The 70,057-nt window shown below is 48.9% G+C and overlaps 3 protein-coding genes across 4 annotated transcripts; all 3 read left to right on the top strand.

Moving 5' to 3' along the window:
* Positions 1-6,423: 6,423 nt before the first annotated feature.
* Positions 6,424-24,911, top strand: LOC149871265 (membrane-spanning 4-domains subfamily A member 15-like). The gene is made up of 7 exons (XM_090032217.1): positions 6,424-6,548; positions 8,188-8,366; positions 9,907-10,026; positions 14,596-14,652; positions 15,940-16,095; positions 23,037-23,156; positions 23,793-24,911. The coding sequence occupies exons 2-7, from the start codon at positions 8,199-8,201 to the stop codon at positions 23,799-23,801; spliced, it is 630 nt and encodes a 209-aa protein (XP_089888343.1). The 5' UTR covers positions 6,424-6,548; positions 8,188-8,198; the 3' UTR covers positions 23,802-24,911.
* Positions 24,912-28,390: 3,479 nt separating this feature from the next.
* Positions 28,391-32,896, top strand: CCDC86 (coiled-coil domain containing 86). The gene is made up of 4 exons (XM_090032218.1): positions 28,391-28,692; positions 29,020-29,149; positions 31,642-31,716; positions 32,574-32,896. Exons 1-4 carry the CDS (start codon positions 28,418-28,420, stop codon positions 32,691-32,693), a joined length of 600 nt encoding a protein of 199 aa, XP_089888344.1. The 5' UTR covers positions 28,391-28,417; the 3' UTR covers positions 32,694-32,896.
* A 1,585-nt stretch (positions 32,897-34,481) lies between these two features.
* Positions 34,482-43,287, top strand: LOC149871267 (acyl-coenzyme A amino acid N-acyltransferase 2-like). 2 transcript variants are annotated; one of them, XM_090032216.1, is made up of 4 exons: positions 34,482-35,869; positions 39,219-39,706; positions 41,937-42,139; positions 42,526-43,287. In XM_090032216.1, exons 2-4 carry the CDS (start codon positions 39,244-39,246, stop codon positions 43,120-43,122), a joined length of 1,263 nt encoding a protein of 420 aa, XP_089888342.1. In that variant the 5' UTR covers positions 34,482-35,869; positions 39,219-39,243; the 3' UTR covers positions 43,123-43,287. The 2 variants fall into 2 exon arrangements, with proteins under 2 accessions (XP_089888342.1, XP_089888341.1); XM_090032215.1 differs by lacking the exon at positions 34,482-35,869 and adding an exon at positions 37,072-37,937 and having other exon boundaries at positions 42,526-43,278.
* Positions 43,288-70,057: the final 26,770 nt, after the last annotated feature.

Raw genomic sequence — 70,057 nt, forward strand, 5'->3', positions numbered from 1 at the left:
ACCCACCTCAGCTTCCTCTTTCCAGATCAACGCTAATGTCTTTTAATAAATCTGTCCTTTATGCATTTTGTACCTTGGTTCATACTTTCATAGTTTCTAGGGTCGGAAGGAACCTGAGTAGGTCATCTAGTGCAACCCCCTGCCATGGCAGGAAAGAGTACTGGGGTCAAACGACCCCAGCAAGGTGTTCATCTAACCTCCTCTTAAAAACCCCCAGGGGAGGAGCTTGCACCACTTCTCTTGGAAGTTGGTTCCAGACCCTAGCCGCCCTGACTGTGAAGTAGCGCCTCCTGATATCTAACCTAAATCTATCCTCCGCCAGCTTGTGACCGTTATTCCTGGTCACTTCTGGCAGTACACAGGGGAACAGAGACTCCCCCAATGCCTGCTGATCCCCTCTGACTAGATAATAACAGGCCACTACATCTCCCCACAGCCTTCTCTTTTGGAGGCTGAACAGGTTCAGGTCCCATAGCCTCTCCTCATAGGGCCTGCCCTGTTGTCCCCTGATCATGCAAGTGGCCTCCTCTGGACGCTCTCGATGCTTTTCACATCCCTCTTGAAGTGCGGCGCCCAGAACTGGACGCAGTACTCCAGCTGAGCCCTGACCAGTGCCACATAGAGGGGGAGGATCACCTCTTTGGACCTGCTCAAGATGCATCTGTGGATGCATGACAGGGTACGGTTGGCCTTCCTGACTGCATCCCCACCCTGCCAGCCCAGGTTCATCTTGGAGTCAATGATGACTCCAAGATCCTTTTCCGCCTCTGTACTGACAAGAATGGAGTTCCCCAGCCTGTAAGTATGGTGCTGGTTGTTCCTCCCCAGGTGCATCATTTTGCACTTGTCGGTGTTGAATCCCATCCTATTCTCGTCCGTCCACCCCTGTAACCTGTCTAGGTCTGATTGTAGCCTGTTGCTTCCTTCTAGTGGGCCCACATCCCCCCACATCTTAGTGTCTTCAGCAAATTTGAACAGGGGGCTTTTTACCCCCTTGTCCAAGTCACTGATGAAGATGTGGAACAGTGCGGGCCCCAGGACCGAGCCCTGCGGAGCCCCACTGCCCACATCCTTCCAGGTTGAGAAGGACCCATCCGCCACCACCCTCTAGGCACGGCCCTCCAGCCAGTTGGCGACCCACTTGACTGTGTGGGCATCGAGACCACAGTCCCCCAGTTTATTAATGAGAATAGGGTGAGAGACAGTGTTGAAAGCCTTCCAGAAGTCCAGGAAGACTATGTCCACTGCTAGCCCTGCATCTAATGATTTGGTGATCTGATCATAAAAGGCCACCAGGTTGGTCTGACAGGACCTGCCACTAATGAACCTGTGTTGGTTGCCCCTAAGCATGCAGTCTCCTGCTGGCCCCTCCTGGATGTGTGCCAGCATAATTTTCTCAAACAGCTTGCCTAGGATCAAGGTAAGACTAACTGGCCTATAGTTTCCCAGGTCCTCCTTCTTCCCCTTTTTGAAGATGGGAACCACGTTGGCTCTCTTCCAGTCCTCTGGCACCACACCAGAGCACCATGAGTGCACATAAAGCTGTGCCAGGGGTCCTGCAATGACCTCGGCCAATTCCTTTAGAACTCTAGGATGGAGATCGTCCGAACTGGCTGACTTGAATATGTCCAGTCCTTCCAGAAGTTCTCTAAATAGTTCCTCGCTAACCTTTCGCCCAGGTGTGCCTCCCCTGGGGCCCAAGGGGGGCCCAGCAGGGAGGTGACTGTTCCGGTCCCTACTTAGGAAGACGGAGACAACGAAATCGTTAAACATGTTAGCTTTGTCGTCTGGTGTGATGACCAAATTTCCCAACGCATCCTGCAGGGGCCCCACATTACCTGGAACCTTCTTTTTACCCCCTATATATTTAAAGAAGGACTTCTTATTGTCCTTAATCTGGGAAGCTAGTCCTAATTCCATCTCTGCCTTGGCCTTCCTGACTGCCCCCCTACATCCCCAAGCGACTGCAGTATAGTCAGCCCTGGTGAAGTCCCCTTCTTTCCATTGGGTGTACACCTCCTTTTAGCAAGGAGACATCCCCAGATGCTTTTGGTGAGCCATGGGGGCTTGTGTGTCCTCCTGCTCCCTTTGATCCTTGTTGGGATTACCTTCCTTTGGGCTTGGAGGATCTCCTCCTTAAGGAGCGACCACTCTCCTTGGACACCTGGCTCCCCTCCCCTCTGGGACCTCAGCGCTTCCCCAACTATCCTCCTTAGCTCGTTGAAGTCTGCCCTCCTGAAATCTAGGGCTGCTGCCTTGCTGCAGGCCTTTGCCACCTTGCACTGGACGGTGAATTTCAGCAGGCGATGATCGCTGTCACCCAGGTGGTCGAGCACCCGCAGCCCCCTCACCAGGTTGTCACCCGTGGCCAGCACCAGGTCCAACAGGGCATCTCCCCTGGTGGGGCTGTGCACCTTCTGGGTTAGATGGAGGTCCTGCACTCTGTCTAAGAACCTACGTGAGCAGTCAGACCTGGCTGAATGCTCTTCCCAGGAGATGTCCGGGAAATTCAGGTCCCCCATGACTACCACATCCTTAGCCTTCACTACCTCTGTGAGCTGACCTAAAAATTCCTGGTCAGGCTCTTCTCCCTGGTTGGGAGGTCTGTAGTAGACCCCCCATTGTTAAGTCTCTTTCCCCTCAACTGCCTTGTACTCTAACCCAAAGCACTTCAGAGTGCCCTTCCTCTGACTCCTTGCTAATTGACAAGGATGTGTATTCCTCCTTAATATAGAGTGCCACGCCCCCACCTCTCCTTCCTATCCTGTACCTCCTGTACAGCCTATAGCCCTTGACATTCACCGCCCAGTCATGCGTTGTGTCCCACCACGTTTCCGTAATCCCCACTATGTCTGGGCTGGTGTCAGCTAGCAGGAGGGTGAGTTCCTCCTGCTTGTTTCCCATACTACGAGCGTTTGTGTAGAGGCATTTGAGGCCTCCTGTGGATGTGTGTACTGACTCCTTAGTCCCAGCGTTGCCCTGGCCCCTGTCGCTTACCTGTTTATTCATTTCACTCATTGGTCTAGGCTGGGCTGTAGTTGTGGGTGTTGCTTGGTCTGGCAGTCTGATGTTTCCTCCGCCCTCAACTTCCCCTTCCCCTGCCGAGCCTAGTTTAAAGCCCACCAGAGGAGGTCCGCCACCTAGAAGAGAACACACGCTTACCTTTAGGGGAAAGGTGGAACCCATCCCATCCCAGCATGTCTCTCATCGTGATGTGCCAGTCATGGCTGAGGAAGCCAAAGTCCGCTGCGAAGCACCATTCCTGTAGCTGCCAGCTGGTCTCCACGATGCACGTTTCATGGCGTCTGCCACGTCCACTCACTGGCAGGATAGAAGAGAAAACCATCTGTGCGCCCATCTCCTTCAGCACACACCCCAGAGCATGGTAGTCCTCCATCAGGCGACCAGGGCATCTCTTGGCCGCATCATTAGTGCCCACATGGACTAGGACCATGGGGTAATAATCAGTGGGCTGGATTATGGTTTGGAGCATCCCTTTCATGTCCTGAATCCTCGCTCCAGGTAGGCAGTAGACCTCGCATGCTGAGGGGTCCTGGCGACAGATGGGGCCCTCTGTACCTCTCAGAATGGAGTCGCCAATGACGATCATGTGACGCTTTCTCCTCCTGGCCTGCTTGTCTCCTTCAGCCTGCATGGGACGTGGTGAGCGTGGAGTTGCCTCCTCCCCGGTTTCGTCCTCTCCTTCCTCCTCCTCCAGGGCTCCCAAGGCCTTGTACCTGTTCTCCAGCCAGACTGGAGGAACTGGTGCTGCCATGTTACGAGCAGCCCTGGCACGGGAGGTGACCGTCTGCCACTTAGCAGCAGAGGAACTTCATGAGGTGCATCCTTCTTGGTCGTACAACCCTGCAGGGAAAGAAAATATCTGTCAATTTCTTTCTCTGCCTCTCGGATTCCCCTCAGCCTGCTAACCTCCTCCTGGAGGTCCCTCACCTGCACCTCCAGGGCCCTAAGGCAGGCGCCTGCAGGACAGGTGTGGGGGTCCCCAGTCCCTGCCCCCCCAGGCCTCGCTGGGCAGCTCCTGCAGGCCAGGGGGTTGGGGGACGCCAGCCCCCCTGTGGGCTCCGTCTGGGTGGAGGCCTCAGACAATCCCCGGGAAGGCTGCCCCCCCCGGGCAGGGGCCCTGGCAGCACTCCGTGTCAACACCATCGTAGGAGTTGCTACCTGTTTCTAGCTGAGTGCGGTGCCTCTGCCCCACGCTAGCAGAAGTCTGCCTCTGGGCCCTTCCTGCTTGCCCTCCGGTGCGAACACCAACGCAACCACCGGCACACTCTTACAGAACGTGCCTGTTTGCGCGCTCTGTTCGCGTGGCTCCCTACTGGCTCAGCTAAGAGGGATCTGGGGGGCTTCCCCTCCGGATCCAGCTCAGCTGCGTCGGTCCCTCTGCCCCACTTACCTTAGGCGGATCAGCTGCTGCTGCCCCCGCTGCTGCTATGTTCGCCTCTGCTCCCACTGCTGCTCTCGCCTGTGCTCCGGACCCGGAGCACAGGTTCAAATGTGTTTGGAAAGCACAGCTCCAAGGTTTTATTTAGCCTTAGAAAGCACCAGTCTATCTCAACTAATATCTCAACTAATTTTAAGTTGCCCTACCAAAAGCAATGCAAACCCCTAAGCCTAATTTCAGTATAACTCCACAAATTATGTTAAAGGTTTCCTCAGAGGACACCAATTTGCCAGAGTCCTCCTTCCTCATGGAGAGTTCTTGGGGTCAGGGCTGTCCTTATTGGGATCTGAATCAGGGCAACTGCCCCAGGCCCTGTGCTTTGCGGGGCCCCACAGAGAGGGGTGGAGAGACCACAGCTGATGCATTTGAAGTTTAGCACACTGGCTTCCCCAGCAGGTTGGACAACTTTTGCCTGTTCTGGCTAGAAGTTCTGGCCACCACCCATCCCGCTGCGTCCAGTGTGTTGAGGCGTTCCCTCACGAGTGTAAGTGTGCCATGGGATAGGGAGGGGGCCCCACACAGGCTGCTTTGCCCCAGGCCCTGCACCCTGCTAGGATTGTCTTTGCTTGGGGTTATGGTCAGTGACATATATGTCCCAGGCCTCTCTGCCCCTGTTCTTCCAGAAGTGTCTTTTCCTGGGGCAGTGAAAAGGCTGATTTTGCTTAGGGTGTGTATCACTTTTAAAAGTAGGTTTTGACAGAATGTCATCAGGAGAAAAACTGCAGGTCTGCCAGCATAAGCAACTCAGAGTTGGGACATGGTGGGGGGAGGGCACATGCCCCCGCTAAGATTGGCCAATGCCAATGCTGTTACCGGCTTCTGCAAGTGATCCCCATTCGCCACCCCCCTCCCCTCACCACCAATGCTGCCACCAGCATCTGCAGACAGTCCCCGCTTGCTGCTGATGCTGCCTCCTACAAATGGTGCCCCCCAGTCTTGGGAGGCACCAGTTATTCATGTCTGCCAGTTTTTGCTAGTGTGACGCAGAATCCCAACCCTTTTTCTTCCCTACATAGGTTTCTATAGTCCATTCACAGGAAAGGCCTCAATAAGTCTAGCACAAGAGTGCCACTCACAGCACATAGACCCTGAATGCCCTGATTTCCAGATATATATATCAGCTCCTTCCTCTAGCCTCCTTGCACATTCCTACTGCCAAATGAAAGCTCTCATTCAAAGTGACTGCAACAGCTACAAAGAGTGCTCACGAGCCACATTCAGAATGGGATGCAGATGTATTCCCCAAACTGATATCACACCTATGGCAAGAGCCCCCCACTGTCTTTGTCAGATATGGCTTAAGAGCTTTCACTTTCACAGCCACACATATATCACAGTGGTCTGAGGAGATGACCAGGCTGTCAGTGTCAAGTTTTGGATTTCTGGAACAGGTTCAGAAGTTGCTTTGAAAGGACAGCAGCCAAGGGGATGTTTGGGTGCTCCTCACAAGTGTTGAACTTTCTATGCTGTCTTTCCCCTGGAAACCAGATCCCTATGCCTTAGGTCATAGCCAGAAGCACCCTCAGCACAGGCCAACACTCAAGCAGAGAAGACCTGCTGAAGGATGAGCCTTTACCTCCTAGGCAGGACTGTATGAGGGAAGCTCATCTCTGTCACCCACTTTGTACATAAAAAGCAGCCTTCTGTCCCCTGGGATGTTGTGTGCAGCCCCATTCATTCATAGACTGTGAGAGGGACACTCACATCTCCATCTCAAAGTGATTTTCCCTCTCCTGCCATTTGGATGAGTCTCTGGGCCATGTTTTCCCTCTCACATATACTCATGCAAGTGCACACGCAGACATAACCGATTTTCTTTTCAATGTCATATCCTCAGCCTTGCTTCTTGCATCTGGCAAGCAGACCTGAGCACACTATTTAGAAATGAGGAACTTTCCCTCATTTCCCTAAATAAACTTCCTGCCCAGACTCAGCTAGCAAAGCAGCCCCTGTTCCCCTGACAAGCTCAGTCCTTTCCCACCCATTGCTGAGCTCTGGTCAAGATATTCTCCCAAGAAACTTACAGAGGTAGAGCACGCCAGGTTTCTCACTGCATACCACAGCCACAAGCCTGAGGAAGGCAGGGGTAAGTAAAGGCAGGGGATCTTAGCTCTCTTCTACCCACAGAGAAATAAGTGGGTAGTTGTGGACTGAGGGGAGGGAGGAAATGCCCACGCTGACAGGGTGGGAGACAGTTTGTTGGATTGTCGCTAAGGTCTTGGATCTCTGAACAGCTGGAGACAAAACACGTCTTTGCTGATCGCCCCTCTGTCTCTGAGTTTATTCTGAATTTCTCTGTCTGTCCATCTAATCCTTTCTCCTCTGTGTTTCTCTTTTCATCTGTTCACACTCCCTCAGCCTCATAGATTATCCTGTCACTTCTTCCCACACACTCCTCTCTTCTCACTTTACCCTCCCCTCTCTTTTGATTTCCAAACCCTCTTTCCACCCCCTCGCATTTTTCCCTCCTTCACAGTCCCTTCATTTCTCCTTCTGCCCTTTGGTTTTGTTACATTCTTCCTTCCCTGGCCCTGTTTTCCTGGCTCTTGCTATCTTTCTATCTGCCGTGCCCCCCTCCCCCCACAACCCCTTCCACCCAGCCCTTCCCCCCTTATCTCTCTCTGGCTTGTTTTGTTTCATTTTTCTCTGCCACCTCAATTTTTCCCTTTCCTACTATCCCTGAGCGAGTGGAAGCTGACTTCCTGTCCTCAATGACCTTCAGCCTCCTCTCTCTACCCCCTCATGTGCCCCCAGCTCCTGAACCCTAGGTGACACAGCCTTTCTTCTCCCATTGCCAGCAAGCATGGCGAATGTTGTGATGTAACTAGCATGCAGCATGGAGCAATCATCCCAGTATTGGTCGCTTCTGCTCCACAGTCCACTCCCCGCTCCCTGGAGCCTGCAGCTTCCTGCCAGGTGCCTGAGGCAAGACAGGGGCAAGGCTCTCACTCACTCTCCCTGAAGGAATAGCTCTCTTCAATATATTCATAGATTTATAGACATTAGGGGCTGAAAGGGACCTCGCAAGATCATCGAGTCCAACCCCCCTGCCATAGATAAGAAGTCTGCTGGGGTCAAATAATCCCAGCAAGATAGGCAGACAAGGTTCTTTGCGTGAATCTGAGATCTTTTATTAGACCAACTAAAATAGTTGGAAAACAATTATTAAGCAAGCTTTTGGGTTTAAAAACCCTTTGTCAGGCTAAGGAAGAGTGGGGAGCACAGTGGCAATAAGCGGGAGCTCCCACAGACACCGCTGGTGCTGTTGGCAGCAGAGGGGATGGTGGCGAGCACTGACCAAGGGTCAGCAACCACCTGCAGATGCCACCACTAGCATCAGTGGTGGCCAGTGGGGATCACAGACTGCCCACAGACACCACTGGTGTTGTCGGTGGTGGGAGAGAGGGAGGGGAGATGGTGAGCAGCAATCGCCTGCAGAGGGTAGAGGTTGCGCCACTACACTCAGGGGGTGCACATGCACCCCCTACATGTTGTCCCTGATAGTGAGCAGACTCCTAGGATCCCTCCCCTGAGATTCCCATGACAATATCACCCCAGAGGCCCTTCTTGTTTGTCAAGGGAGGCTCCCAAGGTAAGCAGCAGCCATCCACACCTTCCTCTTCCTGCAAAAGAGGTCTTTTCCCTGGGCCTGCTGCAGGCACCTGGCACTCTCACACCTGGCCCTGACCTTGCTTCTAACCCCAACTTCCCTGTTCTCTCCACAGCTCACATTGACATGGCATCCACAGTGTCAGAGTCTGGTGGAGTGAAAATCATCACAGAGGTCCTCCAAGCTACAGACCCCCGGGCTGAGCAGCTGATGCCATGCCCCAGCCCCACCACATCCCTTCCAGGCTCAGTTCTAATCAAAGACTTCAGGAAAGCACAACCTAAGGCACTTGGGGTGAGGTTAATGACTGAGGGCACTAGCATGCAGCAACCCACATGGGGACATGTAGAGAGGGGTAGCTGGAACTTTTTGTACCTTGCCTAGGGGTTACTAGGGACATGTTCCCTAGTATAACAGCCCTCTTTCAGTCTGAGGTGTAAAATATCTCCCCTATGCACAAAAAAAGGCAGGGAGGGTGAGAGAAAATCTCCCTGGGAGGAGATGGGTCCCTCAACCCTATTTCTTTCCCTGGATGCATTTCATTCTGTCAGTACTTTTAGAGTTCGGGCACAGTCTGTTTGTTATACGCCTGTTGGTACGTGTGTCCCACTGACTTCATGGGTCATGAACACAGAATATAACCTTCAGGGGAGAAGTTTTTAAGTAATGGATTGACAGGGAGCTTCAATTCACTATCCAAAGGGGGAAAGAGGACATGGATGAGGGGAGTCCCCATCAGGTGTGAACACATGCTGGTTGTATAGATGTTGATGAAAATGAAGATGCTCACCTTGGTGGTGGTGGCTGAGGTGTAGTTAGAAGGCAGGATAGGATTGATGCTCATTTCAGCAGTATCGTGATGACAACAGCCTAAAGGGATTACGGAAGTTACTGGCTAGGATGGAGTGCTGGGGCAATGATAGCATCTGTGATGACAGCTTTATGATGGTGATAGGGACAGTGGAGATGCTGCTGTCAGTGGCAGTGATGAGGTTGGCAAGACCTTTGGGATGACAAAAGTAGTAATGGTGGTGCTGATAACAATGGAAGTGGTGAGGTGGTGACAGAATGATGATGTTAGCAGCAGTGTGAAGGTGAGGTGGATGGGTGTGACATTATCAGTGATGATAAGATGGTCACCATGCTGACACTGGCTGTGCTGAGGCGTGATGAAACAATGACAACAGTGCTAGTAATGGTGGAGGTGTTAGCAATGGTGACATGCTGATGGTAATGATCTTAGTGGTGCTGCCACAATGGTGTTGACTTTAGCAAGGATTATGTAAAATTATGGTGATATTAGCAGTGGTGATGTCATGATAGTGGTGACATTAATGGCAGTGATGTGGTGATGGTGTTTGCAGCATGAAGAGGGGCGATGACACTGGCAGCAGTAAGGATAGTGATGATGAGGTGGTAAGTGGGTGATGATCTTAGTGGCAGTGATAGAGTTGGGATAAAAGCAATGGTTTTAATACGGTGATAAAGATGAGGACATTAACAGTGGTGATGGGGTGGTGAGGTTAGCAGTAGCAGAGTTAGTAGTTGTCATGGTGGTGGAAGCTGTTGCTATAGGTAGTGATTTTAGTGGTAGTAGTGGAAATGATGACATTAGCAGTAGGCTGGTGTTGGTACTGAACTTAGCAACAGTCACGGTGGCAATGGTGATGGAGTTGGTAAAGGCAGTGCTGGTGACGGGGGTAATAACTATGGTGACATTAATTGTGTTGATGGAGTTGGTGAGGCCAGAAGAGGTGACACTGTAGATAATGCTAATGCTACTGAATTATTTCTGTAAGATTGATTTGGGACACCCTCTCCTCTTCCACTCCAGACCATACAGATAGTAGCTGGCATCACACAGATAAGTTTTGGGATTGCCTTGACGATTGCAGAAGCCAGCAACCCTGCCATCACTGTGACCAGTGGTGTCTACTTCTGGATTGGATTCCTGGTAAGCAGTAATGGGAGCACAGAGCTGACTCAGAGCTGGATGGGCAAGCAGGTCTCCACAAAGCAGTTCTGGGACACATTCTGGTTTCATGCATGGGAGGGTATATGTTGAACTGGAGAGATTTTCAGAATAACAGAATGTGTGGGATGCACTGAGTAAAGCCCAAATGGAGGATGGGAAAGAATCCCAGAAAATCTACCCAGTCCCATTGTCCAGAAACCAGCATATTTGCTCACCTTGTAATGGTTTCTTTCTGACACCCCTGTGCTACAGGGCATGGCATGTAGATATGACATCACTCTAGGGAAGCACAACTTCATAAGCTTAAACCAAACTTAAGCCTTTTAAACAGGCCTGCAAGTCATGCTCATGGAAACCTCCTGAAAACTAAAACAGGTAGACAAACCAACATTAGTTACAGTGCTTCCCCTGAGGCTGCCCTGGAGTGCATCCTCACCTTCACATCCCAAGCAGGTATGCAGAAAAGATCCACTGTCCTAGGATTATTTACTCCTAAACATCACCCTATACTTACTGCCCCACCATAGAGAACATGGATGCATAGGTGGCGGAAGGTCAGGGCTAACAGGGCTTAGACCCCCCCAAACTAATTTTGCAGCAGCCGACAACAGCAGCAGCACCATGGTACCACCACCTGCAGTGCCCGGCACCACTCACCATACAGCCAGGCCAGCATCCCAGGCATGCTCAGCTCTGTGTAGCTCCACTGCTCCAGTGCCACTGCCATGCCCTGCCACCACAACACTATGCTCAGCACCCCTGACACATGCTCCTTCAGCCCCGCCAGATAATATTTTCTCCTGCCGCCTATGCATAGATGTTCTGGAGATGGACTCCTATGCCTTTCCATACCCATACTACTCATGCAAGGAGACAGTGGATCTTTTAACTATCTCATGAATTCTCCACAGAAGAGATAAGCAAGAGTCTAATGAGAGTCTTAATTTGGCTCTGATTCTTCTAACTTAGAGGGTACAGGCTCATTCCTTTTTGCTCTGTAGCTCTTTGGTTTGGGTCCAATGTCTGGTGAGAACTGGCTTTAAGATAAACCTACAAAATGTCATGGTTTGACAGGGCTGGACATTCTTTGCAAAACCTGTTTCAGCCTCCCAGATAATTTAAAAAGATAAAGAAATCTTGTCCAAATTTAAATTTTTTTGTCTTAGGGAAACATCATGATTCACTATAGCACCAGGCAGTGACACAGGCATGCTACCTCCTACGGTGGAAGGACGGTACAGATACACAGCACATTTACTACACATAAATTGACCTAATGCCATAATAAAAGTGGCATGGTCAAACAACGTAGACCTTTAAACCAGTTTAAGTCACTGCAAGCACAGAAAGCCAGAAGGCCTCCCTGGGCTGAAGAACTACCAACATGCCCTCCCACCACCCCATGCCCTGTCCGGGCTGGGACCCAATCCAGGCACCATCTCAGCCATAAAGGAGGGAGGAGAACCTGACCAGCCTGAAGACCCTGCAAAGCTGACAGACCTCCCTGGGCAGGTGCCACCCTGGGGCAACACTTAAGGGAGCTCTTTGGCCTTTCAGCACTGATTGATGTGGGGATGAAGGGTCTTTCTTTTTCTTTTACTTTTTTTAGGAATCTCTGGTATTTGTGTTATGCTTGTTGTGGGGTGAGGGAGGAGTAGTTATAGAAGAGGAGGCTCTGGCTTGAAGGGGATGGCGGGATGGGTGGGGTTGACCTGGGGGTGGGAGTGTGTGGGCAGGAAGAGAGAAAAGATCTCATGTATCTGGTTGTGAGTGGTGAATGGGAGCTGTGGTTGGGATTAGGAAGGCTTGCTTATGTGTGGGCTTGTCCAGGGACACGGTGGTTAGAGAACAAGGGAAGAGCTGGAATTCCCAGGTTTTGGGGTGCTGTTTGAAGGATCTTGTAGGTGGGTAGTAGGGCTGTGCGAAATTTTGCCGCCAGTTTTGTTTCAACGCTGTTTCGACCAGTTTCGAGGCTGAAACAGCAAAATTGAAATGGAACAGATATAGTCAAAACAGCCTCGAAACAAAATGAGGCAAGTTGAAATGTTTCGCCGTTTCAGTGTTTTTCCAAAGTTTCGCCTATAGGCTATAATGGGGAAGGATGAAACAGCCTATAACTTTGTCATTTAAGGCTTTATTTGGATGAAACTTTTAGGAATGGTAGCCCCTTCAGAGGGCATGAACCCTGCCAAGTTTCAAGGAGATAGGTATAGGGAGTTTGGGTAAACTGCCAAAACCCCAAAGTTTTGAAAGCAAAACTTGTGTGATATGTATGTGTTAAGCCACAGTGGGGTCAAAACTTCAGGCATGCTAGCCCCTACTGAGGCCACAAAGCCTGCCAAGTTTCAAGGAGATAGGTGCAGGGGTTCGGGAGAAACTACTTCAAGCTGCGGACAAGCAAAACTTGTGACATGGGTGACACTGCGTGTGTTAAGGCACAGCAGGGTTAAAGCTGGAGGACTGATAGCCCCTGCTGAGGCCACAAAGCCTGCCAGTTGTTGAGGAGATAGGTGCAGGGCTTCTCGGTTCTGGGGCCCTGCACCTCTGGCTGCTGACAAGCAAAACTCGTGACATGGGTGCTTGTGCAACTGACTGTCTCTGTCTTGGGGCAGAAGCAGTTCCTGGCTCTGTATTGATTCTTTCCTCTCCTTAGTCTGTGGTTCTGTAAGTGTTAATCCTTGCTCATTAACTTATTATTCTAGCTAGCTACTCTGTATTGAGCTGATCCCTGAGTGAATCATGATTGATTGTGTAACACAGTAGCTAGTTAGCACAAGCACCCATGTCATGAGTTCTGCCTATCAGTAGCTAGGGGCGCAGGGCCCCAGAACCCCCCTGCACCCATCTCCTTAACAGATGGCAGGCTTTGTGGCTACAGCAGGGCATAGCAGCCAGGCCTGCAGTACTTTTCCCCCTCTGTGCCCCAATACAGACACAGTTGCACAAGCACCCATGTCACGAGTTGTGCCTGTCAGCAGCCAGAGGTGCAGGGCCCCAGAACCCAGAACCCCTGCACTGATCTCCTCGACAGCTGGCAGGCTTTGTGGCCTCAGCAGGGGCTAACAAGCCTGCAGCTTTCACCTTGCTGCACCTTAACACACACAGTGTCACCCATGTCATGAGTTTTGCTTGTCCACAGCTTGAGGTACAGTTTCCCCCAAACCCCTGCACCTATCTTCTTGAAACTTGGCAGGATTCATGCCCTCAGAATGGGCTACCATTCCCGCAAGTGTCACTCAAATCAAGCCATAAATGACAAAGTTATAAGCTGTTTTGTCCTTCCCCATTATATCCTATGCTGAAACATTGAAACAGTTTTGCCGTTTCGACCCTGTTTCGACAGAACAAAATGGAGCAGTTATTTCGAATCAAAACAAAATTTGAAACAAAATGCTGTTCTGCTGAAACCTCAAAACACTGGTGGAAACGGAATGTTGCCTTTTCGCACAACCCTAGTGTGTAGTTTGTTCCCTGTAAACCACTCAGTGCCTTTTTGATAAGGTGGTATATAATTTGAATAAATAACTAAAGTCACTCCAAATAGGACAATTTACCCCTCGTAAAGTAGTGGGAGGGATACAGTCCTGTATCCCATGTTCCTCAGTGTAAGTTAAACTTATGTACCTGTCATGTGGCTACTTCCCTAGTGAATTTTATTCCTGGGTAGCATTTGTAAACCAGCTCCTCCACCATCTAGTGGCCAGCACCCTAACAGCACCTTCTGTAGGTAGCCAGGTTGGAGGAGCTGGTTGCGTGTCTGCTCCTTACTCTGAAGTAAGATTATTATGGAGTAAAATCCAGGATAAAGTACATTGTGTGCCTGCACACTGAGAGTAGCCTTACATGCTACCCAATAAGCTTTGCTGGGAGGCAGAGGCTACTGACAGTTGGCACAGTGCTACATGAAAGTTGGTTAAACTAAGCCAGTAATACTCAGTTCAGTTCCAGTAGGCTCTTGAATCAGACACAGTGTAGCCACCTTTGTTTGGCACTTTATGTGCACTGGTACTGATGCCACACTGGGATGGTACTGTTTCAGTTCAGACTGGCATAATTTTTGTAGCTTTACTTGAGGAACCTGTCTCTTTTCTGCTTTAAATTAGGGATGGGTAGGGATGTGAAAGGAAAGGAATAAAACCTCTAATTTAGGTGTCACACCTATGCAGCCATGACCACCAATGTCCATCAGATGGCACTGTGAGACCAGACATTCAGGCACCTATTCCAGAGGACAGCAGAAAAACAGTCCTAAATCTAGAGCTCATACTGTGGATGGGAAAATATGAAGAGTGAGAAAAATTACATGTGACATGGGCCTGAGAGGCCTTGCTCCAAATGTTAATCCCCTGCCACCTGACTTTGGGTTTCCTTACAGCTCATTCTGAAAGAGGACAATATATTGCTTTTTTGGGCTGTATATCTTACAAGGTTAATTTCCTGGCACATGAATTTGGCATTTATTTACTACCCAGTTCTGATGTGCATGTGATCATGAGTGGGGAAGGGGACTCACTGATGATTTTCTTCCATTTTCTATTTCCTGAACAGCTCACAGTCTCAGGGTCCCTGCTGGTGGAAACTGAAAAAAGAGACAGCACCTTGATGGTAAATACACCCCATGTTTTTCACTGGTTGTGGGAGTGGGGTTTAAGGGTGTGTGGCTGCATCCTTGCAGTTCACAGTTGCTTATGGCTGTGAGGAGGCCATAGATCACTTGAGTGTACACTGCAGCTGCTTCAAGGCTGTTGCTTACTTACACAGGGAAGTGGGTAGGGCAGCATCCAGATGTGTAGAGGTGGTGTTAACCACTCTTACCTATCTTTCTCCTGTCCTACACTGAGTCCATCTCACCTGGAATGAAAACACAAGCCATCAATATCACTGTGCATTCATAGGCCCCACAGCTCATGAAATCAGGAATTGTAAGTCCCCATCCCTCTTTAAGAGCACAGCCTCAACACTCACTTGCTTAGAAAGATACACTGCAACCTAAAAATGGACAGTGACAGACCAGTGACAGACCTGAATTCTAGCCCTGTTGGTCCTCCTCCATGGAAGGTGCCCATCCCCTCATGTTCATCTTAGGGGATTGGAGGTTTTAACACCATAAGGCGCTTTTACTGCTGCTCCCAGAGCTACTCTAATTAAAGTGCTACTGCATTTCCTGTATCAGCCCCACCCCCCCCGCACTTAAAAATGGCAGTGGGGGTGCTTGAGCTAAAGCTCATTCAATGAGCTGTAGTTTAAGCATCTCCGCCACCATTTTTAAGTGCGGGGATGCTGATACACAAAACGCAGGAGGCTGCTGGAGTGCAACAATTGCCATGCTCCAGCAGCCTCCATTAATTGAGTCTGCTCTGATGCTCTGGAAGTCCAGCACGTCAAAGCTGCTGTATAGGTACCCACAGCTATCTGCCCATGACATGGAAGAGATGTTTGTTAGGTAAAAAGTGGTATTAAAAAACAATGCTCATCATGCATGTGCCAATTCTGGGAAAGGACCTGAACACAAAATAGTTGCCTGTCCTGCTAACAGCAGAGTTCTGAGGTGTGAAGCACAGTGCGCAGAATTGTAGCAACTGAGGTGCTGGTGAACTCGTCACAAAGGGCAGCTTTGTGGCTGGAACTCAGACAACCTGAATTCAATTTTCAACTCTGCTGCTGACCTGCCACATCACCTTAGGCAAGTCCCCTAACCTTTCTGCACCTCAGTTTTCTCTCTGTGAAATGAAGGGTAATGGGCTTAACTTTGCTTCTCTCCTGTCCCTTTGGTTTGGAACATGGACTGTCTTCTGTTATGTGTTTATGCAGCACCCAGCATCATGGTTTTTCACACTTTTATCTCAATGCCTTGCTGTCTTCTGATTCACTGTCATGATGTAATTGATACAGGTGCAAGCCTGCTGCATTATCAGTACCCTCGTCATTGTGGCCAGCCTGGTGGCAACCATCATCCATGGTGTCGAGATAAGCCAGAACTTCCCGTGGTGCCCCATAAGACAGCATGTTTCCGAGAACAAATGGTGGTGCCAATCTCCTAGCAACACGGTATCTTCTCCTTCCAGCAGCAACCTGCCACCTCCTTACAGTGACCCATCTTACCCAGTGCTTGAGGGGAGTGGGCAGTGTCACACTCAGGGCCCATCTGCACTGAGGTAGAAGGAAAGAAACCTTTTCTTCAAGAAACCATGAATCCATCTTTTCTGTCTGATGTGGGAGGGACCCAGGGAGGTCAAGAGAGATAAGAAGATAGTGATAGAAATACACTAATGTGGGCAGGGAGAGTTAAGCCCTGCCTGTACCAAAGGCCTGTCCCAGGAGTGGCAGTGACACCCCTGGTGGCTATTTAGCCATTGCTTTGTTGATCTTCCCCTTCTGTTCTCCTGCCATACCTTGATATACCTATACATTTAAGAAAAAGGATCCCCAGAGATTCCCGAGCGAGCTCTCATCTGCTTATGAGCTAGGATCTCAATGCTTCTTGCCTCAAGGGCTAACTACCTGCGTGTCCTCCCCAGTACCCATGCCTCAGGTAACATCTCATTCACTTCTCCCTGCTCCTGGGCCTGAGCCTGTTCTGGCTCTGTCCTTGAACCCAACTTAGCTCCCATCTCTGCACTACTCCCAAGTACCTAGTTCCCCCTGGTCACCAAACCCTTCTGGTCCCCACCAGGTACTGGACCTTCTCTGGTCCCATCTCTGTTTCGCTTCCAAGCACCTAGACCAGCCCTGGTCCTTTCTCTCCCTTCATGCAGGCTCTAGTCCTGCTCCTAAGCCCTGGCCCTTACAGGCACTGACTTTGTGGGTGCTTCGGGGCTCAAGCACCCACTGAAAAAAACTAGTGGGTTCTCAGCACCCATGAGCCACAGCCACAGGCTGCTTGCAGACATTAAAAAAAATGTGATTTACTGGAAGAAGCAGTGCATTACTTCAACCGAGTTCTGACCTGTAAAGATCAGGTGCTTCAGTGGGGCTTTTTGATGGGGCTTTTTAACTGAAGCTGATTCAACTAGCTGTTAGATAAAAGCACCAAAAAGCCCCACTAAAGTGTCTCATCTTTGCAGATGCTGGTGCCAGAGCTGGGTTGAAGTAACACACTGCCTCTTTTGGGCATGTGTGGGGCTTGCTGTGGGAATGTGGGGAATTTAAAGTGTTGTTTTGGGTTTTTTTCATGTTTGCAAGTACTCACTGACAAAAACTAAAGTCGATGCCTATGCTGGCCCTTCTCCTGGGTCTGTTAGGTCCACTTAGTCCCTCCCAAACCTCCAGATCCTACCACAGGCTGTAATCTCCTGTCATTCAGGAGTTGCAACCATCCTGATCAGATTTCTCTCAGCAGCCTCAAGGATCAGACTGTGTGCCCAGCCCCTTCTGGGTCATGTGGGTCCTGCCTGTCTTCTGCAGGGGATGAGGTTGTTGCCTGAACAGTTATGCTTAAGGGATGGTCAGGGTTGAGCTATACAAGAAGAGACAGGAGTTCTACTCTATGAAAGTGCATTTATTAAGAGATACACACAATGCATGAAGAGGACCTCACACTCTTACTTGCTAGCACACAGTATGACTAGTCGATTTAACTGAAACATGGTGGGATTCTACGCACAACTGGGCAGTAGGCATTGAGGGGTACAGGTTGTATAGACATGACAGAGTGGTAAAAAATGGCAGGGGTGTAGCTCTCTACATTAAGGAGCAGCACACATCTTCCATCATCAAGGCAGGGGTAGAGGAGAGGAATAACAAGGCGTTGTGGGTCAGGAATCAGGGGGGGGCCAGGGGAAAAGGATGTGGTAGTGGGGGTCTACTACAGACCTCCTCACCAGGATGACGAGGTAGATGATGTATTCTCCAGGCAGCTCAGATGCCATGCAGGTGAGGGAGGCAGTGGTCATGGGGGATCTAACTTACCTGGACATCTGCTGGGAGGAAGAGGTGGCCAAAACAAGCCACTCACGGAGGTTCTTACACTGTGTGCAGGACCTCCACCTAAGCCAGGTGGTGTCCAGTCTAAACCGGGGTAGCGCCTTGCTAGACCTCGTCTTAGCAACAGGGGATGATCTCATGGGGAACCTGCAAGTACACAGTAACCTGGGAGATAGTGACCATCACTTGGTAGAGTTCACTATCCAGCGAAGGGTGGGAAAAATATCCAGTGAGGCTGAAGCGTTAGACTTCAGAAGGTCCAAGTTTAGTAAACTTAGAAGGCTAGTTACTGAGGTGGTGGAACTCAAGGGTATCGAGCAAACGGGGGTCCAGGAGGGCTGGAGGTTTCTCAAGGGAGTGATCCTTGGGGCACAAAAGGAGTCTATCCCCTTATGCAGGAAAGGGGCTAAGGGGATAAAAAGCCCCCTTGGCTGAACAGGGAACTCCAGGGAAGGCTGAGGGCAAAGAAAGACATGTATAGGCAGTGGAAGCAGGAGACAGCCACCAAGGAGGCATATACCACCCTGGCATACTATTGCAGGGAGTCAGTTAGGAAGGCCAAGGCAGGACTGGAGCTTAGGCTGGCTTCAGCAATTAAGGACAACAAAAAAGGCCTTTTACAGATACATAGCGAGCAAAAGGAAAGCACGGAGTAACATAGGGCCCCTGCAGGACAAATCAGGTCAGTTGGTGGTTGAAGCAGAAAGACAGGAGGAGCTCTTCAAATGAGTTCTTTGTTTCAGTATTCCTTAATACTGACCAAGACGCTTCCCCCACCTTGAGCATAGACGGATGTCCAAAAGGCACCAGACCACCTAAGGTTAGTGCTGACTTAGTTAAGGAGCACTTGGAGGGGCTGGATGGGTACAAGTCAGCTGGCCCGGATGACCTCCATCCACAGGTGCTGAAGGAATTGGCTAGTGTCATTGCTGAGACGCTGGCACGGCTGTTTGAGCACTCGTGGTGCTCTGGCCAGATCCCTGAGGATTAGAAAAGGGCCAACGCGGTGCCCATTTTTAAGAAGGGGAGAAGGGATGAGCCGGGTAACTTTAGGCCAGTCAGTCTTACCTCTATCCCTGGGAAAATACTGGAAAAAATCATGAAAGACCACATTTGTGAAGGCCAAGCAGGGGAAATGATGCTGAAAGGAAACCAGCACGGGTTCGTCACAAGTAGATCCTGCCTAACAAATTTTTTTGGTTCCCCCTCTCCATGGAGAGGGCTAGCCTGGAAAATCATTCACCTAGAAATCACTCTCTCCATAGGCAATCAGTGAGGAGCCAAACAGCAAAAAGAATATTACATGGGATAAACATTTACACAAGCAAAACAGACTATAGATTTAGGGCCTTGTTACATGGTAATATTAGGCAGCTTCTAGAGCTCTTAACCCCTGGACTGGCTACACATTAATACCTTTATGTGGTTTAAAGCGCTCATTATTTGGCAGAAAGTTGCCACTTTAGGGCAGGTTTATCTCTAATGTGCATAACCATGCTCCTGCTCCATTAAGGTGTGGCCATATCCCACAGCTGTTCCACCCAAGTTGAAGTCCTCCAGTATCCCAGGATGCTCCAGGGCTGTGCTGCTTTATTTGCCCAGCAGGAACAGCAAGCCAGTCCAGGCAGCAGCAAGAAGCACCATGGCCACTGGGCACTTCAGGGCTGCGGTACTTATTCTGCCTGGCATGCCCAGGGTGCTGCCCCCCAGACCAGCTCACTGCCTTCACTGGGCAGAGAGAGTGCTATAGCCCTGGAGCGCCCAGCAGCCATGGTGCCTCCCACCACTGCCTGGACCAGCTTGCTGCTCCAGGTGGGAGGAGGGAGCACGTCAGCCCTGGAGCACCTGGTGGCCGTGGTGCCTCCCGCCATAGCCCTAGAGTGCCCAGTGGCCGCTAAGCTTCCTGTCTGGTCACCCCCACAAGGCCAGCAACAACACCTTCCAGCCACAGGCACCCCAGCCCTTTTACCCACCAGACTGAAGGGGGCTCAAAGAGTTTTTAACCACAGAAAAACACAAGGAATATTATGGGGTACCGCCTACGCCTGGGGCCATGCACAGCTCCTAGTCCTGCCCTTGCTCACCAAGCCTCTAGTAGCAAGTCACAACTGTGCCAGTGAAGGACAGTCAGAAATGGTGTTTTTGCTTTAAGGTGTGACCACTCCACTAAGCCAATCAATGCTAAGCCAATTAACACTTGTGCAGCTTACAGCAAAAGATATAACAAGGCCATTAGAGACTGTCTCAATCACCAGAACTCTCTGGAAGTTCAAGCCTGCCTGCGATACCTGGCAGTCCTTTGGCTGGATGGGCCATTCCTCTCAGATACCTCTGTTATAGTGCTGATTTCCCCATTACAGGCAGATAGTGCCTTGGGGGCCAACCCCTTCTGCTTATGTCTGGGGGTGGCAATTCTTGCCATAAAGGAATCTAGCCACCCCACCCACTCCCTTTCCTTGAGTGAACAATATCCAAGACCATAAAAATATATACAGAGAGCATAACATAATCTATACAATGATAACAGTACCATCAGTGGATGCGAGAAAACATTGGCTTGCCAATAAGACCACGCATACCATATCATGACAGTAAATAACAAGAAAATAGTCATGACAAACCCCCAAAACAACATGGGTCGTGACATAAGCAATACATTTGTTACCTTGGTAAATGGATGTTTATTCCAGAGTGTTGATTAGACAGTCCTTATAGTCCATGGGATAGCATATCACCTCAGCAGTCTCAAAGACTTTTCAAACCATTTTCTTTATACCCTTACCTTTTATTAGCTTACTTATCTAAACTAATGCATAAGCATGTTTTATGATAATTTCCCTATACCTATTGGCTTAGAACACTACTTTTGCTCTTCAGTTATGCCTCACTCATGCCCATACAAGGTAATGTTTGTTACATTGCTTCCTCCCCAAAAACAGAATTAAAAAAAATTAGTTTAACCTTAGTCATTACGAAGATTTAATCAGGCCTAGTTAGCTAGAGCAAATAGAGTTGCTAATTCAATAGGGCCTTAGTCTTAGTAAGTTTCTGCAACTTAATGATGAGCTCAGCTGTTCCTAATCTTTGTCTGGGGGAGTGTGGAGAGGTGGAAAATATGACCAGGTGTCTGACTGCAGCTTTTATGGCCTACAACAGGATATGCTCAGCTTTCATTTTAAAAAAAAGAAAAGAAAATGAGATGGCAACTCACGTGGATGCAAATAAAAATTTGACAGCAGGTCTCACATGTAACTTAAAGCCTTGGAAAGCGGAAAATGAATCAAAGAACCCCCAGATTTACTACCTTTAAAATGCCATGCTTTTTGTGCTAGTCACATGATTCTTTTGGGGCCAGACTCATCGTTTTTGAAAGCTCAGTTGACAACACTTGTGGAAGATGTTGAAGAAGTGGAATATTTGCTTAGTATTAGGGTATGTATACACTGCTGTTAAAAGGTGTGAAAGATCCAAGCTTTCTTTAGTCCCAACTAGTCAGGTAAGAATAGCAGTATATGTGCAGTGTTACAGGCTTCAGAGTATGGGGGTGGCGACCACCCAGGATTCTGGATACTTGGACACCTGAGGCTCTCACAGTCATGTTTATATTAGCTGAAAGGTTAAAGGTAGATCTATGTGTGTTCCTACATCCTGGTCCATGCCGGATTATGTCATGCTGAGGCCCTAAGCTACGTCCAGCCGAAGAGGCCCCATATGATAAAAATAACCTACAAAATCCACAAAAATGGATTTTCAAGAAATTTCAAGATGAATTATTGTTATTTCTGCACAAATTTATGAACTCAATCTGAATAATAACTGTGGAGCCACCTATATGTATATTTTTGTCATATTAGAATGAAAATGTCCAGTGTTTGTCTTTTTCGTATTTAGGGGCTTCCCATATTGTGAGGCCCTAAACTGTAGCTTAAGTAGTTTAAGCCTAAATCTGGCACTGATTCCGGTCACACATCATAACTGCAGTGGATACTCAGCTTGTATCCCTGATGGGTTGTTTCTGTTAGAGCTGCCCCATCAGGGCAATGGCATTAGAGGCCCCTTGTGGAAACATGGCACATGGCAGCAGACAGGGTTTTCTCCAGGTATAGCTACACCTCCTCTGTCCATAACACAGGGTAAGCCAACAAGATATCCCTTCTCCCTTCTGTGTCTGCTCCAGGGGTTTGTTCACCATTGCTATGTTAGCAAGGGGATGCGTGCTGTTAGCCAGTGTAGCTCTGCTACCAAATATTTTAGGATAAGCCAGACTGCAGTCTCAGAGGGAGGGAGAAAGGACTGTACAAAGGAGGTTTAGGAAATGGCAGTTCCTTTAACTGGTTGGAAGGCAGCATCACCTCAGTGCCAAGAAAGGGACTGCCTGATGGCAGCCTCATATATCTGAGCTCACGCAAGACCCTGCTAAGATTTGAAATGTGTCTGTGGTCAGCATGAGGGTGTAAGGACTGGATAAAGGAGAAGAGTCAGAGGTAAAGGAGGAAAACAAAAACAAGACTCTGAGCAGCTTTTCTATTAGGGAAGCAGCTGCGCCACAGGTTCAGTATAAGCCCTGGCCTGTGCCAAGTAAAGTCCACACGCAGTGACCTTGTCTCCATCACCTCCATGGTAAGCCCAATCCACTCGGTCCCAATCCACATGCACCAAGTCATGGACATGAAGCAGTGCAACTGCCTTATAGCAGGCCTGAGAGTATACCCAGTGCTGCGCTCAGGTGGTCTGTCTCAGGCATCCTGCTACTGGTGTCTGCTCAGGGCTGCTCTAAGACAACAACATTGCCCTGTGTCCAGGATTTGGCACAGGCAGGAATGAGTGGGGTGGAGAGTGCATCATGCCAGCCGTCCCAGACACAGCCTGAAGGTGAGCCTATTGAGTCTGTCCACTGTGTCTGGGTTCCTGTTGCTTAGCCCAGGTCCCTGATGGAGGAAGTAGCAGAGACAGGAGCTTCTGCAGCAGAACTACCTCTCTGCTGTGAGACAGGAGTACATCTAGTGTGAGGAAGCACCTAATGTAATGCGATGGACCATGACATCCTTTGGGTTTTCTCCTTTCAGACCCTGAACCATGGGGTTAACGCAGTGTTTGTCCTTCTGTGCCTCCTGGAGATGAGCACAGCCATTGCTGCCCTGGTGTATGGACGCAAGGCCATTAGAGGGGAAAGCTACACACAGATGGTAAGGATGGAGCCCCTTCCCTCAGACACACAGCTGCAGCTCCCCCCTGCCCTGCCCCTGGCCCCAGAGCAATGGGGTTGAATGATGTAGTTGCACATGATAGCTGAGGACTAGATTTATTTCTTTCTAGCCCTGTGTCCCATGTTCCCAGGACCATATACACAGTGCTCCTCATCTACAACTTAATCCTAATACCACCAAAGTGAGTGGAAAGGCTCAATTTGACTGCAGTCTTGAATCTATTTACAAACCCTGCAGAGAAAATCCTCTTCCCCGAACACACTAACAATGTGGTTACCTACCAAGCTGTAGACAAGCCCTCTCTGAAATCCATGAGAGTTTACCATGGATTTCAGTGGGAGTGGGGTCACATCTCTCTTTCCTTAGGCCAAGAGGAAATTTCATTGCCTGGGTACAGTCGGCCCAGGAATTTATTTCTGTGCTGCCATACCAATGGATACAAACCCTGACCTGCAGGGAACTCTCCTCCATCCCACCTCTTATACACCTTTCCAGAGGTGTGAGGAAATATTTAGACAGTGCTGGAGAAAGGTGTAATAGTGAAAAAATCAACTGGGAGTTTTCTGCGTGGTGTGAATATCAGAAGGTGAATTTTGCTCTCTGATTACTTCCCAGGTGCTGTGATGGGGACAGAGGCTGTCTCCATTCTCCCCATGCTGACCACATGACGGAGTCACAGAAACTTGTATCTCAGCACCCTCTTCATTTTCCCAGGCAAGACTTTGGATAGGGCAGTCTCCAGTACTGTTGCCTCCTGGAAGCCTTCCCTAACAAACTGGATACCCAAACACACGTTTAATGGGGCCCCAAGCTCTCTCACAGTTACTGGAGGGGAAAGCAAGTCTGCCCTAAAACTGCTCCTGGATCTCTGCTATCTGTAACCACGTATGCAGGGCAAACTTCAAATCCCTACTTTCTCTCCAGATCTTCCTAATGGGACACCGGAGTGAACTTTAACACTTGAAACGTCCCACTTGGAGCTGGGAAATATGACTTAACCTTGGCTTCTTCTATTCCAAACCCTCCCACTTTGAGAAAGATGGGAGCAAACACTCACCCTGGAAATCTTCCTTGACCTCTCAAAGTCCTCAGTTAGTCATTGCAGGGGTGAGATGAGGCTAAACTCCAACACTCAATCCACCTGTGACCCCTTCATCTCAAAGAACAGAACAGAGCTAACTCCACAGGCCCTGATTTGACTAATGTCACACATGCAGTCGGTAACAGAGCCAGGATTTGAACCTACTTCCCCTGAGTACAAAAATCAGTGTTTTCACAAGGCTCCTTTTCAGGCCTGTCTACAGCCTCTTCCACAGTCTCCCAAACTCTCCAGTCTTAAACTAGCACAGGCAAACAAGATGAACATCAAAAGCCAAGGGACCTGTTGGATTGTGATCTAGAGGTTGTTCCATCCCTGTCTTCAGTCCAGCTTCTCTCACTCCTGCCTACACTTGTACCTGCAAGGTTTTGATGATCAGTAGCAGAAAGACGGTAATGAGTAGGGGAAGGTGCCTCAGTTTAAAACTCTACATGTCCATTGGAGCAGAATGTAATAACCATAGAAATGTGGGTAGACGTGTAGCAAATCACCCAGTGTTAATATAATAAACATGCCAGACAGTTTACAATACTCTTCAAGCTTCTGTAGTTGCTCCCATGTACCATGGGCAAGCATGTATATTGTGTCATTTATTTCTCACTGATTTCAGTATTAAAGACACTGCTGAAATCGATTTTAGCATGATGGGTAGTTCTTGTATGGCTTAGCTGTTTGGTCCTTGCTAGGGCTCATTATCATGTTACTTAATGAGGTGTGCTCATCTTATACTTAGCTAATTGCTTAGCTCAGTCTTGAGGCAGCCCAGAAAACAACCCCCACACTGAAAAAACAGGGTTAACCTGATGTCCAGGCAAACTTTAGAAAAAATGTTTGATAGCATGCTAATACTGCTAAGCACCTACCACCTTCGAAGTGCTCCACCAGACTCTCCAGTGCCCAGACAAACACAGCCTGTCTCCCACCACCCCACTTCTCCAATTCCTGACCACCTGCCCAAGCACCACAGAACTTGTCCTGACCACCTACCACTCCCAACTCCCCCAGCTCCTGCCAAGCTGGGTGGGCTGCCAGCAACCCATACTACATGGTACCAGCCACAGGCTCAGTCCTGACCACTTGCTTATTAACAGCATAACATCCAGCCCATAAGCCATAAGTACCTGAATCAGGCAGTTTCCTGCCTGCTAAACAGGCCTGCCATATGCAGTCTCGACTGTATAAGGCAGGGGTACTCAACCTCCAGCCCATGGGCCAAATGTGGCCTACAGAACCATAGAATCTAGCCCATGAGGCTCCCCACAGGTCAGAAAATTTGGCAGTGGCAGAACTACTACCCCTCCCTGCTGCCAAAATCGCAAACCCCACAAGTCAGAGGAGCCAGGTCATGCCCCCTCCCTATGCATAGCTGGTTCCCAGCAGGAGCACATCCCCTTCCTGCCCCACCCACAGGGCTGGGCCATGTCCCTTCCACCTGCAGTGCTGATTCGGGGCCAGGCCATGGTCCTTCCCCACAGTGGGGCCAGGTTAGGACTGGCCCATGCCCCCTTCCACCATGCAGCTGGATCAGGACCAGGCTGCCACCCTCCCCACTCTGCGCAGCTTGGTGGGGCCCCACTGGATCCAGCCCACAAAGAGATCAGGCACTGCCCATCCAGCCCACTGGTAAAAAAGTGTGAGCACCCCTGGTATAAGGAATTACTGAAGGCAGGAAGCAGGGATTGTTCCCAACTGGATTGTTCACATGATGACCCTGACACATAGGCCATATTCAGCCTGCAGGCAATTCCATTCACCCCCACAGGCTTTCACCAGCATTTAGTTTGGCTCATCTGTCACCTTAAAAACCTTCCTCATTCCGCCCAGTACTGTACTACCTCTTTCGGATCATAGATTTCATGGGACCAGCCCATATCACTTGGCTGATTGTCTCTTTTATCAACAACTACTGATGTTCTCAATATAACATATTTCAGAAGGCAATTCTAACCTTTATCAGGTTCCAGCTTTCAAAGATTAACAGTCCCGGGACCTTCAGGCTTGTCATATTTTAGAATTGCATTCACCTTCCTCCAAAATCCCTCCCAAAGTTCTGTGGTGTTAGGGTGGAAGTAACTCAGTTTTGTCATTTCATGGATCACCTCCTGAAAGAACTTCAGATGGACCAACCTCTCCCCCCCACCCAGTGCCCCCACTTGTGTTCATCACTCTGCTACTTCTGCTGACTGGTTCTTAAAAATAAGTTTGAAAATGGGAGAAAGTGAGGGGGAAAACACTTTTTCACATTGTCTGATTTTTTTTCATTTTTTTAACTGGAGAAGCAAGAAAAGAGTAAAACAGGAAAACAGACCTTACAACAACAGGCTGAGAGCCATGTGGGTAGGCTCTTTAGCCTGGAAAAGTGCAGGCTCAGGGGTGATCTGATGGCCACCTATAAGTTTATCGGGGTGACCACCAGGATCTGGGGGAACGTTTGTTCACCAGAGCGCCCCAAGGGATGATGACGTCAAATGGTGATAAACTGCTGCAAGACTGTTTCAGGCTGGACAGAAGGAAGAATTTCTTTACTGTCCGAGCCCCCAAGGTCTGGAACAGCCTGTCATCAGAGGTGGTTCAAGCACCTACACTGAACACCTTCAAGAGCAAATTGGATGCTTATCTTGCTGGGATCCTATGACTTCCTGCCCTTTGGGCAGGGGGCTGGACTCGATGATCTTCCGAGGTCCCTTCCAGCCCTGATGTCTATGAAATCTATGAAATCTATGTAAATAACAAAAATAAGAGAAAAGCAGAACTTTCTCTGCTTTTATTATTTTTTTTAATATAATTTTCCATTTGGTATAAGTGATAAAAAGAGAGAGTGAATAGCTTGCCCACAACATTTTCTTAGCATTTTTTTGCTTGTTTCTCCTTTTCACTATGGGATAAAAAGAGAGCCATGAAAGGGGGAAAGGAGGACAAATCTCCTGTATATCCAGAAACCCAAGTAGAAAAATAAATATTTTCAGGTTCCAAATCCCCCAAACCAATTGACACGTTAATTAAAAATGTAACAAAGGAAGTCCATTTGCTTTCAGCATGACAACTGGAAACAGATGTCTGTGACTGTCAGTCCAAATGCTGAACATGCCTTTCTGTATCAGGCCAAGAAACAGCATATGGATGTCTTCACTAATATCAGAGAATCAGGGAAGGAGTGGGAAATGGGAGTCGCTCACATCTATCCTGATGCTGTTGATTTCTCCCGTGAGCTGGATTCCCTGGTGACCCAGGTGAAAGCAGTCTGGGAGCTCTCCTTACATACCAGGTATCTGGATGATTTAGACCAGCAGTGCCATATCCGCTCAGCCCTGAGCACCAGGTTCGGGCCTCCTACCACCCTGAGTGCTCCATCTTGCACGGAGGTGCAGGGCAGACGTTAGGAGCCCTGCAGGCAGGATGACACTGTGCTGGGGGCTGGATCCATCATTTAGACCACCACTCATTTAGACCAAGCTGAGTTACTGGGTTCAATGCCAGGCTCCCTCAGCGAGATTCCCTGAGGCCTGCTGCTTGGTACCGGAGGACGTACACTAGCGCCTCTGGCCTGCAAGATCAATCAAGGCAGGAGGGAAGGGGCTAGCGTCGGTCCTGGACACCATCTACCTTGTCTCGTTGGCCCAAGGCTGGCAAGCCTCAGGGCCCTGCCCAGAGCTCAAGCCTTTGCCTCTTTCAGTTTAGGCCTCTCCAGGACACCACATTGGGCAACGATGTGTGTTCTCTGCTGCCCTCCCCGCAGACGCCTGCCCCTGGCACGGGGGAAGGTCGCACCAGCCTGTAATGGGAGGCAGGGCTGCACGAGGGCATGGACAGACCTGTGCCCCTCACAAACATGGCAGAGCTGGGGAGAGGACGGCTACGTGCCCCTCAAAAACATGGCGGACATAGGAAGACGGCTGCGTGTCCCTCACAAACATGGCGGATGTAAGCGGCGGGAGAGAACGCTTTCTGGTGCCACTCCCAAACATGGCGGACGGGGACGGATCCTTTGCCTGTTGCCCTCATAAACATGGCGGCAACCATACTAGTGCCCCTTACAAACATGGCGCCGTGAGCATGCGTAGAAGAGTGGAGAGGTCGCGGTCGCATCCATGACGTTATTGCCCTGCGCCCGCGGCCCGCAGCAGCACGTGGGTCCGGCAGCATGGAGCATCACAAGCCTGCAGCGGCCCTGACGTTACTGCGCAGGAGCCGGAGGCTGTGGGGCGGGGAGCCCGAACCGGGGCAGGCCCCGGAGGAGCCCTCGGCGGAGCAGATGAGTGGGGCAGCAGCTGCCCCGGGGGAGGGAGAGAGCCCTGGCCCTCGCCCTGGCCCTGGCCCGCAGAGGAAGCAGCTGGCCAGGAAGGGCAAGAAGGGGATAGTGATCCCCAAGGGGAAGCCCAAATCCGGGCGGGTGTGGAAGGATCCCGGCAAGAAAAGGTGAGAGGGGGGAGCTGTGGGGGAGGGAGAGGAAGATGGGGAGGAAGAGCGCTGCAGTGGGGCAGGGGAGGGGTAGTGTTGGCGAAGTGGAAAGCCTTGCTTGGAGGAGGAGGGAGGGCTCGGGTGGTCGTGGGGGGCTGCGTTAGGCTGGGCAGGTTCATCAGCGGTTTGAGGGGATCAGCATCTGTCCTGATGAGACTTCCTTTGGTGTGTTAAAGGTGGCCTGACCCAGCGGCTTGGTTTGTAACAAGCAGACACCTGCCTCCCCCTCTGCCTTGAGGCTTGCCCTGTGCAAATGGGTAGGAATACTTTCTCTTCTGCCCTCAGGTTTTCCCAGATGACTCGGGACAAGCCCCTCCGTACTTCTTGGGAGCGGAAGATGAAGGAGCGACAGGAGAAGCAGCTTGTCAAGGATTTTGCGAGGCAATTGCAGGAGGAAAAGCAGAGGGAGCGTGAGGTAACAGAATGAGTGACAGTGCTGCACACTCATTGCAGTTATCTGTAGGCCCCCCAGCGCCATCATAATGGTATTAAAGCAGTTCTGTGCAGAGGTCTGTAAGGGTTAATGGACTCAAAGATTGCATGGTCTCCTTGTTCTGCTCTCCTTAGCTGTGACCAGGAAAGAAATTGCTAACATCTCCACCTGTGGTACCCAAGTACACTGGCTGTCCTGTCTCCATTCATTAAGACAGAAGGCCTAAGCAAAAACATTCTTCTCTGAGGCCAGAGAAGGCTCCCACCCCAGCTCCATCTCAAACTCACCTCCATTGTAACTCTAACTGAGGCATCATTTATGATCTTGAACCTTTCTTTTCCTTCTCCATCCTCTCCTGTGTTCTTGACTATCTGCTGCCAACACCGTGTTCTTGTGCAGTTCCATGTCAATCCCTGGCTCCCTTTTCTCCTTCACCTCCATATACTCCAGTTTTTTTCTTCCCATTTTTTTCTCATGAGATACCACTTTTTATCCTCTGTTTTAAGAAATGAAAAATCTATTGTTTCAGGACATGTTTGGTCCCTGTGATACCTTGCATTTGGAAAGGCTCTTCCATAATTTCCCACGTTTAAGGCACTCTTTCCTTAAACATTGGGAGCTGGTGTGGGCAGAGATGGGAACCTGGACTGGATGGACCATGAGTCTGGTCTGGCATGGCAGTCTGTACATACAGAATACCCGTGCTCACTTTTGATGGGGTCAGAGAAACACAGTACTGTTTCCTCTGTCCTTGAACAGCTCGGTTCTTTTTCCATTCAGTCTCTGACCTGACTGTAAGCATCCTTCTTCAAAACAAAACAAATACTTGGATGAATTCTAGAAAGGTTGTAAGAACTAGGATGATTTAGTCTGGAGAAGAGAAGGCTGGAGGAGGTTTTGGATAGTCTTCAAATGCATGAATACCAGTTATATTACAATATAAATAGGCTGATGATAGACTTCTCTGTGGCTGCAGGAAATAGCAGAAGCAGTAACTGTCTTAAATGTAGCAAGGAAACTTAAGTTAGATATTAGGAATGGCTTTCTAAATATGAGGATGACTAAGCACTGAAATCAATTACCTGGAGAGGCTGTGGAGTCTTCATCGCTGAAAATGTTTAACAGCAGGTTAGACATACTTGGATGAGTTGGTTCAGACAGGGATAATCCTCCCTTCAGCAGAGGTTGAGTGTACTGACTTCCTAAGGGTACTTCCAGGCACACTTTTGTACAATTCTAGTCCATTTTGTGGATTTTTCCTTCCTCTTTTAGCACTAGCCACTGTCTCATCCTTCACAACACGTGACTTTATCGTATTGCTCTCTTGTGAAACTGCTGTTCCATTCCCTACAAGAAGTGGTAGCAGTTATTTGGATCCTAGCAAATTACCTTTTCAGTGTAGGAGAAATCTGTGGTACAAAATCCGAGTAACTTATTTACATGCATGTCCTAGAACAATGAGGGCCACAAAGTGTGCAGGACAGATCCTTTCTTCATAGAATCTTCAGCCCAACATCAGTTTGGTCTCAGGGTTCATCACTTTCCTCGGAACTGAGCTAAGGAGGAAAGCAAAGTCTCTTGGTGCTCACAGGTCGCTCTATCCTTATGACCACCAGAACCTTGCAGAGCCTAAAATTAACTGAGTAGTTTCAAGTGTTGGGAAAACAACTTACACTAATAAAAAGAACTTGGATGACTGCAGCCAAATCACCTGGTAGCATTTGCTAGGCACAGTTTTGAGGAATTAAACTGTGGCACCTGCAAAAGCCCCACATGGTACAAAATGTAGTAGCCCCTTTGCTTAACAACACGGGTCATTATGTACAATTTATGCATAGATAGTCTCCACAGTGGATCCAGAGTCCAAATCATGGCGTCTGCCCTGCCATTTTAGAGCTTTCCCCTGGATCACTGAGATCCACTCTTTCCACCCCCACCCCGTGGCCATGACCTCCCACCAAAGCTGCACTCCACATAAACAGCAAAACAGTCACCTAGTGGGAGAAGTCCATGAATAAAGCAGTCCAAATTCCCATAGCAAATGGCCCAAGGCTGTAAAGCTTACTGCCAGCTTTTCCTCAGGATAGCTCGCCACATACAGATGCACTCAACAAATACTATTAGCAGCCAGTTACAGATCAGAGCCCTGATGTGCTTAGTGATGAACCAAAAGACTGCCTCAGAAACCTTTGCTTAATGAAGTTTTTTTTTCTCTTCCATGCTGAGGAGACCAGGAGAACATTTTCTGTCTTAATTGGGGAAGGTGCCCAGTTATTATAGTTAAGAAAGCACTCTCAAAATTTCTGAGACAAGGGTTTCTGCTACTGTATGCCCTGCCTTCCCTGCACCTCATGGCCTTATTGAGCCCCCCAGGCCATCCATTTCATTTCAGGTCTCACCTGTGTACTATGTCCTTCTTGGACTCTTCCCTGCCAGGGTCTAAACATCATAATCTGTCTTTCCTATTTCTGTAGGCAAAGAAACAGCGCCGGGAAGAGAACTTGAAGCGACGCCTGGAAAATGAGCGCAAAGCAGAAATTGTGCAAGTGGTAAGTCCTGATATCTAATGCCTCCTTCAAGGGATGCTGAACACAGGTGCATGAGGGAGTAGACTTTGTCCCTAGGTAGCACCTCTTCCCCATCCCCTTTTCTTTTCTTTCTTTTCTTTTTCTCTTGTGTGTCCTTTGAGCATCATCTGCTGCCCTGGGGAAGCCTGACTTGTGTTAAGGCGCACATGTCAAATGTTCCCAAGTTGGTGGGTTCCACCTCGTTCCCTTGGCCTCTGTGATGAGACTCCAAATGTTGGTGCATGTTACGGGCAGGAATAATATAATGTAGAGGCACCAAGAGAGAAATCCAACTGGGCACTGACAAACATTTCCTCCTTTTGGGAGCTAAACATGGGGAGTAGTGTCCACTGGGAGTGGCAGGAGCCTCACTAACATAGAGCTCTGAACAGACTGTGGCAACCAACTTGACCGTGGGATGCTCTGACTGCTGTAGTTACTACAGCTACTTGAAAAGATTGCTTGGAAACAGTTCTTGTTTAGCGGAATGAAAGCTCAACTTTTTATAAAAACTTTCTAAGGGAAGAGCCTGTTTTTTGGCAGGAAATCTCCCAACTAATTTTTATTTTGGGTGTGCCACCACAGGGTCTCAAGAGATGCAGTCTAATTGCCTCTTGTCTCAGTTCTCTTCCCTGGGCTGAGCTCCTCTGCTAGGCTACATCGCCCAGGAGGCATTGTGCCTACAATATAGTGCTTCCCCCTCTTTACAAAAGGAAGCCCTGGTACATCATGGGAGGCGTAGTGTGCCAATGCTCCCTTGCAGGTGTGTTGTCCCACCTCATTCACATTCCTCTGTAGTAACGGCTTATGGACTTGTTCTTGCTCTCTCTCCACTCCAGATAAGTAATCCCCTGAAGCTGAAACGTGCAAAAAAGAAGCAGTTGCGTCGTATTGAGAAGCGGGACACACTGGCCCTGCTGCAGAAGCACCAGGTGCAGCGCAAAGCAGCCAAGGAATAAAGCGGCAAAGAGGGAGACAGCAGGGCAGGCATTTCTCTGAAACCTGTCCGTCTCGGTGATGTTTTCCAGCTCTGCTGTCCTGCTCACCACCAGCTTGCACCTCATGCTGAATGTTGGCCCCTATGGATCTGAGCTGTTGGCTTATGCATTATACTGGGAAGCTGGAATTTTCTTACATAAATTGGGCAGGACACCCTCATGTAGGACACTGGGAACAAGTCTCTGCCTCAGGGCTTGGAGAACTGAGCCCTCATATAAACTACTGACACAGTGGCTGCAGGGGAACCTTATCCTTACCAGTCCTCTTGAGCTTTGAGTGTTCTCCTTTATTTTCAAATTAGAGACCAGTAGTACAGGACCAGGGACGTGTACCCCCCTCTGAGTTTGCCTTAGTGAATGCTTTGTGCTAGTCACAGAAGATTTAAAATTGCCTTCAAGGCTTCACTGCCATGGCCTGCCAGTGCTTTGGACCTCTGTGATTCTCTTTAGAGGTTTTTTTTGTTTTTGTTTTTTGGTGAACTTTCACCTTGCTTTCAGGTAGTAGGGCTGATGTCCCTTTTTACCTTAGTTCTTGCATTTGTCACCTCCCTGCACTTCTGTATTTGAGATGAGACCCTTGCCATCGCAAGATGTCAGCTTCTGTGCTGCAATGGACAAGAAGCCCAGCCACTAAATGAGATGGTGGGCTTTTCCCTTTGGCCGTCCTTCCTCACTGGAAATTAGCCTGAAATGACTCCCCAGCTAGTTGTGAAGAGTTTAGAGAAAGAGCTGGGGGGTGGTGATTGGGTGGGATTGTATGTGTGAAACAACTTTGTGGGTCCCAGAGATGAACCAGAATGGAAGCTACTGAAAAAATAGCCTCTGCACTCCTTTTCATTCAGCAAATTCTGAGGTGCCAGATGTAGGTGTGTATTATGGTAGGATGGAGTTTTTGAAGGGCCCTTTCTTTAAGATAAAGTAACTGAGGAGAAGCTGAGAATGATGGGAGGGAAGGGGATAAACTAAGAAAACCTGTGGGGTGGGATTGCGGAACCTCGGTGTAAAGGATGAACTGCAGGGGTAGGAGGGAGTCCTGCTGAGCTATAAAGAAATACCTGGATGGAATGGGTTTGTAGGGGAAGGGAAATTTTGGGACAGGTTAATAAGAGCATGCACAAGGGATTGTATGGATTGAGCAAGTGGTAGCTGTTTCTGAGACTGCTCCAACCTGTGGGGTCATTCATAGCTTGCAGAATAATGGGGTAGGAACCTTTTTGGCTAATATGTGCTTGTGTTCCTTGTGGACAAATTCTGGGGACCTGGGTTCCCTACCAGGCACAGCCCAGGTTGAGACACCCCAGCAAGCCAGCTGTTATTCCAGACCCATGAATTTTGCCCCTGTGTAAGTTAACACTATGGCTATCTTGGAAACCATCCTCAGCACAGCCCCACCAATTGACTTTCCAACACAGCCCAAAAGGGAGGTGGAATACTTCAGGCCCTGACTCTGGATTGAGGCCTGGTTGCGGTATGCACAAAATTGCCCTTTGGCTGTGAAGCTCTGACAGTCCTCATAGACAAAGGGGAGAAAAGAGGGGGTAGACAGAGACTAGATCCTAGTTACCCAGTCCAGTGGTCCATCTATTAAATGTTTGCTGACCCCAACCTCATCAAGAGCTGTCTCTCTTTGCCTCAGCTTGCCTTCAGTAACAACTCCCAACCATGCTTTGTACAGGCTAGCAGGGCAGGGAGCCCAGTGTGACAGTCAGGGTGCTTGCCTTTCTCAGCTGTTTTATTTCCCTTGAGAAAGGGCATAAGTATTAATCCCTGAGTGAATGGAGACATACAGTCAACAGGGAGGGGCCGGGATACCACAGCTGAGGGTGTGTTGTACAACCTTGAACTTTACCCAGTGAACTGCTGCATGCAGTACTGGATAATTGTTCTGTTGCACCCAGCGTGTTGGAAGAGGTAGACCAAGTCCTAGGCTCTGAAACACAAACTGTGAGGCCTTTGGGGCTAACAGCATGCTTGAGCAGGTGGTCCACGACTGAGTCTGCATTTGCAGGGGTAAACATTTGGGATGGCTACGGTAAGACAGGGCTGTCTGATTTATAAGTTATGGGGGGTGGGGGCAGGACACACCAGCAGAGGCCAGGGCCTTGGGAGCCACATGACCCCCTCTGTTGCAACATGTGCCTTGACTGGCCCTTAACTACTGTGCTGTGCTGTGCTGTGCTGTGCCACTTGTGCACTCCAGGCTGCAGGCTCCCCTGGTACTGCAGGTTGTGCCATGCTGCATCACTCTGCCCCCTGGGTCAGGGGCAAAAAGGAAGCTAGAGGAAGGGGGAGCCTGGAGCCCCCAGTTGCTGCTGCAGCCAGAACAAAGGAAGCAGCAGCAGCTGGGTGGGAGCATCACTAGAGTAGGCCACCAGTTGGACAGCCCTTCCAGGTATTTACCTGCCTGAAAGTGTAAGTTGGGCATTTCTGAAACACCTGGATGAGGGGTGGGCATCTAAAGCCAGATCTGCAAAAGGTATTTAGGAGTTTTGTGGAAACCATAGGGAATTAAGGTCCTAAATACCATTGAGGAGCTAGGACACTGTTCCTTTGATTGCTGTGGAATCTGAATGCAGAGGACAGCACTGTCGTTCTCATTCCTTGTTGGACAATCCTGATGTGGGAATAGAAGGAGAGGGAACGTTAGTCAGGATTTACATGCGTTAGAAGAGTTGTAGGGAGCCCCTGGCTGGGATAGCAGGGGGGCTTGTGTCAGGAGTAAGGGGCACCAACAAAGCTGTGGTGGGAGCTCAACGTTAAGATTGGAGGGGGCTGTGGGTCAGGACTGAGAGACTGTTGTAAAGCTAGGTTTGGAGTGGAGCCCTTAGCAAAGCTAGGAAGGGGACTGGGGGAGAGGTTTGAGGTTCACTGACACCTCAGTCAAGCTGAAGTGGCCTCTGGTTGGTATAAATCTCCACCTCTGATTATCACTTGGGATTAATGATTATCTCGGCTTGCAAATGCATGCAGATTGTGTAGGGCTGTGGTGCAGAGCAAGATATAAAGAAACACTTGGGGCTCTCCTTTCACACACCTTTCACATGCTCCAGCAAGAGGGAGGGGAGAAGGGGGCTGCTGCTGCCTTGTTTTTACAACAGAACCGGGAGATCTCAAGCAGCTACATCCCTTCCTTTACGGTAAGAAAGGAGAGGCGTGATCTTCCTAGACAGAGGGAATTGGGCTTACCTATGACGAGCAGGTTTGGAGTCTTTCCTCCTTGGTACTGGAGCTCCTGGGGTCTGGAGCTGCTGAGATCTAGGCCTAGAATGAGGCTGGGAAAACAGCAGGCAATGGGGATTTGCAAATCAGCCTTTCCCTTCCACTGGACCAAGCTTCTGTGTACACGCCTTGGGGCATCTTTTACTATATACAATCTGGTAAAGGTGAGTGTAGCACAAGCTCCATACTTGTGGGAGCATCTCCCTTATCTGGGTCATTTCACTACATAGCAACAGCCTGGAGACAAGTGAGGGAAAAGGGTGTCCCATGCCCATGGGCCCAGCCATGGGTGACACAAGTAGGCATAGGTCAGGTGTGTGCAATCACAAGACCTAAAATCTTGTTTGCATTGCAAGCTGGGATGGTGGGATTGTGGTGGGAGTGGAAGAGGAAGGAGGCTGCTGTGTAAACTGGCTGGCAGCCTGAAGAAGGATCGTCAAAGGAAATTGTTCTAGTGTGACTTTGGGACATGGGTGAATTTGGTTCAATTCCCACCACTCGCTGATTTGCTGTATGACTTCGGGCATGTCACTTAGGCCTAGAACCACAGTGCTGTAATGATTAATTTGAAGGCACCTGGCTGCCAGAGTAGACCTCATCAGCCAGCATTGGAGGTACCAGTACTTGAGGAAATCTCTTTTAGGCACCTCAGGGCTTGAAGGGGCTAGGCTAGGCAGTTAAGGCTTCTCTCAGACTGAGGCAGAATATAGGTACCTCAATCCTGTGGTCATGCACCTAAATCCTTTAGGGTGACCTTGACTTTGTGCTTCAGTTTCCCTATCTGTACAATGCGAATAACAGCCCTTCTCCCTCACAGGTACTTTGAGAGGATAAACACATTAATGATCCTAGGGGGATTAGATCCTCTGGTGATGGGTGGGGGGGTCCTGCAATAATGCAAGATACATATGGATTCAGCAGTGACCCCGGCATCTTTTTGCCAGGGACCTTCCTGGTTGCACTGAGCTGTGGGTCAGACAGACTGAACGCACCCCTGCTTGAGAGGAGGCATTTATCAAGCTGGTCTCAAGGTCACAGAACCATGGGAGCTGTAAGACGCACTGCTGAGCAGAACCGTGGAGGGGCAAGGCAGAGCTGAGTAGGCCGCTGCTAATGTCTTCGTTACAGAGCACTCAAAACCCTGGCAGCTAAATAATTGCAAAAGGCGCAAATAATTCCCTGTATACCAGGTGGAAGGATCAGGACATCTGCTCCATCTCATGAGCGCTTAGGCAGCCACATTCTTTGGGTAAGTCTGATATCTTTTACTAGACCAACTAAAATAGTTGGATGTATGGTTGGAATATAATTTTTTTCAACTATTTTAGTTGGTCTAGTAAAAGATATCAGACTTACCCAAAGAACCTGGGCTGCTTATGTCCTTAGACCAACGCGGCTACAGCCTATACTTGTGAGCACTTAGGCACTACGCAGCTGTGGGACAGGAAGGAGCTAAGGAGGAGCTGAAGGACGGGCTAGTAATTCAGGTGTAGCTGCTGGCTCAGGCCCTGTTTGCCTAAGGCTCTTTCTTTTCCCTGAGCCAGGGAGGTGGGCTTGGTTATGTGGAGCCAGAATTTGGCAAGCAAGGAAGGGAAGCAGGCAGACACTTGTTCTGGCTGTGGCAGTCTTGTGATTTCTGCAGCCAGCTCCAGCACCTCTGGAGAAAGCCGACAGGATAAGGCCTTGCCTGGATCTGTTTTGGGTCGCTGGAGAAGGCTGGAGATCTGCTTTGCTGGGTGGTCTCATTCCCTGTTTAAACACAGATCGGCACCCGCTGGTGCTGGAACAGTTGCCCGTGAGGGAGGAGTGTGTTTGCAACGTGAGCCCGACATGGTCAGATGACAAAGGTCCATCCCCATTCCCCGCCTCTGCCTGCCTGTTGTGCTGCTGAGGAGGTCCGCGGGGAGCAGCAGGATTTGTAAATGAACAGCAACAGACCTGCAGCCACTTTCCCTGCCTGAACGGTCTGTGGGCAGGACCCAGGAGGTACCCCAGCTCCTATGCACTGGCACTGATCGAGGGGGAGGGACAGGCAGAGGAGGGCTGTGCTTGAGGAGGAGGGCCCTGCTGGAGAATAACCCTGAAGGTGTCGAAAGAAAAAACACTAGTGATCTTGAGAAGCAAGGGTGTTTAAGGGAACTGTAGAGGATCCTTGGTGCTGAGGGCAGTGGGGAAGGGAGCCTGGGTGCCAGGGAAGAGGCAAGGTTGCTAAGGGTACTATTGAGAGATGCTGGGTCCTTGGTTGTAGCCGCATTGGTCTAAGGGCATAGGCAGGCAAGGTTCCCTGAGCAGATGTGATATCTTTTATTAGACCAACTGAGTAGTTGGGGAAAAAAGTTCTTGGCAAGCTTTTTAGTGCAGTCACCCTTCTTCAGGCATAGGGAGTTTCTGCTGTTCTGAGACTCCAAGAAATGAAAGAAGCTGAAAGTGTGGCAGGATGTTAGTAAGAATGTGAATGGGTAGAAATTAGAAAAAAGGCAAAGGGGAGGGGGAAGAGGAAGGGGAAGAGATGCTGGTGTTCCAGGCAGGATGGCTTGCCCTGTCTTCCCTGAGCCTAAGAGCTTGTCCAAGTGCCCTTGCACTGCACTCAAAGGGCCCTTCACAAGGACAGAAATTCCTTCTACAGCCACACACCCTGCCAGGGTGGCTGCTAGGAGCAAAGAAAACCACCACGATAACACTGGCCCAGGTGGCTTTACTTACCTGGCAGGGGAGATCCCCTTCATCCAGGTCTTGGATGACTTGGTGTAGTTGAGGGTGGAGATATGTCCGCTGCACTGTGGGGAGGCACCCCTGCAAGAATATACTATGGCTTCCCAGCAGGTGGATCTCGGCTACACAATTTATGGTGACGAGGGATTCAGCTCAGGCTCTTCCTCTAGCTTCCCCCTATGGCCTTTTGGCCAGGAGGCAAGCAAGACTAGGGGGCATTTGAACCCCAAGGCCTCTGGGCATGGGGCTTGCATGTAGGATGCCTGCCATGGATATGGAAGTATCTGAAGCCCCAGGCTGAAGAGTCTGGGAGGAGGATACTGGCCAGTGGTAGCGCCACGCACACTTCAACAATTGAGTTCTGCTCAGCTGATAGAATTCAAAACTGATTTGGCCTAACACACAAAATTATTTAAAAAAAAAAAAAGCAGACTGAGACTGCTGCAATATCCCCTACCACTTCAAAGCTGTCCTAGCTTCTCCCACTGCTAACATGTCCATATCCATTTGCTCTGTCTGCCCTCCTCCCCTGCTCCCTGAATCTCCCTTTCTCAGGTCTTGAGTCCAGTTTCTGTCCATCATGATCCAGCTCACGGTCACCCCCAAAACTTCTGTGGCTGACCAGCCAGTGAAGATCCATGTCTCTGGCCTGGCCCCGGGCCTGCTGGTGACTCTGCAGTCATCCCTGACAGATGAGAAGGGTGTAAAGTTCCAGGCCAGAGCCTTCTACCAGGCAGATGAAGCTGGGCAGGTGGATTTGGAGAAGGCTGCTGCCCTGGGCGGTGACTATGCAGGAGTGTGGCCCATGGGCCTCTTCTGGTTCCTCAAGCCGGAGAAGCTGTTCCAACGGCTAATTAAACGGGATGTGATGGGCAGCCCCTTCCAGGTCCGAATTGATCTCTTCGACACCTTTCTCCTGATGCCTCAAGTCCAAGCAGAGCCTGTGGCCAGTTGCACTGTAGAGAGGTGGTATGTGACCCCTGGCACACAGCGCATCCCAATCAAGGAAGGCAGAGTCCGAGGGGCCCTTTTCCTGCCTCCAGGTGAGAAAACTGCACCATTGTGTCCTTTCCTCCCCCTTTCCCAGGAATCTTTTGGGGAACTTCTTCCCCCCGCCAGTTCTTGGGCTTCTCCACTCTCCTCCTTTCCCTACACAGGCTCTTTGCACCTCTTTCTCTCCACTTCCTCTTACTCACTATCCCAAAGGATCAAACTCCCACCTCTACCCCAGGGCTGACCCACACTGGGTAAAGCGTAAAGCCACTGTCCCTGACTCCTCCAGTGACAGAGGGTTAGCAATCTGCCAACATGTCAGCCTTTGTATTCCACGTAAGGGAGACTGGTCCCCAGTCCCTGACCATGTCTTTGATGCCTGCTGAAGCTTCCTCCCTGATCCCAGCTACTTGGTGTTTCACAGTGTGAGGGCTAATCAAACCAGGCTGGGTCTATACAGTCCTTAGGTGTGGTAAGGCTGGGGAGTTGTGTCAAAACTCAGGGAAGCCCAAACCGCTGGTTCATCTTCTGGCAGAAACTGCAGAGTCTTCAGTTCTAGGTGGAGGATGTTCATCATTGCTTTGAGCATACAGACACCTCAGTCTGTGCCTCTGCAGGGGGCATAATCTCTTTCAACCAGAAACTTTGCTTTAAAGCAAGTCGAGACTTACTACAACCCCACATAGTGAATATTCCCAGAAGTTCAGAACCAAAAAATAACCTTCCCAATTAGTCCCTGAAATAACAGAGGCTGGTCAACTTTCAGAGGTTCATAGGTTTCATAGACATTAGGGTCTGAAAGGGACCTCATAGTTTCTAGGGTCAGAAGCAACCTAAACAGATCATCAAGTCCAAACCCCTGCCCTGGGCAGGAACAAATGCTGGGATCATAATACCCAAGCCAGCTACCTAGCCAACCTCCTCTTGAGGACCCACCAAGGTAGGGGAGAGCACCACCTCCCTTAGGAGCCCATTCCAGAGCCTGGCAATCCTAACTGTAAGTTAATGCTGCCTGATATCAAGCCTTTCAATCAATTTGTAACCATTATTCCTTGTTATCCCAGGTGATGCCCAGGGGAACAGAGCCTCATCTATTTTTCACTGTTCCCCCCTGGTGAGTTTACAGATGGCCATCAGATCCCTTCTCATGGGGAAGTAGCATCTACCATCTGAACAGGGACTTGAATCATGGACCCTCAGATTAAATGACAGTTGCTTTGTCAGCTGAGCTACTCAGGCCCACACTGAGGCATGAGATCACGAGATCATCAAGTCCATCCCCCCTACCATAGGCAGGAAGTCTTCTGGGGTCAAATGATCCCAGCAAGAGAAGCATCCAAACATTTTTTAAACGAGTCCAGAGTAGCAAGCACCACCAGAGTGCAAGCACCACCTCTGGGAGGAATCTGTTCCAGAGCCTGGACACATGTACTGTAAAGAAGTTTTTCCTTATGTCCAGTCTAAATCGGCCTTCCAGAAATTTGTGTCCATTAGACCTTGTTATCCTTTGTCAGGGCCTGGTGAACAATTGTTCTCCCAAGTCCTGGTGCACATCCCTCATATACTTGTAGGCAGCCACCAGGTCCCCCCTGAGCCTTCTCTTCTCCAAGCTGAAGAGTCCCATGTCCCTCAGCCTCTCCTCATAAGGCTTCCTATCTTGGCCTTTGATCATATGGGTGGATCTCCTTTGGACTCTCTCAAGCTTATCCACATCCCTCCTGAAGAGTGGGGGAGGGGGTGGCCAAAACTGGATGCAGTACTCCAGCTGCGGCCTCACTAAAGCTGAGTAAAGCAAGAGGATGACGTCCCTGGTTTTGCTTGAGATGCACTGGTGGATGCATGCCAGAGTTTGATTTGCTTTGCCAGCTATGAAATCGCATTGGTGGTTCACATTCAAAATTTGCAACTGGCTTAAATACTGTGAGAGGAAGGGAGGGAAGGAGGAAAGTTGGTTCTCTGGATTCTGCTTTCTGTCTTCACAGCTTGAGGAAGTTGCATTTTCAAGCTTGTTTTATTTTCTTCAACCCCTGGGACTAAAAACTTACTTAAAAAATTCTGAATGCTGAAATTCTCAGGAGCTGTGGCTTTGAGGAAAATGCTGGATGTCCTGAGATGGCTGATCAAACCATGAGAGCTGTCAATTGTCCCCTCCTGCTGGGTCCCCAGTACGACCTCTCCTTCAGTGGAGGGATGGTTTGCAGGCTTAAGACCTATAGTAACCATCCTTATCTGGGCTGTCTGACCTTTGTCCCCAATGCCTCTGTCCCTTGTTCTTTGCAGGGCTGGGGCCATTTCCAGGAGTCATTGACATGTTTGGTGGTGCAGGGGGGCTCATTGAGTTCCGAGCCAGTCTCTTAGCCAGTCGGGGCTTTGCGGTCCTGGCCGTGGCTTTCTTTGCCTATGATGACCTGCCCACGGTGCTGACGGAGGTAGATCTGGAGTATTTTGAGGAAGCCACCAACCTACTCTTGAAGCACCCCAAGGTATGTCCCATGTCACAGACTAGCATCCCCTAAGCCCCACCACTGACCTACCTTAAGGAACTCCTCCAGACTCCCACCTCTATGTTTGATTGCTCTCTTCAGTGGGAAGGGAAAGGCTGGGCACTGCAGGCTCCCCCTAACCTGGTGTCACAGTACCCCCTGCTGGGTGGGACTGGGCAATGCAGGCTCCTCCCCCTCCCCTGATGTGCCAGTTCCCTCTGCTGTGGTAAGCAGGGCTGGGCAGGGTGGGTTTTGCTCCATCCCTGGTGTCACAGCATCCCCAGCAGGCCCTTTCTTTTTCCCATTAACTGCTGGGTCTCGATCTCAGATTCCCAGCCCAGCGGCAAAACATAGTTCTAATATGGCACCTCATGGGTTTCTTTCAGGTGAGAGGCCCAGGCATTGGGGTGATCGGGGTGTCCCAAGGCGGCATAGTTGTGCTGTCCATGGCAACCTTCTTAGAGCAGGTTGTGGCTGCTGTTTGGATCAATGGTGCATCATGTATGCATGGCCCCCCCTTGCACTACCGGGACATCTACATCCCCGCTGTCCCCTACTTTCCTGAGAGGCTCCTCATCACGGAAATGGGAGCTCTGGACAACTACCATGTCTTCGGGGACCCTTGTGACCCATCTCATGCAGCCGCTGCAATTCCCGTGGAGAAAGCCAAGGGGGAGGTGCTCTTTGTGGTGGGGGAAGCTGACCGCAACTTTAACAGCAAGCTCTTTGCTGAGCTGGCAATTGAAAGGATGAAGAAGCATGGGAAGAAGAACTACACCCTGCTCTCCTATCCAGGGGCTGGGCACCTAATTGAGCCACCAGGGTCTCCCCTATGCAGCGTCTCAATGATCCGTGGGAGTCCCAAGCCTGTGCACTGGGGTGGTGAGCCGGAGGCCCATGCCAAGGCCCAAGAGCATTCTTGGGAGGAGATTGTAAAGTTCCTGAAGCTTCATCTTGGATCCTCTAGAACCGGTAACCTGTAATAGCTACAGGAATGTGCTCAGGCAAGCTCTCCCTGCTGCCAGGGGCTGGGAGTCCTCTCCCCCACACTTGCACCTGATTAAACCAATAAATAATGAAAAGAGAGAGAGAATCTCAAGGGTCTACTTTGGAGGGTGGGAAGGCAAGAGTGGCACACATACGAACAGAAAGGAAGGGTTATTTGTGGTTAAGATACAGGGCTGGGATTCAGGAGGCTGTGGCTGCACCCTCCATGCTTGCTACTGTGTTGTGTGGGTGTCTTCACCTCTCTGTGATTTGGTCCCTGGACCTCCAGCATGACTGCCATTGCTGCCCATTACAGGCTCTTCAGTGAAACAACTCACACAATACCTGCTGCTGTGAGGCCTAGTTTGAGTCACAAAAGGTGCCATTTAGGGAGAGGCACAGCTTTGTAGGGAGAAGGAAACGGATGGCCTGACAGCTTTCTCTCTTTCCATGGTTGCTGCCAGCAGAGCCCCCCATTGAAAACATCATGTGTGGTAGCAGAAATACTTTTTCTACTGATTTGGCAGCTCCTTGAATATTAGCTGAGCTAGCAGAAGCCCTCTTCTGTCTCTACTATGTCTACACCTGGATATTTAGCATCTTCTTCAGCCTCTTCCAGCCTGCTGGAGTTGGTGGGATTCTGCTCTGAGTGTGGTCAGTGGAACCCGGAGAAACCTCCTGATCCTCCCAGATCCCACTCTGGTGTGAGCCTGAGCTGAGCTAAGGACCTGTGGCCATACCACTGTTCCCCTCCAAGGTATACTCAGGCCAATCCAGTGTCTGTGCTGAAAAGCTGAGCATTTCTCCCCATCCTCTCTCATCTCAGAACAATCCTCTTATGCAGGAGAAGCTGAATAACCACAGATGATTTCAGTCCCCAGTGTCCTCAAAGGCATCCTCCCTCTGAAGGTGGCAGGTGGGAATTCCCTGACTCGCAGTCCAACTTCTCCAGACCATCAAGGGGCCCCTTGTGGAGGAAGCGGTGAGCATTTTCCTTCACAGCAACCTCACTCCATTTCCTCATCTCAAGAGCCCTGTAGATGACCCTGCCGCTCAGCTCCTTCCCTGGCTCAACTCCCGTTCCTCTTCCCCTTCCTAATTTGTTCTTCCTTTTCCTCTAAACCACCTGAGAGCTTACAGTCTCTCGGCTGCCTCCCACCTAGTTGCCTTGTCACTGCCATCCCGGGCCCCTTAGGCATGGCTCCTGTATGTTTGGGAAACCACCCATCTGGTTACCATGGTTACTGCTGCTGCATCATTTTGAAACTCACTACTTGGTTGTTATGCCCCCTCCTGGCATCCATCTCGTTGCTATGGCCCCCCCCCCCCTTGTTGCAGCGTTTTGGGATCCTTCCAGCTCGTCGTCATGGGTTGTCACTGCCACGGACCTGGATCGTCCTTCCGCATCATAGTTCAAATAAGCATGCAGCAGCTATTCAGTGAGCATAAACTCCATGTTGCCTTGATTCATGCTATCAGCTAATAATCAGACTGGCCAACAGAGCAGAGTTAAACATAACTCTAAAGTGCATTTCTGTTCTACTCCTTTTTTATATACATTAGAAGTGCTTGCATCAAACCCACATCATTGCCCACACACGTTCAGCCAGACTTGGTGCCATACACTTACAAGTTCCTGAGCAAAGAACTTATTTAATTACAGCATTCCTACATAAATTCCCAGGCACATACTGGCTTTTGGCTGCACCATCCTGTACATTTCTCTTATCTACTGTGGCGGTTTACGCTTATTCTGTCTAACCCATGATGCTCTTGCCCAGACCCCAAATGTTGTAATGCACTCTGCTGCCATCCAGAACTTCAGACTTACTGCTCCTGGCACGTGTTATGGCCTACAGCAAACAAATCTCTGTTAAAAATATGCTAGAGACCTCCAGCAAGACTGCCAGCTGATTGGGTTGACCTCCAAATGCTCCCTCCAGCTGTAGAGGGAGATTTTGTTATCCCACCTACATTTTGGGTGAAGGCAGTCATTCTTGGAGGAAGGAGTTTCATCTTTGTTCACCAGATTTTTGGCCCTGGAGATCTGGTCAATCTGATGATACTTGCATCTCCAAAATCATTCAGAAACCTCAGCTGGAGCAGACAGCAGGTTTTGCTCTCTACCCTCCCAGTCCTGCAAAGTGATAAATGTACTGATTAACCATTAACAAGCCAGTCATCCCTGTTCACAGCCTTGAAGTTAAGCACTTACTTAAGTGGTTGGTGTAATCCTGTCCTGTGCAGGGGTTTTCCATAGTCAACCTAACGTGTGTACTGTGACTCAGGGTCTTGTAAATAATTTCCAGATGAGATTGAATGTGTTTTGGTTGGAAGTGTCCCTTTTCCTGCCAGACTGGCTTCCTGCCCCACTTAACAGGGCACCAGCTTTCACTGTTGTCAGGCTATGAGCCACCTAGTGGCATTATGCCATTTGGCCACTAGGGGTCTGCCTGTACAGTTGATTTCCCCATGCTCTTTTCTCCTCTTTATACTGTTCCAGTAAGCCAAATATACTTCACACCATGTCACAAATAATAAATCCTTCCCATCCCAAATTTGGCCAGAAGCAAACAGGAGGTGGACACTATTGCCAATGATTGCTATGATTTGGGAAAAGCTGGAGGACACTTGAACCAGCTGCCCAGGGAAGTTGTGGAATCTCCTTCTCTGGAAGAGAAGCCTGGATATGCATGTGGGTTAGTATAGGACTAGCACATCCTGCATCTGTAAAAGGTACTGGACTAGGTAATCCCTGAGGCACTTCCAACTCGATGATTCTATAAGAGTCTATAAAACCATTTTGTCTGCTGCAATTAATTAGTCTACTGATAAAATCCTACAGTTCTTCCCCAGGCCCCATAAGGCAATTGAATTAATGCCTAGTAACTCCTAGGGACCCAAAGCAAGGATTAGGACCCCCTGTATGCTGGGTGTTGTACACACACAATAACACAGAGACTGTTTCTTCCCAAGAGACTTAACTGTAGAAGGTTCAGACCAGTTGTCCCCAACTTTTGCTGATCCATGAGCAACAATACTGAGCAAGCAATGCACTGTTAGCTATATATATATATATAAAAAAACTCTTTAGTTGGTTTAATAAAAGATATCACCTCTGCGTGGCTACAACCAATTTTGCTGAAACACGGAAGATAGCATATGTTGCTGTTTTGAAATGGAAACTTCACAACTTGAGCAGAAAAGAAGCCAGATTCTACACCCTTCCTGCCATCTGATATCTTCAGGTAACCTGGCTGCTTCAGCCATTGCCTGCTCCTAATTTGCATTCTCACAGAGCAGCTTTTTACAACTGGCTTTTCCACCTAAAAGAAACCCCACCATCTCTGGTTTCTTTTTTGCAAGATGAACTTTTTTCTGTACCTGGGAGAGCTCCTTAGATCTCTGATTTCTCCTTTGCCTGAAGAAGAGTGTGTGTGCTGGAAAGCTTGCAAAGAAACCTTTTTTTGCAACTATTTAGTTGGTCTAATAAAAGATATCACCTCTGCCCTAAGCGTTTTGTCTGCCAATGCCCTTAGACTATCATGGCTACAACCAGTTTCCCTGTTAGCAATGTCACACTCTGTTGTCTTTGTCCCCCTAAAGAAACATGGGGCTGTGGTAAGCACAGTCTCCCATTGCTACATGTGCTGTTAGAAGGTCTTGTGGGCCACAGGCTACTCATGAATCACGGCTGGGCCCCAGTGCTTAGATAATATGTAGTAGGGGAATAGACAGATGCAGGAATTGAAAGAGGAAGAAGATTTCAGCAAACCAGCTGCATTGGCATAAGCAAGTAGCCATGCTTGCCACAAAGGATGTGCCAGAAAGGAGTCTTTCATGGATCATCACAGCAGAGGTGGCATCAATTCTTTGGAAGTGTGGATGAAAGAAAATAGGGCCATGGCTGTGTGGTCACCAAGTCCTACCAAAGTGTAAGAGCTACTGTGAAGAAAATGTGATAATCCATGTTTGCCTGCTGAGGGCAAGTCAGCATTTTGAATTATCCTCCTGTATGCTTCTCCCAAAAGCATCTCTGTGCTGCCTTCCCTGCTGCTCCAATCCCACATATCGGGGAAAAATACCAGCAAAATGCATAAAGTCAATACTTTGTCTTCCTTTAAAAAAAACCCTCCTCAACACTGCAGGCTATGGACATGTTCAGTGACTGACTGACCACATTGAGAGGTGCTGACTACAGACCTAGCAAAAGCCTGAGTCATGAATTACGTGCGCTAAAGCTGGTATACAATCAGCAATCAGTAAGCTTGCATTTAAATCATAAGCATTAGCCTGGAAAGTAGAATAAGAATCTATTCATCAAGCCACTAATATTAAATCAGGCCAAGAATGAATAGCAGCTTTTGGAAAACGTGTAACAGCCACTAAAAGTAACAACCAGTGTTTTGCCATTGGATAACAAATTGAGTTGTATGTAGTCAGCTAGAATTCGATTGCAGTAATAATGTGCCTTTGTTAACCTGTTGTCAGTCCTGGCTACTTTCAAAGAAGTTATACTTCGTTGCAGAAGTGCAGCTGGAGCGGGCCACAAAGCCTGTGTAGCAGGCTTCTCTAACCCCTGCTATCTAGAGACTACAAGGAGTATTCCCAGATGGTAAGAAGAAAAAAATAAGTCCCTCCCAGAACTGTACTTTTCATAAAAATGCAAACCCCAGCCAAATTGGCACCTTCAAAACCCATAGAAAAATGTGTTCAGTCCAGTTCCCAAAGTCTCAGTGAAACAAAAAAAAGTAACAGGATTCAGCATATTTATTTAAATAATCCATGTATAAATATTGGATATCAACACGGGAAATCTGGAGAAGACCTTAGCAAATTCAAGATGACCTTCTGCCTGCCTTCCTTCTGCCTTCCTCCCCTCTCCTGTGTCTCCCCCAGATGGTATAGATGAGAATCTGTACTGGGTTGTTGCACGTAGCTAGACAGGCATAGAGACTAGGGCTTTTTCTTATGGTTTGGGATATAATCAATAACATCAATAAAAGGCTGGGTTATAATAAACCTGTCTCTTGCCTCTTTATCCAACTTGAGTGGTAGTAATGCTTTACTTGCTAAGAGGGAATGGTGGATCACTGAAAAATGTAATCATACTTTGATTTGATGTACAAAAAGGAAACTAACTGTCCCTGAATTCTGTGCCCAAGAAAGCAAATGGTACTGGGATCTTAGTAACAACACCACTATGATGCTCCCAAGTCCCCATAATGTGACTTTAGTTAGTGGAAAGCCAAGACTTCCATGTCTCTGCTGAATTATCGTGGTATTATCTCATTCTCTTGTGCGTAACTCACCCATTCCAGCCCATCTGTCATTTAAATGGGTGAGCTGCTTGCTGCAGGGAGTGACTGCAGTGTTTGTTGTACAGCAGGGGTGGGCAAAATAAGGCCCATGGGCCAGATCTAGCCCACGAGGTCATTCTATCTGGCCTGAGGGGCCTCTAAAAATTTTTGAAAATTAATATTTCTCTGCCCTTGGTTCCTGTCAAAAATGACAGGAACCAGGGGCAGTAGGACCCAGGGGAAGCCCAGTGGGCTCCCACAACAGCAGGGCCTGCCTGCACTCAGCACCAGCTTGTAACCCACTCCCACTGCCAGCCTGGACCCCACGCAGGCTCTGGGCTTGCCCATCAGGGCTGCTCACGGCGGCAGCAGCTGCAGCCCCCCAGCTCGTCACACCGGGCAGTGCTGGCTGCTGCTGTCCACCTGGAGCTTGCACATTGGGCCGCCCAGAGGTGGCAGTGGCAAACACTGCCTGGTGCAGCAAGCAGGGGTGCGCAGCTGCTGCCACTGCATGCAGCCCCCACGGGCGAGCCTGGAGCTGGCGGGCGGCCCAGGCTGGCTGTGCGGGTAGGTTACAAGCTGGTGCTGAGCATGGCAGAAAAAGTAGCCCCTCACCTGCCCTGTGGCTGGCACCCCATGCTGCAGCTACTCACAGCCCACATGGGGCTGCCTGTGCATGCTCAAAACAAAATGAGGGCAGGGAGTACATGGCAGGATGCCCTGCTTGTGCCCCTTGCCCCTCACCCAAAGCCCCTGCCCCCCCTAGCCCTTCTCATGACCCTTGCCCCCCAGCCTTGCTGCCCCTTGCCCCGCACCCAAAGCCCCTGCCCCCCAGCCCAGGCTCTGTAGCTGTCAGCAGCTACCCAGAACCTGGGCCAGCTGCAAACATCTGCTGCCTCTCCACCCCGGCCCCCACCTGTGCCTGCTCAGGACAGCCCCACATGGGCTGCGAGTGGCTGCAGTAGGGAGCGCCAGCCATGGGGCAGGGGAGGGGCCACTTTTCCCCACACTCAGCACCAGCTCGTTCCCTGTCACAGAGCAGTGGGTTGGGGCTGTGTGCTGCCTCCTGCCTGTACTGCAGTGAGTGGGTGCACAGGGCCCATGCCAGTGTCCCAGGGCCAGCATTGGCAGGGCCCAGAGCAGGGTAGCAGGAGTACAGGCTCCTGCCCAGCAGGGCCTCTATGGAGCCAAGCCAGCTCCCCCCTCTCCCTGCTGGTGCAGCCCAACCCAGCTCCACAGACCCCTGCCAGCCTGCACCCCACTCTGGGCCCCACTGGTCCTGGCCCTGAAACATTGGTCCCAAAATGGTGACCAGGGGGTGAAACACCTGTCAAGCAGTGGGACTACCCACGCAGCCCTTGACAGCTTGCCAAAACTGGGTAAGAGGCCCTTCACCCAAAATAATTGCCTGCCCCTATTGTACGTCTACATCCCCTCCATCTCCTACTTTTCCAAAAGGCTCCCCATCATGGACATGGGGGCCCTGGACAGCTTTCACATCTTCGGGGACCCTCGTGACCCAGCTTATGCAGCTTCTGCATTCCTCATGAAGAAAGCCAAGGGGTAGGGGCTGTTCAGGGTGGGAGAAGCTAACCTCAAATTTAATAGCAAGCTCTTTTCTGAGCTGGCAATTGAAAGGATGAAGAAGCATGGGAAGAAGAACTACACCCTGCTCTCCTATCCAGGGGCTGGGCACCTAACTGAGCCACCAGGGTCTCCCCTATGCAGTGTCTCAGTGATCCGTGGGAGTCCCAAGCCTGTGCACTGGAGCAGGGGTGAGCCAGAGGCCCAAGCCAAGCCCAAGAGCATCCCTGGCAGGAAATTTTGAAGTTTCTGGAGCTCCATTTTGGATCCCCTGGGACTAGCAACCTGTAATAGCCATAGGAAGGAGGTCAGGCAAGCTTTTCCTCCTGCCGGGGGCTGGGAGTCCTTTCCCCCCCACACACGTGATCAAATCAATAAACGATGAAAACAGAGAGAGAATCTGTGGGGCCTCCATTGTAGTGGAAAGACACATCCTGTCACATATACAAACAGGAAGGAAGGGTTATTTGTGGTTAAGGTACGGGGCTGGGATTCAAGAGACCATGGCTCCATCCTCCAGGCTTGCCAGTGTGTCATGTGGGTGTGTCTTCACCTCTGTGATTTGGTCCCTGGTTGTCCAGCATGATTGCTGTTGCTGCCCATTTGCCCTACAGGTTCTTCAGCAAAGCAGCTATAGCTCACACTGTACCTGGTGCTGCGGGGCCTAATCTGAATCACAAAAGGCACATCTACACATGCAGTGTGAAGCAATAAACGCCAGAGCATATTGCTTTGGATTTTATTGCTCCCGGGCACACTGTTTGAACTTGTGCCCAGGACAGCAGCACATTGAGCTGGGTTGGAGGAGCCACAGCTGGCAGGGAGCCCCAGGGGTAAGCCTGCCACCCAGGGCTGCTCCCTCCTGGTTCAACATGCTGTGGAGGGGCTGGCTGGGCACAAGGGTGCTACAGTGCGGGACTGCAAGTACAAGTACTATCCTGTTGTGGGGTTAATTTGTTTACTACAGCCTAATAGGTGTGCACATGTAGATATATGACATTTACTGTAGAGCTTGCTTCTATTGCAGGGATGCTGCCAGCAAAGCCCCCAGTAGAAACATTATGTGTGGTAGCAGAAGGACTTTTTCTGTTGACATGGCTGCATCACATCCTTAAATGATATTAGCTGAGACTGTCTCAATAGCAGTGTCTATACCAGGGGCATCCACTGGGGTTGCTACATTGGGGAGGGGATCTGCAGTCTTTTCCCAGGCTTTAACATAGATGCACTGCCAAAACTGTACAGGGTAGACTAGACCTGAGCTTATCAGAAGGAAAATCCCCAGGCCAGGAGGATTAACTTAGACACAAGGGAATGTGAATCTTCCCGTAAATTAAGAGTAAATTCAAAGCAGATTAATCAGCTGCCTTTGCAACAATGTCAGAAACCGCCCCCCCCCGCTGCCATATGCCTTGTGTCCATGAGGGGGCTCTGTTCAGCCAGCTATGGTGAGACTCCACAATGTAGACACTGTTCAGTGGCTAGGTCAGGGGGGCAATTATTTCCGGGGAGGGCTGCATACTGAGTTTTGGCAAGCCATTGAGGGCCACATGACAGGCAGTCAGGGGCAGATAAATATAATTTTCTAAATTTTTAGGGGCCGCTCAGGCTGGATAGAATGGCCTGGTGAGCCGCATCCGGCCCATGGGCTGCATTTTGCCCACCCCTGGGCTAGGCCCTGAGGACCACACCCAGTGGTAACACACGTGGGAGTTTGATGCTGCCATGCTGACCCTATGACCTGGTTTACATTTACAGGCCTCTGCCACCAGAAGCATGCACTAGGCCTCTGTTGCTCGTGGGCATTTAGCCTCTATTTCTTTAGCTGGATGCTGTGTTGGAGACATATCCGCAGAGGATCAAGAACGGAGAGGGACGTGTGATGGACACTGAGTAACAGGCTACGCTCCCCTTGCACAAGGCTTCTTAATCTATCCATAGTCACTAAAATAAAGGGGCACCCCTTCTTTATTTTCTCCTTTTTTAGATCACCATATTCTTTAACCCTTGCTCTTTGCCTACGTTGATACAAGAATTAAAGCTTGATGTTCAAGTCTGCTTTGCAGGTGTTGGAGAAGGAGTGGGTAAATAATCCTTCCTTCCTTATGGTAGGTACTGGTCTAAGCTTTCACTACAGAAACCTGGCACAGCTAATTAATAATGTCACACCAGCCTTGGCTAAGTAGCCAACAACCAGCCATGCCCCTGGGGTGAACTGAGCTAAAATAATACATCCAGCCAGAGCTGTTTTTCTTGTAGTTGAGGTCTAGTGCTTACAAGATTAGAATGGATTATTTCTTAAAGGGACGGGGTCAGGTGAAGAAAAAAAAAGGAGCCTACCCTGAGAAAGTCCCTGCGCTGTCCTATTTAAGCCCCTTCTGACCAAAAGGATCTGAAGCATGTAACTGATGTTTTCACCCCTGTCTTGTGATTTCCATTTTCCACTTCACTCTAGGATCCAGTTTCCCAGCTTCAGGCTGTCAAGACCTGAAAATTTTAATTTCATCCTCTAAGGAGCTAAGGCAAAGGGTCCTCCTGGCAGCCTGGGGCCACAGGTCTTCCAGGAGGGGCTAACATGCACGTTGTAGGCCCTTGCCCAGCCCTGCTCCTCCCATCACTTGGCCTGCTATGCCAGTTGCAGTTTGCAGGCTCCCCCTCTCCTTCCAGCTTCTGCTTCTTGCTCCCACTCCTAAGAGCAGGGCACTGAGAGGGGGGTCTGTGGGCAGTCTATGCACAGTGGGGGCACAGGAGCTGGGCTGCCAACGCAGCATGAAGAGCTGGTGGAGGGGGTCAGCTGCCTATGTGTGGCTGGGGGACTTTGGGAAGGCTTCCCTGCAATGCGGTCCATGCTGTATGCAGCTTGGAGGGTCCGTGGTGTCCCATCACCCAAATTTTGGACAGCCCTGTGCTAAGGCAAAGCCTGTTTCCATTGCAAGTTCCAGAATAAGAGCCCCTTCTTACAGCAATGGTGGCAGCTACAATGCAGACCAGTAGCTAAATGGGATCTCATATGAGCCTTGAGGTCTGGATTTGGCTTGGAAACACGGTTATCCCCCTTCTAAGCATCAGGCTCAACTGAGCCAAAGCCATGCTGGGTAGAACGAAGAAAGAAGTAGGGCACAATACTGATGACCCTCAGAAATGCATAGGGCTGATTTAACCACTAGCATTACTTATAGCAGACTCAGGCAGCTCTGAATTGTGATGGCAAGGTTCAGCCCCCCAGGGACTGTTATCCCAGCCAGGGGCTGCCAGATCAGAGCACCCTGTGAATATACTTCCTCTGCCCCAGATTGCTACCAATGCACTGAGAAGGGCGGCACAAGGTATTGAAGCCAAGTACCAGTAAAAGGAAACCACATGTGACTTCTCCCCAAGCTGCTGATGCCTTTCCCAACTGTCAAGGTGGAAATCACGTGTCTGACTGAAATTCCCCATGCAGTAGCCAGATTTCTTGGCACTTGTTTAAGTGGGTGCCACATCAGCAGGGCCGAGAACTGACCTTTGTATAAGCTCTCAGCGCTTAGTTCTGTCAACAGCAATGCAGAACCAAAAGAGAGGGGAGAAACTGTGACAGCTGCCTGTACCCTTTTTAACTGTCCTCTCACTCATAGCCCTGGGTCACCCTTAGTGACAGCCATTTGTAATTAAGTCTTCTAGAAATTTAGTGTCATCTTCAGCTCCTTCCAGCCTGCTGGAGTCGGCAGGATTCTGTTCTGAGCGTGGACAGTAGAACCTGGAAAAACCTTCTCCTGCCACATCCCAAACTGGCACGGGCCACAGCTGAGCTAAGGACCAGTGGCAACACCACAGTTCCCCTCAAAGGTATAGCTCAGGCCAATCCAGTGTCTATGCTGAAAAGTTGAGCATTTCTGCTTGCCTTCTCCCATCTCTGAACAATCCTCTTATGTCAGATAACTTGAATAACCATGTATGATTTCAATCCCTGGTCTCCCCAAAGGCATCTCCCCTCTGAAGGTGGCAGGTGGGAATTCCCTGACTCTCAATCCAATTTCTCCAGACCATCAGGAGGCTCTTTGTGGAGAAAGCCTTGAGCTTTCTCCTTCACAGCATTCTCACTCCATTCTCTTCTTCTCAAGAGCCAACTCATATGCTCCAACTGAACTCCCTGTAGATGACCCTGCAGCTCAGTAAGCACTTCCAGTGTATATATAAAAAAGAGTAGGATAGAAATGCACTTGGGATTTGTGTTTAACTCTGCACTGTCCCTGCTATCAGTCAGTCTGATCACTGGCTGATAGCATGAGTAAAGGCTATACTAAATTTATGCTTACCAAATAGCTGCTGCATGCTTATTTGGTTGTACCATCCTGTATGATTTTCTTATCTACTGTGGCAGCTCATATTGGTTCTGTCCATGCCAAGATGCTTTTGTCCAGATCCCAAGTCTTGTAATATACTCTGCTGCCATCCAGAACTTCACACTTACTGCTCCTGGCATGCCTTATGGCCTACAGCATACACACCCCTGTTAAAAATATGCTGGACATCTCCAGCAAGACTGCCAGCTGATTGGGCTGATCTCCAAATGCAATGGCAATTGCAGAGGGAGATTTTGTTACCCCACCTACATTTTGGGTGAAGGCAGTCATTCTTGGAAGCAGAAGCATAATCTTTGTTCACTAGATCTCTGGCCCTGGAGATCTGGTCAATCTGATAGCACTTCCACCTCCAAAATCATTCAGAAAACTCAGCTGGAACAGACAGCAGCTTTTGCTGACTACCCTCCCTATCTTGCAAAGCAATGTATGCACACAATCAACAAGTCGGAAAAGCAGTAGGGCACTTGAACCAGCTGACTAGGGATGTTGTGAGATCTTCACTTGAGGTTTTCAAGAAGAGTCTGGATATGTATGTGTCTGGGTTAGTGTAGGAATAGTGCATCCTGTATCTATAAAGGATATTGGACTAGGTAATCCCTGAGGTCACTTCCAACTCCATGACTCATAAAGTCAACACCTTGTCCTTCTTTAAAAAAATCCTTAACACTGCAGGCTGTGGACATGGTCAGTGACTGACAGGCCACATTGACAGGTGCAGACTACAGACCTAGCAAAAGCCTGAGTCATGAATGATGTGTATTAAAGCTGGTAAACAATCAGCAATCAGTAAGCTTGCATTTAAATCATAACCATTAGCCTGGGGAGTAGAATAAGTATTGGTTTATCAAGCTACTTGTATTAAATCAGGTCAAGAAAGAATAGTGTCTTTTTGAAAAGCTGCGTAATGGCTGCTAAAAGTGACAACCAGTGGTTTTCTGTTTGATAATAATTGAGTTGTATGTAGTCAGCTAGAATTCTGCTGCATTAATAATGTGTCTTTGTAGACCTGTTGTCAGTCCTGGCCTATTTCAAGGGAGTTATACTAAGCTGAAGATGTGCAGTTAGAGCATGTCACAAAGCCTATGTAGCAGGGTTCTCTAACCCCTGCTATTTAAAGACTAGAGCGGCAGCAACAGAGGGCTGTGGTGAGGTGCAGACAATTAAGCAGGGCCCAGCTGCAGAGAAATAAGTAGCACAGGAGTAGATAAAGAGAAGTGCTGGAAACAGCTACCTGAGGTAAGATATTCTGCAGTAAGCTATAAGAGCTGAGAGACTGTGTTCAGGAAGCTGACTTTGGCCTCTGGGGGCAGTTCCCCCCAGCTTTACCATCAAGGCACAGCAGGCCAAATAATAGGATGATACCCTGAAAGGCCAGAGGGAAGCAAGCAAGACAAGAGGTGCCACTAAGAAACACTATAGTTAGCCAAGGAGACTGGGATCCTGCTGGAGCCTGTTCCAGAGAAAACTTTTGCAGATACTGGAACTGGGCTAGTGTGCAAAATAAAAAAACCCCAAAAACCCAGAACATGGCAAGGAGCATTCCCAGATGGTATGGGGGGAAAAATAAGTCTTCTCTTCCCGAACTGTACTTTTCATAAAAATGCAAATCCCAGCTATTTGACACCTTCTATATCGATAGAAAATCATGTTCAGTCCAGTTCCCACAAGTCTCAGTTGAACCAAAGAAAAGTAACACTGTTCAGAATATTTATTTAAATAATCCACATATAAATGACAGCATTGACAATGCTCTAGTCTCCCCTGCTTTCTACTTGTGGTAGATTAGAGGTCAGTGGTACCCAACCATTTAGCCCAACAGACCAGATGAGTGGTGCAGAGTCAGTCCATGGGTTGGATGTGGTCCGTGGCCCCACTCCATTGCATGCCAGGTCAGGCCCTGGCCCCCTGGGCCACATTGTGCCCATAGCCACAGCCCCGTGAGCCAGATGAGGTGCAGATCCCAGCCCTGGCCCAGCTCTGGATTGGGCCCTGTCCTGGCACTTACTGGATCAGCGCCCCCCCCACGTCCCTGTGCATGCAAGATGGGGCCCACTATCCCAGTTCCATGCATGCCAAGTCAGGCCTCTTACCCTGGCCCTGGCCCCAGGCCCAGCCCTGGCCTTGGCATTGCCCCTAGGAAAGATCTGGCCTATAGGCCAGGGATTGAACACCCTGTTATAAGCTACTTGGGGATTTGTTGTCAAATTTGTCAGGAAGCTGTTGATGCTTAAAGCTGTTCGTTTCTCTGGAGGCCACCAAAATCACAGACACACACTCATTAGATGGCACAAAAGGTGTATTTGCAAATAGGGTCAGAGCAGAGTCAAAAACTCAGATTACTCTGAACCCACCAAGGAATTTTGCAGGCTGTATTTATCTTTTTCCTCCTGGGCACGTGTGCAGAAACAGGAACTCTTACAGCTCACTTCCGTTTCATACAAGCATACATGTGGTTACATCATTACATACATTGCATGTATATTATAATTAACTACTTAAGTATGCAGGGCGGAGAGGTAAATATGCATCAGCTAATTACACATGCTCAGAGACTACTATAGGTCACCAAGAGTTTAACCGCCCCCCTTTCAAGGACACAGTCAGTTGAATTCCAGCTTCTGTAATCTGCATGAGAAAGGCTAGGGAGAAGCTGGGGGAGAGTCTGCGATTTAGTATAAGAAAAGCTGTGGCAAGACTGGGCAAGGAAAAAAGTCCTTGGCAGTGTTTCTTTCTTATCAGGTGCAAGATGCAAGCTGTGCATTTCTAACAATACTCCATTTCTAACAATATTCCCCCCTCAAGATGCTTTCTGCTCTCCATTTTCATTTAGGCAGATCAAGATAATTACGAGGAATTTTTCTGAGTACCATGACTTTTGCTACAGTCTGCGCTTTGAGGGGGACTGCTGCAACTTGCATCCCTTCAACTGTGGTCGTTATCAATCTAGTGAGACAGGGAGTAAGGCAAGGAATAAAAATCAAACCAGTCAGAGCACACAAAAATACAAATCCTACTTTCTTCCACCAGGGTCTTCCAAGTAGATTAGACCACCAGTCTTTATCCCATGTGTTTTCCCACGTTTGTATTGGTACATGGGCTAGTTTCCTAATCTCTTTGGCAATCTCTAAGACTGCTTTTCTGTTATCGTCTATTTGGAGACAACAATTAGAAAGGTTGAACTTTCCGCAGACTCCGCCATCCTCTGCGAGTAAATAGTCTAAGGCCATTCGATTTTGGTATATGGCTTCTCTTCATCTGAGAACTCTGTCGGGCCAGTAACTCGAGAGCAGTGGCAGTTTGGTTAGTAATTATTTCCAAGACTGCCTGCAACCTGATGATTCTATTTAGCATGTATATTGGTGTCCGATATCCCCAACTCCCATCATTAGCCCATGTAGCTGGTCCATAATACTCAATAATTCTTTGAGGGGGCCACTCATCCTCCTTCCACTTTTGGGAGCCATCCCATGTTAAACTTACATCAATACTTCTCTTGGTCCTTTTTCAATCATCATATAAAGAGACTCCCAACTTATTTCCAACCTCAGATGGTAGCAAAAAGAAAGCTGGTGCAATTACCCCAATATAGCAGGTTCCTGTCCACCTTTGTGGCAGTACCGTATAGGCTCGCCTTCCGCAAATCCAATAATGTCCTTTTAAGGCCCTGTTCTGCCCTCCCAAGGCCAGGGGGTCACGGTTCCACCAGAAAAGAGGGGGATAGTATTTGTTGTCCCTATGCCCTAAAGGGCCGGTGTAATGGTCACTCGGTTTAAGCTGACATCTTTATACGCCATCTTTATCCCTATACTCGCACTCAGTTATTTCATTTGTGTCATTTGAGGCACTCCAATATCTATTAAACCATGCCATCGTGCCATTCGGGTGCGCCTATTGCCAGTTATAGAAGTAAGGTGTGAATCGTTTACTTCAGGTCTCATTATATGCCTGACATTTTGTAATGTTAGGATCGAAACGTGATACTCTTGCCCTTTTGACCTTTTTGAAGCAGGTGTCTTCATCATACGGGGATGATTGTGGAGTGGATGGGTTACATTTCATCCACATGGAGTTTGGGAGCTTAACAGCAGTAGAATTCCATTGACCTGCATACTTGCTGCAATTAAGGGCATAACAGGTATTGCATGTTCGGACCCATTTCAATGTCCATGCACACTGGCTATGTCCCAAACTCCTCCCTATACTATTATTGCTAATACAGTACTCTCCTAATGCCACTTGGGAAAGATCCCAGCTGCGGTTCTCATCGCATTCTTGACCAGTACTCTTAACATCCACCTTATTACTTACCAACCATTTTGGGGCCAAAGGAAAAGCCCTCCAAGGCCACTGTTCTCTGGCCTCTCGGAGTCCCCCACAGGCCCAGCAGTTGGTGAGATTGAAGGTACCTGCAATTCTTTCCATTATGTCAACATACAAATTTGTCCCTGGGGGAGCAATTGGGGGAAGCGGGGATATAGGCTGGCGGCTACGGCTGCTCAATCCTGCTTCTCTTACTACATAGATAACAACAAAGCATATTAAGATTCCCACCATATTCTTCCTTTCTTGAGATCAAATACAGCCTAAACTTTTTTTTTTTACTTTCTTGTCTAATTTTCTGAACTTTGATTAAGCCGTCTCAGGCGCACTTGGAGATTACCAGTGGGTTCACAGCTCCACTTGCTGGCTTCTTGTTCCAAGGATGACTCAGCTTCCGGAGTGAGTTCGTCCTGGGAGTTGGTGTCCTCTGATGCTCGTGGATCTCATTTCACACGGGTATGGTGTATCCAACGGTCATGGCCAGCAATCTCAGTGTTGGTTGTTAGAAGTACCTGGAAAGGGCCACTCCACCTCTTAGTCAAAGGCTCCTTTTTCCACTCCTGCACCAAGACCCAGTCTTCCGGGGAGAATTCATGTACCGGTACGTTTAAAGGCAGACGCTGAAAGGAGGCTGCATACCTGTGAAGAGAAGACAAGACAGACTGCAAAGCAATAACGTACATATGAAGCTCGCTATTACCTAATTCAAAAGTTACATTTTCTCGCATCCCGGGGGGTAAGACTCGAGGGGGCTTGCCAAACATAATTTCATATGGGGTTAATTTAATGCCCCGTCGGGGAGTGTTTCGAATGCAAGTAAGAGCTAGCGGCAATGCTTGAGGCCACTTAAGGCGTGCTTCAATACAGATTTTGGTGAGTAGAGTCTTTAAGGTCCTATTCATGCGTTCCACTTGTCCTGAACTCTGTGGTCTCCATGGTGTGTGTAGTTTCCAAGTGATCTTGAGAGCTTGTGCGACTTCTTGAACTACCTTTCCCACAAAGTGTTGTCCTTGATCCGACTCGATGGATTCAGGCAGAGAATACTGGGGAATGATCTCCTGCAACAAATACTTCGCTACTGTAGCCGCAGTGGCAGTCCTGGTGGGCCATGCCTCGACCCAACCAGAGAGCTGGTCTACCATGACAAGTAAAAACCCATGATGTCCGGACCGTGGGAGCTCGGCAAAATCAATCTGCCATGCTTGTCCAGGGTATGCTGCCCAGGGTCTACCTCCCATTGGCACAGGGGGTTTCCTTCGAGGGTTTACTTTCTGGCAAGTGATGCACCTGCTGGCAATACACTGAGCTTCTACATATAGCCCTGGGGCTACTGCTTGGCGGATCACTAGATCACCCATAGCCAAGCCTCCCATATGGGTTCTTGCATGAAGCTGATGCAGCACTTCCCGAAGCAATGGCCTGGGTATCATGACCTTTCCTCCCGGTACTATCCACCACCCCGGGAGTTCTTTTTTACACAAGCTTTCTGTGCAATTTTATCTTCTTCAGGGGAATACTCCGGGACTAAATCCCGGACGTATGGCCATATGGCATTGGACAAGGCCTGCCTGGCTACTTCCTCCACTTCTCCACCAATAAATGTGGCTTCCTTTGCTGCCGCATCAGCCTTTGCATTTCCAAGCTTATGCTTTTCCTCAGCAGCCTTCCCATGGGCCCGCACATGAATGACAGTTACCTCTTCAGGCTGGTGGAGTGCCTCTAGTAGCTTGATAATCTGAGGGCCGTTAGCAATTTTATTCCCAGAAGCCGTAATGAAACCTCTTTCTTTCCACAATAGTCCGTGCGCATGGACCGTAGAAAAAGCATAGCGAGAATCAGTGTATACATTAACCCGCTGGCCTGTCCCCAGCTGTAATGCTCGGGTGAGCGCAATGAGTTCCGCGCCCTGTGCCGACCATGAGCTCGGCAATGACTCCCTCCATACTACCTTATCCAAGGTTACCACTGCACATCCTGTTCATCTTTTTCCATCGATGACAGCGCTGGAGTCGTCTACAAAGTATTCAGCATCTGGGTCTTCAATTGGGTCCTCAGCAAGATCAGGCCGCACCTGTGTGGTTTAATTCAGGACCTCAAGGCAGTCATGCGTCAGTTTCCCTGGCTCCGGCAGCAAAGTTAGAGGGTTCAAGGCTGTAGTATGTTTGAAAGTAAGTCCTAGATTAGAGAGCAAAAATATCTCATACCGTGATTGTCTGGAGAGGTTGAGAAACTTTCCTCCCTCAGTCCCTAGAATCTGGGGAACTCCATGAGGGGTGTGTATTTCCCCTCATGGAAATCTTCTGATTTCTTCTGGGCTTCTTCAACAACCACTGCTGTGGCTGCCACAGCCCGAAGACAGGCTGGCCACCCGAGTGCAACTGGATCTAGAACCTTTGAGTAATATCCCACGGGTCTCCAAGTTGGGCCTGATGGCTGTGTCAGCACCCCTGATGCGACCCCTCGATTCTCATGAACATACAGTCGATATGGCTTTTTACTATTTGGGATGGCCAGGGCAGGGGGCTGGGTTAATGCTGCCTTAAGCAGATCAAAGGCATGCTGCATTTCTTTATTCCATTTCCATTCAGTGAGACTCTCCTTAGTCAGTGAGTCATACAGTGGTCTAGCCTTTCCACCATAATCTGGTATCCATAGTCGACAGAACCCAGTTAGCCCTAGGAATGCCCGCAGCTCCTTGGGTGACTTAGGTGAGGTTAGACCTTGGATTTCCTGTATGCAGTCCGCACTCAGGGCTCTGACTCCCTTTTGAGAGCTTATATCCCAAAAATGTAACTTGAGGCTGACATATTTGGGCTTTCTCTCTAGAGACTTTATATCCTTTTTTCCCCTAGAGTGTTTAGCAGTGACCTGGTGGCTTCCTCGCAGAGTTGCAAGTTTGGGCTTGCAGCTAGCAGGTCATGCACATACTGGAGGAGAGTCACTGCGGGGTGTGATCCCTTCCACTCCTCCAAGTCCTTCTGAAGGGCAAGTCTGAAAATACGGGGGGCTGCTATGAATCCTTGTGGAAGAACTGTCCACATGAGTTGGGCTTTATGGAAAGTATCTGGATCCTCCCATTCAAAAGCAAACAATTTTTGACTCTCTTGGTGAAGGGGAATGGAGAAGAAAGCATCTTTCAAATCTAGCACTGAAAATATTTCAGCTTCCCCCGGTACTTGTGTCAAAATCGTGTGTGGGTTCGGGACTACAGGATGGTCTGAAAGGACCTTATTTACTGCTCGCAGGTCTTGGACCAGTCTGTATGAGACCCCATCTGCCTTCGGCACTCCAAGAATGGGGGTATTATATGGTGAGGACCCTTCCACTAGCCATCCGCACTTCTTGTATTTCTCTATTAATGGCTTGAGTCCAGCTCTGTCCACTCGGCTGAGTGGATACTGCTTTACCCAAACGGGCCCCTCCCCATCCTTGAGTATGATCCTTACCGGGGAGACCGACTTAGCTCGTGCAGGGGTTCCATCAGCCCATACCGAAGGGTCTACTCCAGTCATGTGATCTTCAGAACTTACTACAGGGCATCGGTCCTCCAGGAGAGCCATCTGATAGTTCGAGCTCTGCTTGACAGGTAGCTGGACCACCATCTGGTCGTCTCTGAAAAAGATCTCAGCTTGCAATTTTGTGAGTAGGTCCCGCCCAAGTAGTGCAACCAGGCAACTTGGAGAATATACAAATGAGTGCTCAAGCAAATGGTCCCCCACTTTGGTGAGAAGTGGCTTACAAACAGGGAGTCGGGATTGCGTTCCCTCAATCCCTTCCACAAGTACATGCTATTCACTACTTCCTGCACAGGGGGCGTTTTCTGGAATCATTGAAAATGTAGCCCCAGTATCCACCAAGGCTTCAAAGTTTTTGCCACCAACCCTAATGGTTACCATGGGATCTTCTCGGGCTCCAACCCAAAGGGTAGTGGTCTTAGATCCCCGTCCCCTTCATTCTGTGTCCTCACCCTTTTCCTCTGCCCGCATGAGGTGACCTCTTGGTTCACCCTCTCTCTTCTCCTTTAACTTTGGGCATTCCCTCTTCCAGTGTCCTTTCTCCTTGCAGTAAGCACAAACGTCTGCTCCCACTCTTTCTCCTTTCCCTTTCTGCATCCCAGCCTTTCCAGGGTTACCTCCAGTTATAGCAGCTGCCAGCGCTGCCATCTGTCACTGAGCCTTTTTATCCTCCTTGCGCTCCTGCATATGCTCACGATTCCCATATACCTTATATGCAATTTCCACCAGCTCTGAAATCAGTTTCCCAGCACCTCCCTCAGTTTTCTGTAACTTCTTACAAATATCAGCAGCGGATTGACCAATAAACATAAGATTTACCATGCGTTGATTATCTGGGGCTTCTGGATCTAGGTCCGAAAACCTGCGGAACGCCTCATACAGCCTCCCGAGGAAAGCTGAGGGATCCTCTTCTCTTCCCTGTCTCACTTCATACAATTTAGACAGATTAGTAACCCGAGGCACTGCCTTCCCCATTGCTTCCACTATAATCCCCAGATACCGTGCACTCAGCTCTCTTCCTTCTGCAGTATGATTATCTGATCTCGGTTCCTCATCAGGGCAGATATCACGCAAGGTACGACCAGCAGCTCCCTCCGCTTCTACCCTGGCTGCTGCAATGCGCTTTGCCGTCCCCAACACTAATCTTCTCTCCTCCGGGGTCAGGAGGGTTTGGAGCATTATCTGGACATCAGCCCAAGTGGGTTGATGGGTTTGCCCAATAGATCGAAACAGGTCCCTCATCTTTTCAGGGTCTTCACGAAAAGAGGGGCTCTGATTCTTCCAGTTAAATAAATCTGAAGTACTAAATGGGGTGTAGACAAAAGTTGCATTGCCCCCCTCTCCGATAACCTCTCGCATCGGGCAATTCAGCACCGGCTGTGGTTCTACAGTCTTGCGCAAATAATAGCCCTTATTCCCTGATTCAGATGGGGCACTTGGCTGAGGCTCACGCTCTGAATCATTAGGTATGCTTTGATACGCCGGTGGTGGTTTCCCTGAGGGAGGGAGCGGTGGTGCAGAGGGACTGGATCCCGAGGAGGTGTCTGATTCAACCTCGCTACCTGACAGGGTGACCGGAGAGCGGGTCCGATACTCAGCCAATTCAGAATTCCCCCCCTCATTAGACTCAGGGAGTACAGGCGGTCCTCCTCGAGTCTTTCCTTTAACAACCATCGCAAGAGACTTTACTAAGCATTTCTTAATCCAAGGTGGCTGATTTTGAACCACCCACAACCAACAATCGATATAAGGAAATTGATTCCAATATCCGTTCTGCATAACTATTTCATGGATAGCTATCACTTCTTTTACTACAAAGGATCCTTTTGGGGTACAGTGGACCCCAAATGTTGGCCACTCAAGTTGACAAAACTTAATTAAATCACCCTTTTTCATCTTCACTCCATAATCTGACTGCTTTGCAAATTTACTGAAGTTTTGTAATATATAACTTAAAGGCATATCCGAGTTTTCAACACGGGAGTGACCCGCACACATATGCCCAGAAAAGTGCGTCCAACGCACACCAAATACCAAAAGATCCTAGTTACAGACGGTTCGCATATACCAGGCCGAAAATTTCCCAGTATTAAACCAAATCGAACGCGTCTTTGTTCCCGGATCCAGACCAAATTGGGTAAGGGAATTCGTATACTCACTCAGATACCCCAGAGATCTCGATCAGAATGCCGGAATGTGTGTCTGGTGTCCTCAGAAACCAAAAATTTTGCACAGGAGCCTTTAATCTCTCAGGTACCCCGACTCACGTCTCAAACCCCCTGGGCGAGCCCAAAAAGGCGGCTCGGTGCGCACTGCCCGTGGTGGCAGAGACGATCTTGTCACTGAGCCCCGAGGTGATCCAGAGACGTCCCATCTGGCGATGCCAGATTGATGCTTAAAGCGGTTCGTTTCTCTGGAGGCCACCAAAATCACAGACACACACTCATTAGATGGCACAAAAGGTGTATTTGCAAACAGGGTCAGAGCAGAGTCAAAAACTCAGATTACTCTGAACCCACCAAGGAATTTTGCAGGCTGTATTTATCTTTTTCCTCCTGGGCAAGTGTGCAGAAACAGGAACTCTTACAGCTCTTCCGTTTCATACAAGCATACATGTGGTTACATCACTACATACATCGCATGTATATTATAATTAACTACTTAAGTATGCAAGGCGGAGAGGTAAATATGCATCAGCTAATTAAGCATGCTCAGAGACTACTATAGGTCACCAAGAGTTTAAACCCCTCCCCCTTTCAAGGACACAGTCAGTTGAATTCCAGCTTCTGTAATCTGCATGAGAAAGGCTAGGGAGAAGCTGGGGGAGAGTCTGTGATTTAGTATAAGAAAAGCTGTGGCAAGGCTGGGCAAGGAAAAAAGTCCTTGGCAGTGTTTCTTTCTTATCAGGTGCAAGATGCAAGCTGTGCATTTCTAACAATACTCCATTTCTAACAATATTCCATTTCTAACACTGTGGTGTGTGAGAAGCTGCATGGATCATGTTTAAGACTCTTGACAACAAGTGTCTGTGAATGCAAGGGATTGCACTAGAGGGCCCGAGAAGCCCCTTGCAGTCCTGCATGTTCACATGATACCACACACAGTCTAATGATGATAGTTGCCTCTGCCTCTCAGCAAGATGCTGCCTGGTGCTGCAGCAGGGCTTTGGCCAATTTGGGACCTGTTTCCAAAATTTCAGACAAAACTCCTATTTCCGGAAATGACGCCTTGGTGACACCAGGACCCAGCTATGAAATCTGGGACCATCTCAGAAGTTCTTGGCTTGCCGGTCACTTTAAAAAGAATGGGGGCCATGTCCATTTCTCTCTCTACAGCCCATGTCTGAGTGACCCTATCTGAAACCGTAGCATCTTCAACATGTTAGTTCTATTAAAAGCTTTGTGTTCACGTTTCCCTCAAGCTGCTCAAGGGACCTTGATCCTGCTGTAGAGCCGCTCCTCCTCCCATGCTATTCTAGACCTAGATTCCTAACCCAGCTCTGCTGATACCCTTCTATCCTGCTACAAAGCCTCTCTTGACTCCTCTAGCCACCTACTCCAGGACAGCTTTGATAACCACCCATTTCAAACATGTCCTGCAGCCCCAACCCAGATGTCCTTCCAGGGCTTCTTCCAGAGCTGTGTATTAACTGGTCAGGTTCTGGGTGCGGGAAGAGAACAAACTAGCATTTCATGGAAGTAAGGAGGATTCCTCCAACCTCTGTGGCTGATAGACTTTCATTTATCAAACAACCCATTTATCGGAAGCCAGTATTTCCCCTGGTCAGATAGATCTGGCAGCTGGGGATTTTCAAGATCATTTGCAAGCTGCCCCACAGTGTAAAGTATCTTGAGAGATGCAGAAAGATGATTAGGGCTGCTGTGTTTACAGTGTTACTGTTTGGACAGTGACATAACCTCAGAGTTGTGCTTTTTTTTCCCCTAAATTTCCTGACTGGTATGTCCCTTTCATTGTTGTTTCACTTTAAAATGAAAACTAGTTGTTTATGATCAGGGAGGTGGAATGAGAGATCACTTCTTCAGTGCTGGCTCTGTGTGTGTGTGTGGGGGGGGGTGCATGTGCATGCATGTGCATGTGCGTGTGTACATGCACACATATGCACACAAAGCATCTGTATCATCTCTGACAGCTTCCTGAGGGCCTCCCTCTGTTGCACTCTAGCACAATGACTCTCAGGTGGGCAGTTGCAGCACCCCAGGGTGCAAGTTCCTTATGTGTACAAGCACTTACTCATGCTTCACAATTTAAACCCAGAGATTTAAAATAGGATTCCATAGTGTCAAAAACCTTCTGACCTGCTGTGGCCTTTCTGAGGTCTTTGCAATGAAAGAATTGCTCTATTATACTTCTGTGGTCAAGGGGTGCTTTAAGTCTAATATGTCTGAGAACCCCTGCTCTAGCAGCACTACCTTTATATGTGTTTATTTGCATGTATCTGCAATATTTCTGGCTTGATCTGAAGTGAACTGTTATCTGTGTGTGTGTGTGTGTGCGCGCACATACGCATGTGCACATATGTGTGCATGGGTGCTTCATGTGGGGAAAAAAGGTAAATTCTTAATATGTGTTAGATCATTCAAGGTAACAGGGATGAGAAACACAGTAAAGACAAAAGGGCATTACAGTTTTCCCAGGAGTCAACAAGTCAGTTTCTAGACAAGGGAGGCTGGACCTGCCTGTTCCTACAAAAACAATACACCGTCTGATCTACACATGGATATTGCTGCGTATTACCTAACCAGGTAAGACCACAACCTTTTTTGTTTTTCTAATGACAGCAAGACAAAAGAAATGTCAGAAAAGGGGGAGAAATTTTGAGTCAGTTAATATATATATCTATGCTTCTTTGTGAGTTTATGATATGTGTGTGTACCTTTATGTGTGCTGATGAGTACCTTTGTGTACCTGTACATGTCTGAATGAATATCTGCATGTACACATGTGTACCTGTGTGTACATATGTTTAAGTAGCTGAGTAAACTTGTACATGTGTTTGGATGGCTCTATTTGTGAGTACCCTTGTATTCATGTGTGCACGTTTGTGTATGTGTACAAGTACTCTTTTCTGTACAGCTGTGCATGAGTACAGCTGTATGTGTACCTGTATCTATCTATGTGTACCTATGCGTGTGTTTGGGCATACAGTTGTACATATGTGTACCCCTTGGTGTGTTTGTTAGCATACGTCTGCTTGTGAGTGTCTTGCATGCCTGCCGCATACTGGCAGATATTGCCAGCTGAGGCTAGCTGGAACAGAGATAGTTGCCCTAGTGCAGAGGTTCCCAAACTTTTTCTCATTGTGTACCCCATTCCAGATTTACCAGCTGCCCACATACCCCTACCAGCATAGTTCTATATTTTAATCCCTTAAGCGCCAATTATTACAATAGGCAGACAAAGTTCTTTGGGTGAATCTGATATTTTTTATTACACCAACTTAAATAGTTCGAAAATTTTTTTTAGCAAGCTTCCAGGTTTAAAAACCCTTTGTTAGGCTGAGGACATCTCTGTAGTTGGTGTGTGCTTTTCCTGGTTGAAATGAATAGTAAAGAAGCCAGAGGCTGTGTTGGTATGCATGCAGTCAGTGAAGATGTAGATTGAAGAGTCAGTGGGTGAAAGACAGGCTGGGGGTGGGGAGGGGAGAGAAAAGGGGGATAAATGTAGCAGTTAAATAGTGGAGAGGTACCTGGAGAGTCAGAGGTCAGGCAGGTTATAATGTGTCATAAATCCAATGTCTATATTTAGTCCATATTTTTTTGTATCCAGAAGGTTGATGAAGTGAAGTTCATAGGCTTGTCTCTGAGAAGTGTTTTGTAAGTTCCCTTTGAGGATTAGAACTGAGAGATAGGAGAGAGTGGTTTTCTTGTGATAAATGTGCCCCCACAGGTGATTGGATATTCCTGTCTTTGATAGATTTCCAGTGTGCATTCATTCTGGTGCGTAGTTGTTGTTTGGTCTCTCCTATGTATTTTCCATCAGGGCATTTGGTGCTCTGGATAAGATATATTACATTTCTTGAGGTGCAGCTGTAAGATGCAGGGATGCTGATGGCTCTGTTGTGGGGTGTAGTAATTGTGGGGGTGGTGGAGATGTGTTGGCAGGTTTTGCATTTCTTGTCATGCCATGGCCTGGATCCATTTGGTGTGTTCTGGGCCTGAGGAAATTTGCTTCTGGTGATGAGGTTAGCAAGGTTCGGTGCTTGTTTGAAGGCTAGGATGGGTGGCTCTGGGAAGATCTCTTTAAGAATAGGGTCTCTTTCTAGTATGGGTTGCAATTGTTTGAGGATTTTCCATATGGGTTTGAGAGGGGGGTGATATGTCATAACCAGCAGTGTGCAATTCGTGGGGGGGTTTCTTCTGTACTGAAGCAATTCTTCCCGTGGTCTCGGGAGGAGCATCCTTGTCAAGTGAAAGCCTTTTTTAAGATTGGTGAGGTGGCAATCCCAGGAGTTGTCACCCCACCAATCTTAAAAAGTCTTTCACCCAACAAGGACTTTCACCCAACACCCAGGATTGCCTTCACCCAACACCCGGGATTGCCACCTCACCAATCTTAAAAAGGCTTTCACCCAACAAGGAAAACCCATGCTAATGCATAATGCACAATGCACAATAGACTGTCTAATGTGCATTGTGTCACAAAAAAAAGCATTCATCTGTACTAATGAAAAGTGCTGATTATGGTACATCAAATTAGTATGTTATTACAGATACTAAACTTAATGCACCATCAAGTGCAAAAAACTTAGTCTCAGTTCATGCTATTACCAGTGCCTCTGTGTTCTTTGTATATGTACTGACCAATGCCTGTATTAATCCACATTTCAGCAAGGCCTACACTCCCCCTCCCTTCATTTCAGGTAAAAAAAAAAATTTTTTTTCATTGCAGGGGTTTTTTTTCACCTTATTAACTTTGTGTTTAAAAAATGGTTGGAAAATTCTAAATGAAAAGTCATTTTCCATAAAAAAGAAAAATCAGAAAAGATCGCTTGAAAAAGCCTGTTTTGTGTAACTTGGGGTTGGCCAGCCCATGACACACATGCCACAAATGGCACAGGCAGCCACTGTGTGGGGCATGTGAGCCCCAGGTGCTCAGTAATGGGATGCAGGGAATGGAGACACAGGGATCTCTGGATACTTGAAGTGGATAAGGGGTGCAGGTGCAGGAGGAAGTTTCAAGTGTCACCACCAAGAGCTCAGCTCCCTCTCCAGCTGGTGCCAAATTCAGGGCTTTGGCTCCTTGCCTTCCATAAAAAATGTAGTGGTTATGTGGTAAGGGAAAGATTAAGTTGGCTGATGACACCTCTCTGACGCTAATGTCCTGCCTTTGCTTTGGGCAGTCAGGGGCTCCAGCCCCTCTGCCTCCATTCTGGTACCCCAGGGTGCAAACTATCAGGTATGACTGGGGGTGGAGGTCAGAGTGGGCTCAGCAAGGGTCCAAGCTTTACTTGTAATACAGCAACCAATAAGGTTGGCCATCATTGGGTAACTGTTACAATTCAGCCTGACTGCACAAAATATTTCAGCATCACCAAAGCTGTATTTTTCATCAAGGAAAAATTTCAGTCCAAATAATTTCTCTCTGTGGCGTGGGATGGGGAAGGGGAAATTTTCCTCAAAGCAAACCTGACCTCACTTAGTCTCCTGGCTGCAGGCACAGGTATCAGAACCCAGTTTTCCAGTGGACCCAGTCACATGCCTAAGGCAGCAGTAGCAGAACCAGGAGAAGGCAAGAGGGACCCCAGCCCTCACACGCTGGAGTCTTTGGGCAGCAGACAGAGCCCCGTGATGCCTGACTGTTGGAGATGGATGCAGGACATGGCAGGAGCAGTGGAGGTCTTTGAGTCCA

Source organism: Crocodylus siamensis, chromosome 2 (genome assembly GCF_052110815.1).
Source record: "Crocodylus siamensis isolate JL-2025a chromosome 2, ASM5211081v1, whole genome shotgun sequence".
NCBI lineage: Eukaryota > Metazoa > Chordata > Crocodylia > Crocodylidae > Crocodylus > Crocodylus siamensis.

Excerpts from the sequence above, each read along its gene's own strand:
- CCDC86 (XM_090032218.1), top strand. The coding sequence starts at position 28,418 with ATGGAGCATCACAAGCCTGCAGCGGCCCTGACGTTACTGCGCAGGAGC. Across the intron at positions 28,693-29,019 it reads AAGGATCCCGGCAAGAAAAG|GTTTTCCCAGATGACTCGGG; the intron begins GTGAGAGGGGGG and ends TTCTGCCCTCAG. Across the intron at positions 31,717-32,573 it reads AAGCAGAAATTGTGCAAGTG|ATAAGTAATCCCCTGAAGCT; the intron begins GTAAGTCCTGAT and ends TCTCCACTCCAG.
- LOC149871267 (XM_090032216.1), top strand. The coding sequence starts at position 39,244 with ATGATCCAGCTCACGGTCACCCCCAAAACTTCTGTGGCTGACCAGCCA. Across the intron at positions 39,707-41,936 it reads GGCCCTTTTCCTGCCTCCAG|GGCTGGGGCCATTTCCAGGA; the intron begins GTGAGAAAACTG and ends TGTTCTTTGCAG. Across the intron at positions 42,140-42,525 it reads TACTCTTGAAGCACCCCAAG|GTGAGAGGCCCAGGCATTGG; the intron begins GTATGTCCCATG and ends GGTTTCTTTCAG.
- LOC149871265 (XM_090032217.1), top strand. The coding sequence starts at position 8,199 with ATGGCATCCACAGTGTCAGAGTCTGGTGGAGTGAAAATCATCACAGAG. Across the intron at positions 10,027-14,595 it reads ACTTCTGGATTGGATTCCTG|CTCACAGTCTCAGGGTCCCT; the intron begins GTAAGCAGTAAT and ends TTTCCTGAACAG. Across the intron at positions 16,096-23,036 it reads GCCAATCTCCTAGCAACACG|ACCCTGAACCATGGGGTTAA; the intron begins GTATCTTCTCCT and ends TTCTCCTTTCAG.